The sequence below is a fragment of the Nicotiana tabacum genome, chromosome 18 (assembly GCF_000715075.1).
Source record: "Nicotiana tabacum cultivar K326 chromosome 18, ASM71507v2, whole genome shotgun sequence".
NCBI lineage: Eukaryota > Viridiplantae > Streptophyta > Magnoliopsida > Solanales > Solanaceae > Nicotiana > Nicotiana tabacum.
This window is the reverse complement of record NC_134097.1, coordinates 9948026-10020114: the sequence shown is the minus strand read 5'-3', so window position 1 is coordinate 10020114 and position 72089 is coordinate 9948026. Positions and strand designations below refer to the sequence as shown.

Genomic DNA, 72089 nt, shown 5'->3' with positions numbered 1-72089 from the left:
GGGAGTAACCATCACGAATGCGAGCTAGGTCTCGCGAACGCGTAGGCTTGGCAGCCAGTACCCTTCGTGAACGCGGTAGTACTCTTGCGAACGCGATGAACATTATCGCCCAGCACTTAACAGAATCCAAAAACGGGATTTTAGCCAAAAATTCATTTTCTTGAAAACCAAACGGTGAGAGGCGATTTTTCAAGAGCCATTTCTTTCCCAAATTGTTGGTAAGTGATTCTAAACCATTTTTTTCAATTACCCATTATATTTCTTCAATTTTCAACCTAAAATCTAGAGTTTTCATGGTAGAATTAGGAGTTAGGGTAGAAACTAGGGATTTCGGGAATTTGGAAATTTAGACCTCAATTTGAGGTCATATTCCAAAACTAATTACATATTCGGGCTCGGGGGTGAATGGGTAAAAGGATTTTGGTTCGAACCTTGGGTTTTGACCAAGCGGGCCCGGGGTCGATTTTTTAACTTTTTGGAGGAAAATTTGGGAAATTTAATTTTTGAAAAATAATTGATTCCTGTAGAAATATTAGATATTATTGAGTCATTTTTGATTAGATACGAGTGGTTTGGAGGTGAATTCCAAAGGAAAAGTTGTGATTGAGAATTAAGTGGCCTTCGAAGCGAGGTAAGCGTCATGTCTAACTTTGGCTTGAGGGAATAGGTATTATGTGTTTATTTGCTACGTGTTTGGTTGTTAAATACGATGTATAGGTGAGGTGACGAGCATCTATGCATCGTTGTCGAGTCATAGCATGCGAGTGAAATTCTATTCTTGTCTATTTTGTAGACTTAAATTCTACTATCCATGCTTATCGTGTTATTTAAAATGATGGGTGACTCATATCTGGTTTCACTGAGATTTGGTAAATTTCAAATATTGATTCAAGGTTGAGATTACATTGTGCTATGGATTATGGGTAAAATACTGGTTTTCTTGTGATACTCTTATCTATCCATTGTTATTGATTTTGTGATCAGTGAGGTGGAGTGTAAAGCACGAAGGGTGATATCGTGCATGCATTATTTATCTTGTGAGAAAGAGTGTAAGGCATAAAGGGTGATGTCGTGCATGCATTATTTATATTGTGAGGAAGAGTGTAAAGCATGAAGGGTGATGCCGTGCATGCATTATTTATATTATGAGGAAGAGTGAAAAGCACAAAGGTTGATGCCGTGCCGTTCTATTTATTTATTTGGTGAGGTTGAGAGTAAAAGCATGAAGGGTGATGCCGTGCTGTTCTATTTATTTATTTGGTGAGGTTGAGAATAAAAGCATGAAGGGTGATGTCGTGCAGTTTTTCTTTGTTGTTTTAATTGCTCAATTCGTTTAAGGATTTTTCTGTTTAATTCTGTCTTTTCATTATTTTCACTCTTTATGTTGTATTCCCTCACTGTATGTCCCCTTCCCATTATTTCTGCGTTATTGCTTTATTTACTGTTGTTGCCACTAACATGATTATAGTGTTTAGGTTATATGTGAGTGTTTTGTCCTAGCCTCGTCACTACTTTGCCGAGGTTAGGCTCGACACTTACCAGTTCATGGGGTCAGTTGTACTGATGCTGCACTCTGTACTTTCTATGCAGATTTTGATACCGGCTTAGGTTGATCGAGATTTGCTACTGGTTCGCTGTCCGGAGATTTAAGGTAGATCTGTCGGCGTTCACAGACCTTGAAGTCCCCGTCTATCTTATATGTCCTACTATTTTCTTTCATACAGACGTATTTCTTTCAGACTATTACTTGTAGTAAATTCTAGAATGCTCTTGAATTGTGACTCCATATCCGAGTGGTAGTAATTAATACAGTTTTATGATATTCCGCACTTATTATATTTCATCTTAGTTAATTATTGTTATTTACTGAATGGAAATAAGGAATTGGTTTAACGATTTTTCTAATGTTGGCTTGCCTAGAAAGTGAAATGTTAGGCGCCATCACGGTCCCGTCGGTGGGAAATTTCGGGTCCTGACAGTTGGTATCAGAGCCCTAGGTTGCTTAGGTCTCACGATTCACGAGCAAGCTTAGTAGAGTCTGGAGGATCGGCACAGAGATGTCTGTGCTTATCTTCCAGAGGCTATGAAGTTTAGGAACAAGTTTCACTTATATTCTTCTCTGTCGTGTGATTTTGCTTCCTCAATACTGATTAAACTCTTCTACTCTTATTCTCTCGCAGATGGCAAGAACACATACCGCTTCCTCCAGTGGCAGCTTCAACGCGGGGCAGAGGTCGAGGCCGAGGCCGTGCTAGCGGCCGAGGCAGGGGCAGGGCTCAACCTAGAGCCCGAGCAGCAGCCCAAGCAATGGAGCCTCAGATAGAGCTTGACGAGGAAGTTCCAATCCAGACTGTTCTTGCCGGACCAGCTCAGGTTTCGGAGGGGTTCATTGCTACCCCAGTACTTCAGGACACTTTGGTCCGTTTGGTGGGCCTTATGGAGAGTGTGGCCCAGACTGGCGCATTTCCCGTGGCACCAGCAGTTTCTCAGGCTGGAGGAGGAGCCCTGACTCCCACCACTCCCGCTCCGGAGCAGATAGCTCCCCAGTATCAGGCTCCAGCAGCTCATCCAGGATTATTCAACCGGTTATTGCGGCACAGGTCGGAGATGGGCCAATTATGTCTTCCGAGGCTTTGTGGAGATTGGACAGGTTTATCAAGCTCTTTCCTGTTCACTTTAGTAGTGCCCTCGGACAGCTGTCACGAGGTTCTACGGAACATGGGTATAGTGGAGACCAATGGGGTTGATTTTGCTGCATTTCATATGACTGGTTCTGCCAAGAAATAGTAGAGAGATTACTTGTTGACCAGACCAGCTGGGTCGCCTGCTCTTACTTGGGACCGGTTCTCTCAACTCTTCATAGAGAAGTTTCTGCCTATCATATTGAGAGAGGAGTGTCACCGTCAGTTTGAGCATCTCCAGCAGGGTAGTATGACTGTTACTCAGTATGAGACCCATTTTGTGGATTTGGCATGTCATGTTATTCTTCTGCTTCCCACCGAGAGAGAGAGAGAGAGAGAGAGAGAGAGAGAGAGAGAGAGAGAGAGAGAGAGAGAGAGAGAGAGAGAGAGAGAGAGAGAGAGAGAGAGAGAGAGAGGTGAGGAGGTTTATTGATGGACTTGCTCAGACTATCAGATTGCAGATGGCTAAGGAGACTAGGAGTGAGATTTATTTTTAGGTGGCTGCTAATGTCGCTAGACGAGTCGAACTAGTTCTTATTCGGGGAGGTCAGGGGTTTGACAAGAGACCTCGTCATTCCGGTGAGTTCAGCGGTGCCTCAACTAGAGGCAGGAGTACTTTTGGTAGAGGCCATCCTCCCAGGCCATTTCATTCAGTGCTCTAGGCATCCCACGGTGCCTCAGGTGGTCAGGGCCCTCATATGCACTATTCCGACTAGCTAGCCTACAGTGCACCACCAGCTTCTATTAGTGCACCTCCTCTCTAGATTCATCAGGGTGGTTATTCAGGTCGACAGGGTCAGTTTCAGGGTCAACAGTCACAACAACCGAAATTATATTATACTTGTGGTGATCCAAGGCACATTGCTAGATTTTGCCCTCGGGCAACGGGCAACTCACAGCATCAGAGTTCTCGTGCCATGGTTCTGGCACCAGTTGCTGCACCACCTGCTCAGCTAACCAGAGGTAGGGGTCAGACAGCCAGAGGTATAGGCTAGACTGTTAGAGGTGGAGGTCAGGCCGTTAGAGGTGGAGACCAGCCAGTTAGAGGTCGTCCCAGGGACTTAGTTCAGGGTTGTAGGGTCCATCCCCAGTGTTATACTTTCCCAGCTAGGCCTGAGGCTGAGTCATCTGACGTTGTTATCACAGGTACTGTTTCAGTTTGCAATAGAGATGCTTCAGTTCTATTTGATATGGGATCTACTTACTCCTATGTGTCATCCTATTTTGCTTCCTATTTGGTTGTGCCCTGTGATTCTTTGAGTGCTACGGTGTATGTGTCCACACCAGTAGGATATGCTATTATTGTTGATCGTGTTTATTGTTTGTGTGTGGTCACCCTTGGGAGTCTTGAGACTCATGTAGATCTTCTACTTCTCGACATGGTTGATTTTGATATCATACTCGGTATAAATTGGTTATCACCTTATCATGCTATACTAGATTGTCACGCTAAGATGATGACCTTAGCCTTACGGGGGTTGTCTCGATTAGAGCGGAGAGGGAATCTTAGCCATTCTGCTACCAGGGTTATCTTTTATGTGAAGGCTCGGCATACGGTCGAGAAGGGGTGTCTAGTTTATTTGGCTTATGTCCGCGATTCTAGTGCGGAGGTTCCTTGCATAGATTCGGTGTTGGTTGTTCGTGAGTTTCCAGAGGTGTTTCCTGCAGATATGCCGGGGATGCCATCCGAAAGGGATATTGATTTCTGTATTGATTTGGCTCCGGGCACTCAGCCTATTTCCATTCTGCCATATCACATGGCCCCGCCAGAGTTGAAAGAATTGAAGGAGCAGTTGCAAGATTTGCTTGATAAGGGCTTCATTAGACCTAGTGTCTCGCCCTAGGGTGCACCTGTGTTGTTTGTGAAGAATAAAGATGGATCGATGAGGATGTGTATAGATTATCGGCAGTTGAACAAAGTCACCATCAAGAACAAGTATCCATTGTCGAGGATTGATTATTTATTTGATTAGCTTCAGGGTGCCAAGGTGTTTTCAAAGATTGATTTGAGATGTGGAAACCATGAGTTGAGGATTAGGGCATCCAATGTTCCTAAGACAACTTTTCGGACTCGGTATGGGCATTATGAGTTTCTAGTGATATCATTTGGGCTGACAAATGCCCCAACAACATTCATGGATTTGATTAACCGGGTGTTCAAACCCTACTTGGATTCCTTTATGGTTGTGTTTATTGATGATATCTTGATCTACTCCCACAGTCGAGAGGAGCATGAGCAGCACCTTCGAATCGTTCTTCAGACTCTGAAAGACAGCTAGTTATATGCTAAGTTCTCAAAATGCGAGTTTTGGTTGAGTTTAGTTGCTTTCTTGGGTCACGTTATATCAGCACATGGTATTCAGGTGGATCCTAAGAAGATTGAGGCAGTCCAGAACTGGCCTATACCCACATCAGCTACAGAGATCCGTAGTTTCCTAGGTTTTGCGGGCTATTACCGTCGATTTGTGGAGGGGTTTTCATCCATAGCAGCCCCGTTGACCAGATTGACCCAGAAGGGTGTCCCGTTCAGGTTGGTCAGACGAGTGTGAAGCGAGCTTTCAAAAGTTCAAGACTACTTTGACTACGGCACCAGCATTGGTGTTACCCACAGGTTCAGGATCTTATACAATATACTGTGACGCATCCTGTATTGGTCTGGGTACCGTATTGATGCAGGGTGGCAAGGTTATTGCATATGCTTAACGGCAGCTGAAGGTTCACGAGAAGAATTATACTGTTCATGATCTAGAATTGGCAGCCGTTGTTCACGCGCTGAAGATTTGGAGGCACTATCTTTACGGCATGCCATGTGAGGTATTCACTGATCATCGGAGCTTGCAGTATTTGTTCAAGCAGAAGGAACTCAATTTGAGGCAGAAGAGGTGGCTGGAGTTATTGAAAGACTATGATATCACCATATTGTATCATCTCGGGAAGGCCAACGTGGTGGCCGACGCTTTGAGTAGAAAGTCAGTCAGTATGGGTAGCCTTGCATATATTCCAGTTGGTGAGAGACCGCTTGCATTGGATGTTCAGGCCTTGGCCAACCAGTTCATGAGGTTAAATGTTTCTGAGCCAAGCCGTGTTCTAGCTTGTACAATCGCTCGGTCTTCTTTGTTTGAGCGCATCAGAGATCGGTAGGATGAAGATCCACATTTACTTGTCCTTAGAGACATAGTGCGGCACGGTGGTGCCAAGAAGGTTACTGTTGGAGATGACGGAGTTTTGAGGATGCAGGGTCGTATTTGTGTGCCTAATGTGGATGGACTTCATGAGTTGATACTTGAAAAGTCCCAGAGTTCCCGGTATTCTATTCATCCGGGCACCGCCAAGATTTATCAGGACTTGAGGCAGTATTATTGGTGGAGGCGAATGAAGAAGGACATAATTGCCTATGTAGCTCGGTGCCTAAATTTCCAGCAGGTAAAGTGTGAGCATTAGAGACCTGGTGGTTTACTTCAGAGGTTAGAAATTCCTGAGTGGAAGTGGGAGCGTATCACTATGGATTTTGTTGTTGGATTCTCACAGACTCAGAGGAAGTTTGATGCAGTTTGGGTCATTGTGGACAGGCTGACTAAGTCAGCGCATTTCATTCCTGTGGAAGTTACCTATTCCTCAGAGTGGTTGGCAGAGATTTACATTCGTGAGATCGCCTGTCTTCACGGTGTGTCCGTGTCTATCATTTCTGATCGAGGTGCGCAGTTTACCTCGCACTTTTGGAGGGCAGTTCAGCGTGAGTTGGGTACGCGGGTTGAGTTGAGCACAACATTTCATCCTCAGATGGACGGACAGTCCAAGCGTACCATTCAGATCTTGGAGGATATGCTTCGCGCGTGTGTTATAGACTTTGGAGGATCGTGGGATCAGTTCTTGCCCCTTGCAGAGTTCGCCTACAACAACAGCTACCAGTCGAGCATTCAGATGGCTCCCTATGAGGCATTATATGGTAGGCGGTGTCGGTTTCCAGTTGGGTGGTTTGAGCTGGGAGAGGCTCGGTTGTTGGGCACAGACTTAGTACAGGTCTACAGGATGCCTTGGATAAGGTCAAGATTATTCAGGATCGACTTCGCACAGCTCAGTCCAGGTAGAAGAGTTATGCCGACCGTAGAGTTCGTGATGTTGCATTCATGGTCGGAGAGAGAGTGTTACTTTGGGTATCACCCATGAAGGGTGTAATGAGGTTCGGAAAGAAGGGCAAGTTGAACCTTAGGTATATCGGACCTTTTGAGATTCTGGAGAGAGTGGGAGAGGTGGCTTACAGGCTTGCGTTGCCACCTAATTTAGTAGCTGTTTAACTGGTATTCCATGTGTCCATACTTTGAAAGTATCACGGCGATCCGTCTTATGTGTTAGATTTCAGCTTTGTCCAGTTGGACAAGGATTTGACTTACGAGGAGGAGCCGGTGGCAATTCTAGCACAGCAAGTTCGCCAGTTGAGATCAAAGAGTTACCCTTCAGTTCGAGTGCAGTGGAGAGGTCAGCCAATTGGGGCAGCTACTTGGGAGTCCGAGTTCGATATGCGGAGTACATATCCCCACCTTTTCACCAGCCCAGGTACTTTTCTATGTCCGTTCGAGGACGAACGGTTATTTTAGAGGTGGAGAATGTGATGACCCAAAAGGTCATCTTATGTTTTAGAACTCGAATATGTGCTCTTAAGCCTTAAAAATCTCATTTTTACCCTCCTCAATTTACGTGCGCAGTCCGGGCAGGTTTCCGGAAAGCTTTTATATTGAAAATTGATGAAAATAAGAATTTATGCCTTAAAAGTTGATTTTAGTTGACTTCGGTCAACATTTTTGGTAAACCGGCTTGGATCCGTATTTTGAAGGTCCCGGTGGGTCCGTATTGAATTATGGGACATGGGCGTATGACCGGAATCGAATTCGGAGGTCCCTAGCTCAAGTTATGAATTTTTGATAAAAATTAAAAGTCTAAAAATTAATTATTTTTAAGAATTGATTGATGTTTTGCATTGTTAGTGTCGGGTCTGTATTCTGGTTCCGGAGCCCGGTACAGGTTCATTATGATATTTAAGACTTGTCTATGAAATTTGGTGAGAAACGAAGTTGATTTGACGTGATTCGGACGTCTAGTTGAGAAAAATAGAAATTTTAAAGTGTTCTTGAGAATTTTATTTGATTTGGTGCTAAATTCGTAGTTCTAGGTGTTATTTTGGCGATTTGATCGCTCGAGCAAGTTCATATGATGTTTTTAGACTTGTGTGCATGTTTGGTTTGGAGCCCCGAGGGTTCGGGTGAGTTTCGGATAGGCCACAGGATGTTTTGGACTTTGGAAATCTAGTATTTCGCTACAGCAGGTGTTCTGGCATGTCCTTGTTCGCGTTCGCAAAGGTACTCTCGCGAACACGAAGAGTAAACTGGGCAGCTGAAGATTTCTTCTTTGCGAATGCGAAGAGTAAACTGGGCAACTGAAGATTTCTTCTTCGCGAACGCGAAGGCTTGGTCGCGAACACGAAGCGAAAGGGGGCGTTACCCTTCGCGAACGCGACAATCCCATCGTGAACACGTAGTGTTAGGCATTGAGGAGGGGGAGACAGTCGTTCCTTCATCGCGAACGCGAAGGCCGGGAGGGAGTAACCATCGCGAACGCTAGCTGGGTCTCGCGAACGCGTAGGCTTGGCAGCCAGTACCCTTTGCGAACGCGACAGTGCTCTCGCGAACGCGATGAACACTGTCGCCCAGCACTTAACAGAATTCAAAACCGGAATTTTAGCCAAAAATTCATTTTCTCAAAAACCAAATGGTGAGAGGCGATTTTTCAAGAGCCATTTTTTCCCCAAATTGTTGGTAAGTGATTCTAAACCATTTTCTTTCAATTATGTCACGACCCAATTTCACCTGTAGGTCGTGATGGCGCCCAACACTACAGCTAGGCAAGCCAACTAATAAATTAAGCATACATTGATTAAACTTTTATTCCAAGAAAATAATAAAATATCAACTTCTACCAATGTGTGTGCCAAGACCCGGTATCACAAGTGAATGAGCATCTAGTAGATTATACAAAACTTCAAATACTGTCTGAAATAAAATAGACAGAATATAAATATCAGAAGAGACACTGGTAGCTGCAGAACGGCTCAGAAAGGCAGCTCACCACTATGCCTCTGGATGACGTGGGTATGTGATGATAGGTCCTCCACTAGTACCTGTCTCAGATCCTGCACAAAAAGTGCAGCAAGTGTAGTATGAGTACGTAAACAACGTGTACCCAGTAAGTATCAAGCCTAATCTCAAAGTGGTAGAGACGAGATGGCCGACTTTGACACTCACTATAGGTCAATAACAATTGAAATAAAACTAGGATATTTAAATCAATGTGATTTACAGAATTTATTTAATCAGCGAAAATAATCAAATTCCTTCAAATGTATCAATTTTCAATATATTAATTAAATTCCTTTAATTCAGATAAATTCCAATTTATTAATTAAATCTCATTTACAGGAGTAACAATTAATTCCTTAACAAGCAAGAATAATAATTCATTAAATCCCAAAGATTTTCCAATTTACTAATTAGCTTTACAAGCTGAAATAAATTATTAAAGCATCGTGTAATTATTATTATTATTAAGCACGATTTCTGCCGAGGACATACGGCCCGATCCAGAGTGTCGTGTACACTGCCGAGGGACGTGCGGCGCGATCCATAGATGCATCTATCCTGCCGAGGCGTTCGGCCCGCTCCACAAGAAAGGAGGACATTTTCTTATGTGCCTCCGGAAGGAGAGTATATTCATTATAAGATGAATTTGGGAGGAGAACAATTTCTTTTAACAATTAATTGATTTAAATAGAAATCAAGCCTATGAGATTTTCATCCTTTAATATCTTTATCAAACAATTCACAATATATTCATATATATCCATCCTTTAATATCTTTATCAAACAATTCACAATATATTCATATATATCAATTAATATTAATTAATCAAAGAATATAATTTACACAAGTAATACATGCTTTGAGTCCTAAACTACCCGGACTTTAGCATTAATAGTAGCTACGCACGGACTCTCGTCACCTCGTGCGTACGTAGCCCCCACAATTAGCAACAATTATTTAATCTTAATCACCTATGAGGTAATTTTCCCCTCACAAGATTAGACAAGAGACTTACCTCGTCTTGCTCCAATTTAATCCACTATAAGGCCTTTTCCACGATTATTCAACTCCGTCTGGCTCGAATCTAGCCAAAATAATTCGATACAATCACTAAATATTATAGGAATCAATTCTATAAGAAAATACTACATTTTAAAGAAAAGATCCGAAATTAATTAAAAATTCGCTCGCGGGGCCCACATCTCGGAATCCGGCGAAAGTTATAAAATCCGATAACCCATTCAATTACGAGTCCAATCATACCAATTTCACTCAAATCCGACTCCGAATCGATACCGAAATCTAAAAATTTCGTTTCTATGATATTTCTAATTTTTTTTCCAAATTTAAATCTCAAAACACTAATTAGATTGTGAAAATAATGATATATTTATGTTCATAGGCCAAATCCAAGTTAGAATCACTTACCCTAATATTTTTCTCTTGAAAATCTGCCAAAAGTCGCCTCTGCTCAAGCTCAAGTTCGCCAAAAATGGCAAATGGGACGAATGTCCTCTATTTTTATAACACTGCCCAGCACTTCGGAACTGGGCCTCGAACAGGGCCTCGATCAGGCTTCGATCGTGGCCCTCGATCAGGCTTCGATCGTGGCCCTCGATCAGGCCTCGATCGTGGCTTCGATCACAGGATCGAGCCGGGACCTCGGATCATAGCCTCGATCATGGCATCGAGTCCGGTCCTTCGATCATAGCCTCGATTATGGCATCGAGCTTGAGTCTAATATTGTGACCCTCGATCTTGGGTCTCGATCCTATCCCTCGAGCCTTGCCTTCGATCGAGGCTTCGATACTGAGCCTCGTCCCTCGATTCGACTCAGGCCTCGATCTGAGGCTCGATATATGGGGCTCGATCTGAGGCTCGATATATGGGGCTCGATCTGAGGCTCGATCACAGCCCAGAAAATGCAGTAGAAGAGAAAATTACAGCAGCTTTTTAAGTCCAACTTTTGATTCGTTAACCATCTGAAACCCACTCGAGGCCCTCGGGACCTCAACCAAATATACCAACAAGTCCTAAAACATCATACGAACTTAGTCGAACCTCTAAATCACATCAAACAACGCTAAAATCATGAATCATACCCCAATTCAAGCTTAATGAAACTAAGAGTTTTCAACTTCTACGTTTAATGTCGGAACCTATCAAATCAACTCCGATTGAAATCAAAATTTTACACACAAGTCATAAATTACATAACGGAGCTATGAAAATTTTCGGAATTGGATTCCGACTCCGATATCAAAAAGTCAACCCCCGGTCAAACTTTCAAACTTTAAATTCCTATTTTAGCCATTTCAAGCCTAATTTCACTACGGACTTCCAAATAAAATTCCGACCACGCTCCTAAGTCCAAAATTACCATACGGAGCTGTTGGAATCATAAAAATTCTATTCCGGGGTCATTTTCTCAAAATATTGACCGAAGTCAAACTTAGCACTTTAAGGCCAACTTAAGGAACCAAGTATTCCGGTTTCACCTCAAACACTTCCAAATCCCGAACCAACCATCCCCGCAAGTCATAAATCATTACAAGAACCTACGAAAAGTTTTATTTTAGGGAACGGGGTTCTAAAAGTTAAAATAACTGGTTGGGTCATTACAAATTACCCATTACATTTCTTGAATTTTCAACCTAAAATCTAGAGTTTTCATGGTAGAATTAGGGGTTAGGGTAGAAACTAGGAATTTCGGGAATTTGGGGATTTATACCTCAATTTGAGGTCGGATTCCAAAACTAATTACATATTCGGGCTCGGGGGTGAATAAGTAAAAGGTTTTTGGTCCGAACCTCGGGTTTTGACCAAGCGGGTCCGGGGTCGATTTTTTGACTTTTTGGAGGAAAATTTGGGAAATTTAATTTATGAAAAATAATTTATTCCTTTAGAAATATTTTATATTATTGAGTCATTTTTGAATAGATACGAGTGGTTTGGAGGTGAATTCCAAAGAAAAAGCTGTGATTGAGAATTAAGTGGCCTTCGGAGTGAGGTAAGTGTCGTGTCTAACTTTGGCTTGAGGGAATTTATGCTAGTGGCACCCACATCATAGCATGCGAGTGATATTCTATTCTTGTCTATTTTGTAGCCTTAAATTCTACTATCCATGCTTATCGGGTTATTTGAAATGATGGGTGACTCATATATGGTTTCACTGAGATTTGGTAACTTTCAAATATTGATTCAAGGTTGAGATTACATTGTGCTATGGATTATGGATAAAATATTAGTTTCCTTGTCATACTTTTATCTATCCATTGTTATTGATTTTGTGATCGGTGAGGAGTGTAGAGCACGAAGGGTGATACCGTGCATGCATTATTTATATTTGTGAGGAAGAGTGAAAAGCATAAAGGGTGATGTCGTGCATGCATTATTTATATTGTGAGGAAGAGTGTAAAGCACGAAGGGTGATATCGTGCATGCATTATTTATATTGTGAGGAAGAGTGAAAAGCACGAAGGGTGATGCCATGCCGTTCTATTTATTTATTTGGTGAGGTTGAGAGTAAAAGCACGAAGGGTGATGCCGTGCCGTTCTATTTATTTATTTGGTGAGGTTGAGAGTAAAAGCACGAAGGGTGATGTCGTGCAGTTTTCCTTTGCTGTTTTAATTGCTCAATTCGTTTAAGGATTTTCTGTTTAATTCTGTCTTTTCATTATTCTCACTCTTTATGTTGTATTCCCCCACTGTATGTCCCCTTCCCATTATTTTTGCGTTATTGCTTTATTTACTGTTGTTGCCACTAGCATGATTATACTGTTAAGGTTATATGTGGGTGTCTTGTCCTAGCCCCATCACGACTTCGCCGAGGTTAGGCTCGACACTTACCAGTACATGGTGTCGGTTGTACTGATGCTGCACTCTGCACTTTCTTTGCAGATTTTGATACCGGCTCAGGTTGATCGAGATTTGCTACTGGTCCGCTGTCCGGAGACTCAAGGTAGATTTGTCGGCGTTCACAAACCTTGAAGTCCCCGTCTATCTTATATGTCATATTGTTTTCTTTCATTCAGACAGTTATATTTCTTTCAGAATATTACTTGTAGTAAATTCTAGAATACTCGTGAATTGTGACTCCAGATACGGGTGGTAGTAATTAATACAGTTTTATGATATTCCGCACTTATTATATTTCGTCTTAGTTAATTATTGTTATTTACTGAATGGAATTAAAAAATTTGTTTAACGATTTTTCTAACGTTGGCTTGCCTAGCAAGTTAAATGTTAGGCGTTATTATGGTCCCGTCGGTCGGAAATTTCGGGTCGTGACAAATCACACGTGCGTTTTCGATTGAACTCAACAAATAAAAAAACCCAAAATATAAAAATAAAATCTCATTCAAAGAGAGAACCAACATATATTACAATTAATTGCTTAATTGGATTCCAACATAGTCAAATGCTGATTTATTATAATCAACTAGTATTATTGTTTCACACAAATTACGATAATTCAAATCGAAATGGGGAAAAAGACAAATAAAAGAATAGAAAAGGATTCTGGGAAGCAAGAAATTACCTTAATAAGATTGATAAAGAAAAACACAAAAGGAGATGGAGAAGGGAAGTGTGGCGGCTGGAGCTAGAAAAGAAGGGCTAGGTTTTGGGGCTTTTTACTAGACCAATTGGCTTCCGTTTCTAATTGTTTCATATTCTTTTACTTTTTAATAGTTTTATGTACAAATACCATTAATAAATGTAAACAACTATGGTTTAAAACATTATTTTAAAAACAACAAAAAATAAATATGTAATTAACATTAAACAGAATAAAAATAATTAATTATTCCCATGAAAAAAATAATATTCCAAAATATATTGTCAAGTATCATATAGTCCAATATATAAAAAGAAAATATCAAAAAAGAATTTAAAATATTTAGCAACAAAGATTAAGTTTACTAGTTTAGTGATGACTATAATTGCATAGTTATTTAAAATATAACTATAACTCACATGTAGTAGTACTTTTTTGATATTGAATTATGATATTGTTATTTTTGTCATATGCTCATATTTAAATTGTATGAAATTGTTAATTTTTAATATTTAATTAGATTTATTAGAAATATTAAGTCATTACAATTTTAATGGATTACAACATCAATAGCTTTTATGCATATTTATATTGAATATAATTAGTTATCGGTATAATTACATACAACGGCATATTTGTTTAAATGTGAGATAATTAAATACTTAAGTCTAATTAAGTAGATCACATAGTTAGTTAAATTATATTAAAAGTTAAAAGTAATAATTTACTTATAAAATATAATATACTACCTAGTTGAGTCATATACTTTAATATCAAACATATTAAATTCTTATTTTTGAAATAAAACTTTATAGTTACAAGAGAGATGAAACATGATCTAGTATGAGAACCTCAATTGTTTCGATAGATAATGAGTTTTATGATAATTAATAAATTATTAGATTAGTAAAGGACCAAATTTATATGACTTTTTTTATCATCTTGATTATATATACAATGTAATGGATACGAGCTTATAGTTGTATAAATTCTATATAATTAGTTATTTACACATGAATTAGATATATTCAAGTGCGTTCTTTATAAATATAATTCAAACCTATGAGTAATACTTATTTTGTAAGAATTGCAATATAGTTATTTTTGTTATGGACTTAAATATTAACCATGTTATAATATTAAGTTTATATAATCAGAAAACGTAGTTTTTGAAAGAATATTATGAATATTAGTACTTATTTAAAAAATAAGTGCTTAGATATATGAAATTGCTTTAAGTACTTATTTAAAATAATTAAGTACCATACATACATATCTCTACAAACTATTAAAGTCTTCTATATGAGTACTTATTTTAAAATAAGTGCTTAAATATAATAAATTATACTAAATTCTTATTTAAAATAATAAAGGACCAAATATACATAAAATAAAGTATGAGGTTAATAAGTCAAGAAGTTAGTTGATAAGCATTGATGCCATAAGTAAGTGTACACATGATCTATTATTGATTTTTTTTTTTGGCACTTTAATCTTTGTTATTAGAGAATTAATAAAATTTTCAATTATATGCACTTACTAACTTTTCTACATTGTAGGAAAATCTAAATTTTTATATTTAAAATTTATTTTCATAAAACTTCTCTAATTTTTGGACAAACTCTTATATTGATTTTGTAATGAAAGCAAAAATATTTATTTAACTATGAATTTTTTTAACAACTAATTTATTATGGTAAATAATATTGATATGGTAACTTCAAGCGCATGACAAAAATTATAACTAACTACGGAAGTTTATTGTCTCTCTTGACTGTCGTGGCTATATCATTCTATCATAACAAATAATTATAGCTATTAAGCCAACGATGTTCTCGGTTTCTTATAACTTGAATTTTAAAATAGTTTTTATATTCAAATCATTATTGTGGCTAACATGTTATAGTTGCAGTAACTCCGAACACGTGACAAAAATTTATGTTTAGCTACAAAATTTTATTATATCAGAATAAGTTTGTAGCTATTAAGTTAGTTTTTGCCACATATTTTTATAATTGAATCAAAAATACCTATTCAGCTACAACATTTTCTCTATAGTAATATTTTGTGGCTAAAAGATTAATATAGCTATAGTAATTTCAGACGTGTGGCAAAAACTCACAATTAGCTACAAAATATCGTTGTAGCGACAAATTTATAGCTTTTAATCTAGTTATTGCCACATGCTTTTATAACTGGAGGCAAAAATATCTATTTAGCTATAACATTTTGTTAGAAGTAATTTTCTGTGGCTATAAAGCTGCCATTGCTACAGTAACTTCACTGCGTGGCAAAAAACAAATACGATTAGCTACAAAATTTTATTGTAACAATAAATTTGTAGCTATTTGGGTAATTATTACCACGACAGTTAGCAAATATAGCAAAAATGATAAACTAGCTTTGCCAATTTAGTTTTGTAGCTAAATGCTTTTATAAAATTGTAAATAGCCACAAAATTTTAATTTTAGTGGCTATTGTTAGGTAATAGCCAAGATTTTCATACATATAGCTAATAATTTATAGCTATATATACATAATATTGTAGTGATAGTACAAGATGTCGTGAAAAAGGTGAAACTAATTCAGGAGCGACTTAAAATAGCTCAAAGCCGACAAAAGTAATACGTAGATATAAGACGCCGCGATCTTAAGTTCAATGTGGGTGACCATGTATTTTTAAAGGTGTCTCCAATGAAGGGCATCACGAGGTTTGATAGAAATTGGAAGCTTAGCCGGAGATATATATGGCCTTATCCGAATTTTAAAAGGATTGGGCTCGTGGCGTATCGTCTAGCTTTACCTCCAGAGTTATCTTAAGTGCATCAAGTTTTTCATGTGTCCATTCTGAAAAAGTACTCTCACGACCCGAGTCATGTAATTGACAGGCAGGACATAGAGTTTGATGATACTTTGTCATATGAGGAGGTCCCGGTAGCTAAAATAGACTGGCAGGTTCGTATATGTTGCTTCGGTAAAAGTAATATGGAGCAACCATTCACCTAAGGAAGCTACGTGGGAGCCAGAGGGAGCCATGAAGGAAAAATATCTCTATTTGTTCGAGATTCCAGGTACATAATTCATATAATGATTTAAATAGTTAGATTGGTAAGTTATAGAATATTTGTGCTTATAGTGATGTAAAGCGGCTTTAACGGGTATATTGGTATGCCTTAATATTGTATTTTATTGGATTGAGTATCTCGAGGTACGAAATATTATTGTTGGGTTGCTTGGACAGGTTAAAATTTTTGGATAGCTCCAGTTACAAAGGAAACTCTGCCGAAAGTTTTGGAAATTTTAGGAGTTAGTCAAATTTTGGGGTCTTAAGATCTTTCTTTTAGACTAAAGAACAATTACGACACAACATTCGAGGATGAATGTTCCTAAGCAGGGGAAAATATAAAGCCCCATAAATTTCTAGCTTAAATTTTTTAATAATCTCAGAGTTCATAACATAATTAAAGTGCTCGGAGGGTATAAGGACTTGCACGGTTTAAACGAAGTATTTGGAATAATATACGTATAGGTAGGACGGATACTTAAGAATAAATAAAATCGTGTTTGTTCACTGTGTTGAAATGTAACACTGGATGCATTTGTCCTTGTAATGGCAATACGATGATGTATGTAAAAGGAGTACATCTATTTTATATGTAAGGAATTAGCAAGAAATATATAAGAATCTTGGTTAGCAACGAAAGACAAGTGGGCCAGGGGTAGAGAAAATAAAAAGACTTTCTAAGTGACAAAATTTTTGCTTTTATTTGGAGTAAAAAGGTAGCATGGGTGGAAGCACGTTTAACCAAATTTGCATATAATTAAATATATAGTGGGCCAGCCAATTGAGCTTTAAATGATGGTCATATTTGGGTTTCATTTGGTCTTTTTAAAATAATAAGAGACATAAAGTATCAAGCCTTTCTTAGCTTATGAACACCGACGAGGAATGCAGAGAAACACATAAACAAAAATTGCTCGTCGTCGACATAGAGTAAGAGGAGTCTACTTTTCCTTTCATCTTTTTTATTTTATTTTGTTCCTTTACTTTAGTTATCAGTTATATATGAAGATAGTTAATTATAATTCCAAACAAGAGTTAGGGTTTGAGTACTTAAGTAAAAATTTAATAATGGAGTCTTGACTTAGTATGTAACGTTGCAATTGATATGTTCTTAGTGATGATTATAACTCATTGGACTATAGAATTTAAGTGGGTATACATAGTTTCCTCGTATTGTTGAAAACTCACGAGTTAGAAGATTTGACCAATCTTCTTAAATTAAAGAGAGTAATGTTATATTCTTTAGACTTGTATTGATGTGAATTAAACCCGATTATTACATGTAGATTGAAAATTTGTGAATCGGGAGTGTTTGGAGGCTACGTGAAGTCGAAGTTGAGCTAGCTTTAAGGTGAGTTGAGGCTTACTCTCCTAGTAGAGAATTCCATTAGAACCCATGCGCTCCATTTGTTCAATAAATCCAAGCCATGTCTTGTTGCGATCCAAATACTACGTTTACTTCATTCTTATTCAGTACGATGATATATGTGATAGGAACACATGCTCATTTGTATTATATGTGATAGGAACACATGCTCATTTGTATTACCAGTTGTTAAGTGCGTTTATTTGTGATATTTACATTCAGTTAAGTATTCGGATTCAACATTAATTCATGCATCAATGTGATCATTCAGTAGGGAGAAGTGGCCAACCTCCCCCAGCGTGAGTGCCATGATGCTAGGGTTAGTTACCCCATGCTCGCAGGTGCCAATTGTTTGCTGGGGAGATAGGACGACACTTTCCCCGTACGTGTTCCCACATGCTCACGTACACAGGGCCACTACGTGTACTGATTTTCAGAAAAATATTCAGTATTGGCTTACAATTCAGCTTGTAGTTCCAGTTTCCAGCTCATTACTTGTTTATAAAATTTTATATGATTTATATGATTTTACGTATGTCTGTTTTCTTTCATATTATTTTTCCAGAAGGTATCGCTCCGCCTTTTTAGGAGGTAGCCTATGAGACTTGCAGGGTATCCTTGGTGATACTTAGCCCGTTTGGGCCTGCTACGTCAGCTGGAAGGTATTGAAGATGCATGTAACAAGGCACGTGGCTAGAGGAGATATTTCAGATTTAGTTTACGGACTCCGTTGATTCATCCCATCAATAGCAGACTCTTTTCAGACTATTATTTATTTTTAGATATTTATTTTATTTTCGGGGAATGCCCTGCGGGCTATGTATTTCAGTTTTTTTCAAATTCTAGAGGCTCGTGACTTGTTAGTGGGTTAGTATTAAGATATTTTGGGATTTATCCTTTATTGATTATTTTATCAGTCCGTTTACGAATCACAACTTGACTAGAATGAATATTTAAGCGCATTAGGTTGTTTGCTATTGAACCTTAAGTTTTGATACAACTAGCACATGGTTCACTCAACGAATGGTAAGGGTTGAGTGCGAATCACGTCCCACCTCAGTTGGGTGCGTGAAACTTATCATGGGTAAATTGGCTAGAAGTGACGTCATAAGATAACCAGAATAAAACATAAGGGAATACTCGACCTAGGACGACCCAACATTGAATACAAACTTATACATGTGACATACGGGCCTATAAGGCTAACATGATCATTTGTACACTAAAAACATAGGCCGACAAGGCCATACAAGTATCCATATACATGATATATGTCTACAAGTCTCTAAAAGTGTATAAATATCATAAAGGTCGGGACAAAGCCCCGTCATACCAATCAATACATATCCAAATCATACTGACCAAATAGAAAACTCTGGAGCAAGTGGAGTGCACCAACACCTTCACTAAGCTCATAGCCTACTAGGAGCTCTCTCAATTCTCAACCTGTCTATCAGAACCTGCTGGCATGAAACACAGCTTCCCCAAGCAAAAGGGACATCAATACAAATAAAGTACCGAGTAAGTAAGGTATGAAAGCATTATATAAAAGATATGAAAGAAACATGGAGTAAATAACTCAACCTATAAGTATGAATAGCTATGTGAATCATAAATTATTTATAATGTCATGCATATGCATATAAATGTCACATCATGCATAGGTATCTGGGTACATAACATCATCAAGTCTCTGAGGGCATCCCATCATATCATGTCGGCCTCTGTGGGCGAAATCATCAAAGTACACCAGCTGATCAGGTGGAGGTGCGTATATAACGCCATAACCTTTTCCCATATCCCATATACATATACTATACGCGTATACAACGCAATCTGGTCATGGGTAAATATACATATATAAATGAATGCAATACATAATGAAGTAAGTCAATAAGATCTCTCAGAATGTCATTGACCCATGAACAGATGATATGATAGTAGGACGTATGGGGAATCAAGAACATAGTCAACCCTAGTACTTCTAGGAATAGAATCATTTGTGAAAGTTGCGTGCTTGCTCGCTTCATTGCATCATATGGATCATGCCAATAGGAAAGAAGGGATACCCTTAGCATACATTAGCACCATTGATTCTTTGATAACTTCTAAGCAATTCTTCAAACAACTCAACTCAATTGGATATCGACTATAGTGTACTCATACTACACTTCTGTACATTTTTGTTCAGACCCAGGTATTGGAGATATTTGACTTGAACAGAGTTAGAGTGGGATCGCAATGATTCAAGGTAGAGCTGATTGGTTGTCGCAGTTCCTTGGAGTCTTTTCATTTTATTGTACTATTAATTTTTAATCAACAGTATTGAGTATTCGATCCTTGAGATCATTCATTATATTCAGTTAGTGTTTGTGACTTATATTCATATTTGTTCCCCTGTTAGTTTTGGATTACTTATTTTAAAAAAAATGGCTTCAAAATGTAATTGAATTCGGCTTACCTAGTCTTAGAGACTAGGTGCCATCATGACGCATGTGGTGAAATTTTGGGTCGTGACATATAGCGTTTTTGTGAGACTGTGCATACAGCTAGGTGACAAGTAGGTGTGCCACCTACTTGTTAAATGAGAGGACAACATATGCCGAAAAAGGTGCAAGTTCGGGTTGTCCAAAGAGACCTTTTAAGGGACTATTCCATTCATATATCACACTGATAATAGGGCATAAAAATCAAACATAAGCCCCTGCAAAAATCCTTCCAAAAATTAAACACAAACCCTAATTGATTTTCTCTTCTTTTCAATTTCTAGTTAAAGGAAAACATAGAGTTTGAAGAACCAAAATATGAGCTGAGATATTCAACAAATAAGGTAAGTATACTGCTCTATTTCATACATTATTTCCACTCGAAATGTATGGAAAGTCATTCTATAATTGTAAGAACTCACAGGACGGTTATTAGATGCTATGAGTTCGAGTTATTCAACTTGTAGTGGACTGTTTTGTAGGATGTTTCGTGTTGGTCTTGGATTGGATGTTTTGCTACAGTTATAAGGATTTTTTGAGGAGAAAAGGTGTTGAGAAACACCACATAAATGCAGTGTGGTGGGCTGGTCATTCGTCGTAACATTTTCGGGTTGTTTGACACTACTACGGTGGTCGTTTTGTGTATGAAGAGATTGGGGTATGTTGGGCTATTTTGTAGTATTTTGTTATGGATATAAGGTTGGAAAATGGTGTATATATGTTGTTATTTTTGTGTCTTGTCTTGTTGGTGTTGTATTGAATTGGGAGGAAGTAATGATTATAGGGGAGATGTTGTCCGTTTTAAAATAAAATAAGTTTGTCGCTCGTTATGCAATAGTTGTACCTTTCGTAACTTAATGATAGTATTATTATTGTTGTTGTAGATTAAGGTGCGAAGAGACGATTTCAACATGGTTATGTGAAATATTGTGATAAGGTATGTTAAGCCTAAACATTTCTTTTATTTTGGCATGATTTCGTAATTTCATGTGTTTGATAAGGACACATAACAGAAGTTTGTATTCCTGAATTTATTAACATTATCCTAGTCTCATAAATTATAGTACTCTCCCTTATTGGGACTTTCTATTCAGTTAAATATTGTCTTCTTTCAGTATCAAGACTAACCTCAGTGGAGTAGAGACGAGGTACAATCAAGACACTCACTAGTCTAATAACCTGTGCAATATAGTATACAAAATAATAGGAAAACAATTAAAAATAAGGGCAACACAAATCAACTAGTGATATGACCGGCATGGCAACAAGAATACTATTAATATTGCTCAAAAAATAATAAATACAAGTACACCCAATTAAATCAAGTTCTTCAAATAAATATCTTTCACATATAATTCTTCCAAATAACTCACTTTCAAATAAAAATCCTTCCAAATAAATATTTTGAATATAATTCTTTCAATTAAAAGTCACCATGTGACACCTCATTTCATAACCATAAAAATACGGGTCTCAGCCCTTTTCATAGTTTCACGGCACTTCGTGCCCGTAATTAAATCATCATATTTTTTCGGCACCTCGTGCCCATTTTTCATATCACATCTACACGGACAGTTCACGTGCCAATAATAAAACTATCATATTTTCCCCGACACTTCGTGCCCACGTTTCATATTTAACTGCACGGACAATTCACGTGCCATTATCATCATTATTTACTCACGGCACCTTGTGCCCACATTAATTTCATAATCTGCCTGGCAATAGCCACAGGTTCCCAATTTCAACATAAATCTGACTATTATCAATTTACCAACAACAAAATAAATTGCAAAAGATATAAAAATAAACACAAGAAAAATTACAACATCACATCGAATCACCAATGCAACCACTCCACATCATCACATATCATCCCTGACAATAGCCACTCTTATCTCTCCTATAGCCACCCTTATCACTCCTATAATAGCCACCCCTATCCCTCCGCCTTGGCAATATCTATAGCCACCCCTATCCCTCCGCCCTGACAATATCTATAGCCACCCTTATCGCTCCTATAGGCACCATTATCTCTCCTATAGCCACCCTTATCTCTCCTATAGCTACCCTTATCGCTCCGTCCAGACAATATCCCAACACACATAACAACAGTAAAATGCCACCCTTATACCCACATAATATCAACATTGAAATGCCACCCTTATACCCACATAATATCAATAGTGAAATGCCACCCTTATGTCCTCAAAATAATAACTTAAATAACATAACTTTTTACACAGAATATTTTTACGACAACATAACAAAATCAATTCATATCACGATTTGCCTAATGTCCACAACCAATTCCAAAGGTATAACAAAATCAATTAATTTCATAACAAATAGCCCAAGACTCCACACAATGTGTATAAAATCTCAAAAATAATCAACAGAGATAGAAATTAATCAGCATAAGGCAACGCCTTCATTAATCAAAATTTTTGCTAATTATATTAATACTTCGTCTTAATTGTTTAATTAATTATTTGCATAGGAAAAATTCATAATGAAATTAAATTCCAAGAATGTCAAACCATCAAACTCACGGAATTCAGATAAATATACATGTAACATTCACATCAAATCGTTAAATGGTGGAGAACGGGGGGGGGGGGGGAGGGGGGAGGGGAGATTTTGAATAGGGATTTCATACTATTTGGGAGGTACATATTTTACACTTGAATTTGATTATAGATCTTGATTCCTCGTGGATTTCTACACCTAAAATGTGAACTTTTAAGATAAAATTTGGGGGTTTTGTCTACAAATTAAGGTAGTGTAATTTGAGATTTTGAGCATCAATTTGGACATGTATTTGAAAACTTAAAACATATTTAGACTCGTGGGGTTATGGATAAACGGGATCTATCCCTGGACTCTGGTTTTGATCTTGTGGGCCCGGTTCTTTTTTACTTTTAGGGAATTGAATAAAGATTGAGGCTTTATTGTTTGGAATTGATTCTTATGATTTTATTTGGCCTTATTGAGTATTATTTGTTTACATTTGAGCTGGTTAGAGGTAATTTCTAAAGAAAAGGTGGTTCTAGAGGGTTGATTTGTCTTGTTAAGGTAAGTAACTTGCCAAATCTTAGTTTGAGAGAATAACCCTTAGGATATGACCTTGTTTGTTTAATTGAAATTTGTTGGGAGCAATATATATGTGAGCTCGTGAGTGTTTTGTGAATGCTATGGGTTATTTATGCTTGGGTTAGACTTTAGGCTTTCATTATGCCTTGTTTGGTTGTGTGCCTTCCATAATTCAAGTTTTAATCAATTGTATGACTACATAAGATTATTCTTTTATGTTAGTAACCATGTTTAGGATTGCTACATCTTAATTGGCCATTATGGTGTCACGACCCCAATTTCCGTCCGGAGGATGTCGTGATGGCACCCGGTCTCTACGAATAGGTAAGCCTAACATGCATAGAGAAATAGCGAAAATACTAATAAAACTTCAAATAAAACCTTCATACTATAATAATAACTCAACAGTACAATAGCCAATATTTTTCCCAAAACCTGGTGGAACGGAGTCATAAGCTATACAAGATAGTACTATTAGTCTCGAACTACAATACCGTTTGAAGCAAGAGAGAAACAATGGTATGTCTAAAACAGAAGGGGACTCTGAAGCCTGCGTACATAGAGCAGGTATACCTTGAAGTCTCCAAAGCAGCTACTCAAATCAACTCTAGCATCCGACACGGGTAGACGTACCTGGATCTGCACAAAAAGATGTGCAGAAATGTAGTATGAAATCACCACAATGGTACCCAATAAGTATCAAGCCTAATATCAGTAGAGTAGTGACGAGGCCAGGTCAAGACACCTACTAGGATATAAATAAACAGTATGAAAACATAATAACGATAAATAATGGAAGGTAGAGAAATAATTGTTACGAAACAAGTTAATAACATGAACTAACACTGGAATTGTAAGCATGGAAATAACATAAAGGAATTTTTAAAGAGAACCACAATGATCATATACGGACAATAACTGATAGAACAAGGAAGAACAAAACAACAAGAAGTGTTTTCACCAAAAACTCTTTGCAACATGAGATAAACAACAAGAATCACAACGAGGTACCGCCTCGTGCACAATAAGATTTACAACCGAGGTACCGCCTCATACTTAAAAAGAATCACAACCGAGGTACCGCCTCGTATTCACATTTCTCAATTTCAATCACAATCTTTTCTTATACCATCGCGTGAGCCTTACATTTAAATAGTTTTGAAAATATTTTTTTCCGAAATAGCTACACGCACTTTAGCCCACCTTATGACGCCGTGTGGCTTCACGTAATTCCCTTACAAGAAACACGCACATAAGTCCCACCTTATTCCACTGCATGCACATTAACCCCTATCCTTACACCGCCTCATGCGCATCAATATCACATCATAATAACAACTCGCACCACAAGTGACCATATGTCACAACTTGCCAATAATCAACAATATCAATATTTCCACAATAATAGTCAATGGCTCAACCACAACATGTACAACAATATCAACAATAACAATGAATGTAAATTTCTCATCAAGAAAGATGTCTCGACAATTAACACTTTGCCTCAATGTGATAATAACTTTCACAACATCGAACATCAATAACTCAACAATGAGAAAGATAATGTGTAACCATGATACTAAATAAGAACAACTCACAATAAAAGAGATAACATATACTGATGACTTCAAAAAAGGATAATCAACAATTAAAGAGATAACATGTAACAATGACTTCAAGTAATGATAATCAACAATGAAAGATATAACATGTAACAATAACTTCAAATAATGATAAATCGACAATAAAAGAGATAACATGTAACAATGAAATAGGCAACAAGTTCAACTAAAGCATAAGAGTCAAATATCAAGTAAGAAGTGAACAAGTGTTAAAAAAGTCATTTAACGCATGCAAGAATAGACTAACACAAGTAAGAATAGGTTGACTACGAGAAGTTAGAACATGACATGATGATTCAATTAAAGCATGGAAAGAGTCCGAGTAGCCTAAACCGGTCAAATACCACATATAACATGTGTACCCACTCGTCACCTTGCGTACATGGCTTTCACATAACACAAATAACACAATCAATCCCAAATCCTATGGGGTAGTTCCCACACACAGAGTTAGGCAAGATACTTATCTCAACTAGGCCGATTCAACCCTCGAAAATAGTTTTTCCCCTAAAATTCGCCTCCACACGGCTCAAATCTAACCAAAATCAACTTAATATCATCAAACAATGCAAGGAAAATCAATTATAATAGATAAAGCTATGATCTTTACAATTTTTCTAAAAAGTCAATAAATATCAATAAAGGTCAACCCGGGACTCGCTCGATCAAAACCTGGTCCAATGGTAGATTTCGACTACCCATGACCCCACGAGTTCCTATATGTGATTAGTTTCAAAATTCGAGTCCAAATCAACTCTCAAAACTCAAATTCTTGATTTTAAAAAAATTGACAAAGCTTCACAAATTTTCACTTTGATTCACATGATTTTGATGTTAAAATCTAAGATATACTGATGGAATATAGTTGGAAAAAGATTAGAATCACTTACCCAAAGTTTGTAGATAAAAATCCCCTCTCCAAACCGCCTCCTACGGAGTCTAGGGTACTAAAATGAGAGAATGTGAGATGAAATCCAGACTTCCAACCCTTATGTTCAGCTGCAATTATCACAATCGTGATACGAGTTTGCAATTACGAAGAAAATCTCACAATTGTGGCACTTCTCGCAAATGCGAAGATGGTTCGCAATTGCGAATCATGTTACCCTCGCAAAAGCGACAATTTTGTCGCAAATGCAAACCTAGCCCAGCCCCAAGCATCATCGCAAATGCGACCCAGACATCACAATTGCGATACCTATGGTTTCCCTACTAAGGTCGCAAATGCAACCCTGGTGTTTGAAAATGCGACACCAGAGGCACCAGACACTAGATTTTTCATTTTCAGTTCGAAGCCTTACGAAACATGTCTGAAACTCATCCGAGCCCCCGGGGCTCCAAACCAAACATCCACACAAGTATAAAAATATCATGCAAACTCGCTCGCATGATCCAAATGCAAAAATAACATCTAAAACTATGAATCGAACACTAAAATGCATAAGTTTCAAAGTAAAGTTCAAGAATCTCTAGAATTACAACTAAACGTCTGAATCCTATCAAATCAACTCCAAATGATACCAAATTTTGCATACAAGTTCTAATTAGCATAACGGACCTATTCTAAGTCCAAAAATAAAATTTCAAACTCAATAACTAAAAGTCAACCTACGGTCAAAATTTTCAACTTTAATTTGCCAAATTTCTGCTAAACAACACAAATCAACCTACGGACTTTCGAAATCAATTCCGGTCATACGCCCGAGTCCGAAATCACGATACGAAGCTATCAGAGCCATCAAAACAGTGTTCTTGGGTCATTTTCACAAAAGTCAAAGTTTGATCAATATTTTTAATTTAAGCTTCTAAGTGAAGAACAAAAGGGTCCAAAACAACCTGAAACCTTCCCGGAATGAAACTGATCAACCCCATAAGTCATAAAATCATAAATACACATGTGCAGAGCATAAAAAGGGATAACGAGGCACAATTACACAAAATAATCGATCAGGTCATTACATATGGGCTATTCGTATTATTGATATATCCTATTTAGTCGTAGTCATGCTTTATATCTTTAGCACACATCCCGCACCTTTAATTATTATATCCTTGTGCATCTTATTAATTATTTATGAGCACGTGCATTTTAGAGATAAAATATTATTCCAGATTCAGATGATTATGGCATATTTGAACTTGTGTAGCGGATTAATTTGGATATGGCATGAGGATCCTGGCGTGCACTTATGGTGATATTGATATTATTATGGCATGAGGTCTTTGTCGTGAAGCGTGTAGATATAAATCCATCCCCCTAGGGTCACCCTATCATGTTTCTCTCTTGATGGCGTACACACATATGTCAATAATATCAATGTTTCCATAACAATAGCTCGTGGCTCAATCACAATGTGTACAAGAATATCGAAAATAACAATGAATGTAAATTTGTCATCAAGAAAGATGTCTCGACAATTAACACCTCGCCTCAATGCGAAAACGGATTTCAACACCAATAACTCAACAATAAGAAAGATAATGTGTAACCATGACACTAATAAGAACAACTCACAATAAAAGAGATAACATATACTGATGACTTCAAATAAGGATAATCAACCATAAAAGAGATAACATGTAACAATGACTTCAAGTAATGATAATCAATAATGAAATAGATAACATGTAACAATAACATCAAATAATGATAAATCGACAATGAAAGAGATAAAATGTAACTACGAAAGAGGCAACAAGCTCAACTAAAGCTAAGAACCAAATATCAAGTAAGATGTGAACAAGTGTTAACAAAGTCATTTAAGGCGTGTAAGGATAGACTAACACAAGTAAGAATAGGTTGACTATGAGAATTCAGAATATGGCATGACAATTCAATTAAAGCATGAAAAAAGTCTAAGTAGCCTAAACTGGTCAAATACCACATATAATACGTGTACCCACTCGCCACCTTGCGTATACGTCTTTCACATAACACAAATGACACAATCAATCCCAATCCTATGGGGTAGTTCCCCCACACAAAGTTAGGCAAGATACTTACCTCAACTAGGCCAATTCAATCCTCAGAAATAGCTTTTCCCCTAAAATTCTCCTCCACGCAGCTCAAATCTAACCAAAATTGACTTAATATCATCAAATAATGCAAGGGAAATCAATAACAATAGATAAAGTTATGATCTTTACACTTTTTTCAAAAAGACAGTAAAAGTCAATTGGGGCTTGGCCGGTCAAAAATCGGGTCCAATGGTAGATTCTGACTACCCATGACTCCACGAGTTCATATATGTGATTAGTTTGAAAATCCGAGTCCTAATCAACTGTCAAAACTCAAATTCTTAATTTTCAAAAACTAGATAAAGTTTCACTTTGATTCACATGATTTTGATGTTAAAATCTAAGATATATTGATGGAGTATAGTTGGAAATAGATTAGAATAACTTACCCAAAGTTTGCAGATGAAAATCTCCTCTCCAAATCACCTCCTACCGAGTCTAGGGTTCTAAAATGAGAGAATGTGAGAGGATATCCCTACTTCCAGCCCTTATGTTCAACTGTAGTTATCGTAATTGCGACATGGGTTCGCAACGTCGAACCCTCGCAATTGCGACATGGGTTCGCAACGTCGAACTCTCGCAATTGCGACATGGTTTCGTAATGTCGAATTCTCACAATTGCGACACTGAAAGGCTTAGGGAACTTCTCGCAAATGAGAAGTTAGGTTCGCAACTGCGAACCCTGTTTCCTTCGCAAAAGCGGCAATTTTGTCGCAAATACAAACCTAGACCAGCCACAAGCATCATCGCAAATGCGACCCAGGCATCGCAATTGTAATATTTGTGGTTTCCCTGCTAAAGTCGCAAATGCGACCCTGGTGTTCGCAAATGCGATACTAGAGGCACCAGACACCAGATTTTTCATTTTCAGTTCGAAGCCTTCTGAAACATGTTCGAAACTTATCCGAGGCCCCGGGGATGCAAACAAAACATCCACACAAGTCTAAAAATATCATACAAACTCGCTCGCACGATTAAAATGCAAAAATTACATCTAAAACTATGAATCGAACTCTAAAATGCATAAGTTTCAAAGTAAAGTTCAAGAATCTCTAGAATTACAACTAAATATCTGAATCCGATCAAATCAACTCCAAACGACACCAAATTTTGCAGACAAGTTCTAAATAGCATAATGGACCTATTCCAAGTCCCAAAATAAAATTCCGAACTCGATATCTAAAATTCAAACTCCGATCATACTTTTCAACTTCAAATTGCCAAATTATTGCAAAACAACACAAATCAACCTAGGGACTTTCGAAATCAATTCTGGGCATACGCACAAGTCCGAAATCACGATACCAAGATATGGGAGCCATCAAAATACCGTTATCGAGTCGTTTTCACAAAAGTCAAAGTTTGATCAACATTTCTAACTTAAGCTTCTAAGTCAAGAACAAAAGAGTCCAAAATAACCTGAAACCTTACGGGAACGAAATTAATCAACCCAAGTCATCAAAGAATAAACACACATGTGCGTAGTATAAAAAGGGGCAACGGGGCGAAATTACACAAAATGACTGATTGGGTCATTACATTATCCCCCTTTTAAAACAAACGTATGTCCTCAAATGTGCATAAGGACATACCTGAAGTGATGAATAGATGAGGATAACAACTCCGCAAGTTGTGATCGGTCTCCCAAGTCGCCTCCTTGACCAGATGACCCATCCATTAAACCTTCACTAAAGCAATGTTCTTTGATTTCAACTTTCGGACCTGACTGTCCAAGATAGCCATCGACTCCTCAATATAAGTCAAATCCTTATCCAACTGGGTTGTGCTAAAGTCTAAAATATGATACGGATCACCATAATACTTCTAGAGCATAGAAACATGGAACACCGTATGAACGCAGATAAACTAGGTAGAAATGCAAGCTTGTAGGCCACCTCACCAATCCTCTCAAGGATCTCAAAAGGTCTAATATACCTCGGGCTCAACTTGCCCTTCTTCCCGAACCTCATCACACCCTTCATGGGTGAAACCCGGAGCAAAACTCACTCTCCAACCATGAATGCAACATCACGAACCTTCCAATCTGCATAATTCTTCTATCTAGACTAGGCTGTACAAAGTCGATCCTGAATAAACCTAGCTTTCTCCAATGCATCTCGAACCAAATCTGTGCCCAATAACTTAGCCTCTCCCGGTTCAAACCAACCAATTGGAGAAAGACACCGTTTCCCATATAGGTCCACTTAAGGAGCCATCTGAATACTCGATTGGTATTTGTTGTTGTAGGCAAACTCTGCAAGAGGCAAGAACTGATCCCAAGAACCCCAGAAATCCATAACACAGGCACGAAGCATATCCTCCAATATCTGAATAGTGCGCTCGGACTGTCCATCTGTCTGGAAGTGAAATGTTGTGCTCAACTCAACCTGGGTTCCAAACTCACGTTGCACAGCTTTTCATAAATGCAATGTGAACTGCGTACCCTGGTCAGAGATGATGGAACTGTCATGCTATGAAGTTGGACAATCTCATGGATATAGATTTGAGCCAGCTGCTATGAAGAATATGTAGTTACTACTGGAATAAATGAGCCAAATTGGTCAACCTGTCCACAATCACCCATACTACATCAAATTTCTTCTGAGTCTATGTGAACCCAACAACGAAGTACATGGTAACACTCCCATTTTCACTCGGGAATCTCAAGTCTCTAAAGCAAACTGCCTAGCCGCTGATACTTATAATTCACTTGCTGAAGGCACCTAGCTACATACTCCACTATGTCTTTCTTCATCCTCCTCCACCAATAGTTCTACCTCAAATCCTGATACATCTTAGCAACACCCAGATGAATGGAGTACCGCGAACTGTGAGCCTCCTAAAGAATCAACTCACGCAACCCATCCACTTTGGGCACACATAATCGGCCTTGTATCCACAACACACCGTCATCTCTGATAGAAACCTCCTTGGCATCGTCGTATTGTACCATGTCCTTAAGGACAAGCAAATGGGGGTAGTCATACTGACACTTTCTGATGCGATCATATAAAGAAGACCGAGAAACCACGCAAGCAAGAACTCGGTTGCGCTCCGAAACATCCATTCTAACAAATTGGTTGGCCAAGTCCTGAACATCTATGGCTAGTGGACTCTCTACTACCGGTAGATATGCTAAACTGCCCAAGCTCTCTGCCTTTCGACTCAAGGAATCGGCCACCACATTGGCCTTCCCGGGATGACATATAACGGTGATATCATAGTATTTAAGCAACTCTAACTATCTCTACTACCGCTAGTTAAGATATTTCTATTTGAACAAATGCTTTACACTCCGGTAGTCGGTATAGACCTCACAAGGGACACCATACAAATAGTGCCGCCAAATCTTCAAGGCATGAACAATAGCTTCTAGTTCCAAGTCGTGGACTGGATAATTCTTCTCATGGGTCTTCAGCTGCTGAGACGCATAGGCAATCACCCTACCATCTTATATAAACACCGCGCCAAGCCCAACATGTGACGTATCACAATACACAGTATAAGAGCCTGAACCCGTAGGCAACACCAACATTGGGGATATAGTCAAAGCAGTCTTGAGCTTTTGAAAGCACACCTCATATTCCTCGGACCATCTGAAAGGAGCACCCTTTTGGGCATAGGTGCAGCAATAGATGAGAAACCCTCTACGAAACGGTGATAATACCCAGCCAAACCAAGGAAACTCTGAATCTCAGTAGTTGAAGACGGTCTGGGCCAACTCTGAACTACCTTAATCTTCTTTGGATCTACCTTGAACCCCTCACTCGACACTACATGACCCAAAAATGCCACCGAATCAAGCCAGAATTCACACTTAGAGAATTTTGCATACAATTTCTTCTCTCTCAAGGTCTGAAGCACGATCCACAAGTGTTGCTCATGATCTTCCCGGTAGCGGGAGTACACCAAGATGTCGTCAATAAATACAATGATGAATGAATTAAGATTTGGCTGGAATACACTATTCATCATATGCATAAATGTTGTTGGGGGCATTGGTCAATCCAAATGACATCACAAGGTACTCGTAGTGACCATACCGAGTCCTAAAGGCAGTCTTCGGAATATCCAAATCCCGAATCTTTAGATGATGATAACCTGACCACAAATCAATCTTTGAGAACACTCTGGCACCTTGTAGATGATCAAATAAGTCATCAATGCGTGGAAATGGATACCTTTTTTTCATTGTAACCTTGTTCAACTGTCGATAATCAATACGCACACACATAGAACCATCCTTCTTCTTCACAAACAAGACCGGAGCACCCCACAATGACATACTAGCCCGAATGAAATCCTTATCAAGTAACTCTTGAAACTACTCCTTTAATTTTTCAACTCCACTGGGCCATATGATATGGTGGAATAGAAATGGGTAAAGTGCCTGACAACAAGCCAATACCAAAATCGATATCCTTATTGGGCGGCATGCCTAGAAGATTTGCTGGAAATATATCTGGGAAGTCTCTCACTACCGGAACTGACTCGACGGTAAGAGTATCAGCACTTATATCTCTCACAAAGGCTAGATAAGCATCACACCTTTCTCAACCATCCGCTGAGCCTTTAGAAATGACAAAACTATGCTAGGAATATAATCCAATGCACCCCCTCCATTCTAACCGTGGAAAACCTGGCATAGCCAGTGTCACAGCCTTGGCGTGACAATTCAGAATAGCATGATAGAGCGACAACCATTCCATGCCCAAGATAACATCAAATTCTACCATACTAAGTAACAATAGATCAACTCTGGTCTCAAAACTACCAATGACAACTAAACACGACCGATACACATGGTCCACAATAATAGAATCTTCCACAAACGTGGGCACATAAATATGAGAACTCAAAGAATCACGAGATATATCCAAATGCGGAGCAAAGTTAGATGAGACATATGAATAAGTAGATCCCGGATCAAATAAGACTGATTTATCTCTATGGAAAACAGGACCATACCTATAATGACTATGTCTGAAGCAATTGCCTACGTCCTACCCGAAAAAGCATAAAATATGGCTTGGTCTCCCACTCTATGGCGACCTCTACCCACCCATCCCCTTCCCCTAGTTTGATGTGCGGGTGGAGTGGCAGCTAGGGCAGCAACCATGGCCTGGAAAGTCTATGGACCTGACTGAATCCATGGAGCCTGAGTAGTCTGTAGAGATGCACCCCTCTTGAGTCTGGGACAGTCTCTAACCATATGACGGGTATCACCACACTTAAAGTAAGCTCTCGGTGGGCGTGGCTGCTAGGACTGAATTGGGCCTGGTCGGCTGGACTGACCGCTAAAGGCACCCCGTGCAGGAGGTGCACTAGAAAGTGGCTGAGCAAAGTGTGCAACCTAAGATCTCGGAATAACCAGAGCACCACTAGAAGCTGGAAGTGCTGAGTGAACTAGACCACTTACATAACCTCTATCATGATGGGCTATAGCTACAGGGTGGCCACCACTAAATCCTCCCGTACCTCGAGGCCTCTTGGCCTCCCTGTCCTCTCTCTAACGGCCCCGCACACCCTCCAACCTCCGTACATTCTCTACTACCTGTTAATATGGGGTATATGTCTCCAACTCTCAAGCCATGTTGAATCTAATATCGTAGTTGAGCCTCTCGGTGAATCGACGAACTCACTCTATGACTATAGAAACCAAGGTAGGTGCATGTCTGGACAAATCATTGAATCAGACAGTATACTTTGACACTATCATAGTACCCTGGTGCAACTGCTCAAACTCTGCGGGCCATGCATTCCGAAGAGTATGGGGAACAAACTCTCTCAAGAATAACTTTGAAAACCGAGTCCATGTAAGTGAAGCTGCATCAGCTGAGCTACCCTCCTCGTAAACCCGCCACCACTGATACGCTGATTTTGACAGCTGGAAAGTAGTAAAAGCAACCTCGCTCGTCTCCACAACACCCATGGTGTGGAGAATATAATGACACTCCTCTAGAAAACCATATTCATCCTCTGAAGCCAAACTACTAAAGTAGGAAGGTGATACTTCTTGAATCTCTCAAATCTAAGTTGCTCCTCCTCAAATGTTGTTGTCCTAACCTCGGGCTGAACCGAAACAATAGGTTGTACTAGTATAAACTCTGTGACCTGATCAATAGGGACCTGCTTCTCTGGGGTACGAGCCACGAGAGTCTGAGCTCCTCCCCCAACCTGAGATGCAGATGGTGCAAATGGAATCAACCCTGCCTGAGCTAGAGTACCAGACATGCTCAAGAACTGTGCAAGGGTCTCCAGAAGTGCAGGGGTGGAAACAGACGCCTCAGGTGCCTGCCCCCCAACTGGAGCTACTGGTGGCTCCTCTGTCGCAGCTCGGGTAGGTGCTCTAGCTGCACCACGCGCCCCTCCTCTACCTCGGCCTCTGCCACGGCCTCTCGCAGCTCTTGCAGGGGGCGTGGGTGTTTGATCGTCGGATCCAGCAGTGCGTGTCCTCTCTATTTGTGAGAGAATAAAAAGTCAGAGATTAAGTTTTTGAAGTCAACCAATTCGCATGAAAAGGAATCAAAGAACTGAAGTTTTCCTAACAGTTTTGTAGCCTCTCGAAGATAAGTACAGATGTTACCGTACCGATCCGCAAGATTCTACTAAACCTGCTTATGACTCATAACACCTATGAACCTAGAGCTTTGATGCCAACTTATCACGACCCCAATTTCCCTCTATAAGATGTCGTGATGGCACCTAGTCTCTACGACTAGGTAAGTCTAACATGCATTAAGAAATAGCGGAAATATTACTAAAACTTCAAATAAAACCTTCATACTATAATAATAACTCAATAGTACAATAGCCAACATTTTCCCCAAAACCTAGTGGAACGGAGTCATAAGATCTACAAGATAGTACTACTAGTCTCGAACTATAGTACTGTTTGAAACAAGAAAGAAATAGTGGAATGTCTAAAATAGAAGGGGACTCTGAGGCCTGTAGACGTAGAGAATGTATACCTTGAAGTCTCCAAAGCAGCTACTCAAATCAACTCTAGCATCTGGCACAGGCAGACATATCTGGATCTGCACAAAAAGATGTGCAAAAGCATAGTATGAGTACACTACAACGGCACCCAGTAAGTATCAATCCTAACCTCGGTAGAGTAGTGACGAGGCCAGGTCAAGACACCTACTAGGATATAAATAAACAGTATGAAAACATAATAACGATAAATAATGGAAGGCAGAGAAATAACCGATACGAAACAAGTTAATAACATGAACTAATACCGGAATTATAAGCATAGAAATAACATAAAGGAATCATTTAAAGAGAACCACAATGATCATATACGGACAATAACTGATAGAACAAGGAAGAACAAAACAACAAGAAGTGTTTCCACCAAAACCTTTTTGCAACATGAGATAAACAACAAGAAACACAACGAGGTACCGCCTCGTGCACAATAAGATTCACAACCGAGGTACCGCCTCATACAAAACAATAATCACAACTAAGGTACCGCCTCGTATTCACATTTCTCAATTTCAATCACAATCTTTCCTTATACCGCCGCGTGAGCCTTACATTTAAATAGTTTTGAAAATATTTTTCTTAAAATAGCTACGCACACTTAAGCCCACCTTATGACGTTGTGTGGCTTCACGTAATTCCCTTACAAGCAACACACACATAAGTCCCATCTTATGCCGCCGCATGCACATTAACCCCTATCCTTATACCGCCGCATACGCGTCAATATCATATCATAATAACAACTTGCACCACAAGTGCCCATATGTCACAACTTTCTAATAATCAGCAATATTAATGTTTCCACAATAATAGCTCATGGCTCAACCACAACGTGTACAAGAATATCAACAATAACAATGAATGTAAATTTCCCATCAAGAAAGATGTCTCGACAATTAATACTTCGCCTAAATATGATAACGGCTTTTACAACTTAAACACCAAAAACTTAACAATGAGAAAGATAATGTGTAATCATGATACTAAATAAGAACAAGTCACAATAAAAGAGATAACATATACTGATGACTTCAAAAAGATAATCAACCTTGAAAGAGATAACATGTAACAATGACTTCAAGTAATGATAATCAATAATAAAAGAGATAACATGTAACAATAACTTCAAATAATGATAAATTGATAATGAAATAGATAACAAGTAACAATAAAAGAGGCAACAAGTTCAACTAAATCATAGGATCCAAATATCAAGTAAGATGTGAACAAGTGTTAGCAAAGTCATTTACGGCATGTAAGGATAGACTAATACAAGTAAGAATAGGTTGACTACGAGAATATAGAACATGACATGGCAATTCAATTAAAGCATGGAAAGAGTCTAAGTAGCCTAAACCAGTAAAATATCATATATAACACGTGTACTCACTCGTCACCTTACGTACACGGCTTTCACATAACACAAATGACATAATCAATCCCAAATCCTATTGGGTAGGATACTTACCTCAACTAGGCCAATTCAGCCCTCAAAAATAGCATTTCCCCTAAAATTCGCCTCCACAAGACACAAATCTAACCAAAATCGACTTAATATCATCAAACAATACAAGGAAAATCAATTACAATAGATAAAGCTATGATATTTACACTTTTCACAAAAAGTTAACCCTGGGCCTGCCAGGTCAAAACCCAGGTCCAATGGTAGATTCTGACTTCCCATGAACCCATGAGTTCATATATGTGATTAGTTTCAAAATCCGAGTCCGAATTAACTCTCAAAACTCAAATTCTTAATTTTCAAAAACTTGACAAAGTTTCACAAAGTTTTACTTTGATTCACATGATATTGATGTTAAAATCTAAGTTATATTGATGAAATATAGATAAAAATAAATTAGAATCACTTACCCAAGGTTTGTAGATGAAAATCTCCTCTCCAAATTGCCTCCTACCGAGTCTAAGGTCCTAAAACTAGAGAATGTGAGATGAAATCCTGACTTCCATCCCTTATGTTCAGCTGTAGTTATCACAATTGCGAATAAAATCTCGCAATTGCGGCACTGACAAATTTGGGGAACTTCTCGCAAATGCAAAGATGGGTTCGCAATTGCGAACCCTGTTCCCCTCGCAAAAGCGACAATTTTGTCGCAAATGCGAACTTAGCCCAGCCCCAAGAATCATTGCAAATACGACCCAGGCGTCGCAGTTGCGATACTTGTTGTTTCTATGTTAAGGTCGCAAATGCGACCATGGTGTTCGCAAATGCGACACCAGAGGCACCAGACACCAGATTTTTCATTTTCAGTTCGAAACCTTCCCTATGTCTGAAACTCATCCGAGCCCTTGGGGCTAAACCAAACATCCATACAAGTCTAACAACATCATACAAACTCGCTTGCGTGATCAAAACACAAAAATAACATCTAAAACTACAAATCAAACACAAAAACGCATAAGTTTCAAAGTAAAGTTCATGAATCTCTAGAACTACAACTAAATGTCCAAATCCTATCAAATCAACTCTAAATGATACCAAATTTTTCATACAAGTTCTAAATAGCATAACGGACTTATTCCAAGCTCGGTAGATAAAAGTCAACTAACGGTCAAAATTTTTAACTTCAATTTGCCAAACTTGGGCAAAACAACACAAATTAACCTACGGACTAATACGCCCAAGTTCGAAATCACGATATGAAGCTATCGGAGCCATCAAAACACTATTATAGGTCCGTTTTCATAAAAGTCAAAGTTTGATCAATATTTCTAACTTAAGCTTCTAAGTCAAGAACAAAAGGGTCCAAAATAACCCGAAACCTTTCCGGAACAAAACGGATCAACCCCGCAAGTCATAAAATCATAAATACATATGTGAGAAGCATAAAAAGGGGTAACATAGCATAATTACACAAAACGACCGATCTGGTCGTTACATATGGGTTATTTTTATTATTGATATACCTTATTTAGTTGTAGTCATGCTTTATATCTTGATCACACATCCCGCACCTTTAATTATTATTTCCTTTTGCATCTTATTGATTATTTCTAAGCACATGCATTTTAGAGATGAAATATCTTTTTGAATTTAGATGATTATGGCATATTTGGACTTGTGTAGCGGATTGATTTGGATATGGAACGAGGATCATGCCGTGTAGTTATGGTGATATTAATATTACTATGTCATGAGGTATTTGTCGTGAAGCGTGTAGATATGGATCCATTCCCCTAGGGTCACCCTTTCATGTTTCTCTTCTGATGGCGTACACACATATTGTGGGAAATTGATAGATTTTTGGTTTATTCTTATATGAAATCCTATGAGGTGAGTTTTGAATATGAGAGTGAAAGCTTTGATAATTTAAGTAAATGCTTTATGCCATATCATGCAAACTCTATGCTCTCTATGTTTATCTTCTAACATGCTACTTGATGCCTATGTTATATACTTTGGACTTGATAAACGCATTAGAACTAGCCATGTTGAGTCGGTATCTCATGATGTATTCTTTTACAATATTTCATCTTTTTTTCTTATAATCTTGTTTTGTATAGATATGAATTGTACAAGTTTTTTTGTTAATAGGTATCACATGAATTGAATCTCGTCACTACTTCACTGAGGTTAGTCATGATACTTACTAAGTACACGTTATCTCGTACTCATACTATACTTCTGCATATTTTTTTGCAGATCCAGGCATTGGTTCGAGTGGACCTCGGAAGGGTGCCAATGGCTGATATAGAAGATTTGAGGTAGTGATGCATAGTTTCCCGCAGACCCTTGGAGTCCCTCTTTTTTTTTTTTGCATTATTGTTATTTACATTTCAGACTGTATTTATATTTGTGAGAGATTCGGTTGTATCATATTCTAGAGCTCATGGCTAGGTACTACCAGGTTTTGGAGAAAGTATTGTTGTGGTATTTCTGTATTTATTGTAGTTAAATGATTTACTCCACGTATTTTTGCTATAATGATTACATATATTTTTGTCATGCTTAGTTTGATCTATATTTGGTTATTTGACTTTCCTAGCATTGGTGGTTAAGTGTCATCACGGTTGTTGGTAAAATTTTGGGTCATGACAAAGTTGGTATTAGAGCTTTAGATTAATGGGTTCCTGTGATGCCCATGACGAAGGGTGGACTGATAGGGCGGGTCAAGTAGGACTAGCAGGCTTCGAGGCTGGAGAGCTTCTGAAGAAGGGGTGCACATATCACCTTAGGCAAATCCCACATTGGAATGGGAGAGGAAAGTGAAGATCTATATAAGACACGACACATGTTCACAGGGTACGTGCGCTTTTTGGGCTCGAGGTGGCGTAGCCCAAAAAGGATAAATTCATACAAGCTTATGCCCAAAGAGTACAATATGTGCTATGGGCTTGGGTCGTGATAGTTCTATGTGTCCTGAACATATCTATTAGAGCCTTGTGGATCGGTACAGAGATGTTTGTACTTATCTTTGGGAGGCTATGGGGCAAAGAGGAAAGTTCAGTTTCTTCTTGTCTCAATTGTGCGACTTTATTTCAACCTAAAGTTTGAATCCTCACTCTTATATTCTCTAAACGATGGCGAGGATGCGTTCTTCTATAGGAGCTAAGCAGTATATAGTACCCTAGGATAGAGCCAAGAGGGATAGGGGCCGGGGTAGGCTAGAGTGCAGGTTAGAGCACGCACTGCCGCACCTGTGAGAGATAGAATGCCTAGAGCCACTCATGCTAATGCTAGATCAATTTCTGAGGAGATACCTGTAGCTCCAGTAGTGGACCAAGCTCCAAATCACGTTGTTCCACCGGTTCCAGCTCAGGTTCCCAAGAGCTTCATTGCTACCCTAGTGCTTTATGACACTAGGGTCCGGGTCTTGAGTTATTTTGATAGCTTGGCATAGGCCGATATGATTGTTATGATTTCATCTACTTCTCAAACTGGAGGGGGGAGCACAAACCCGAGCTATCCATACTCCGGAGAAGGCCACTGATATGTTTCAATATTCAGGGGTTTCAGTTATTCCACCTGTTAGGGTAGTATAGCATGTTGCTATAGTCAGGCTTGAGGCTAGGCCCGCTATGTCTATGGATGAGCAGAAGAGGATGGTCAAATTCTAGAAGTTTCAACCCTCGCACTTTGAGGGTGGTCCTTCAGAGGATGCCCAAGATTTCTCGGATAGGTGTCATGAGATACTATGTAATTTGAGACTTGTAGAGTCCAAGAATTTCACTATATTTCAGTAAAGAGGGCAAGCCAAAAGGTGGTGGCACACTTATGAGCAGGGCAAACCAGTAGGGTCCCCTCCTTCTCACATGGGCTCAATTTTTGACTCTCTTCTTAGAGAAGTTCATTCCACTCACCAAGAGAGATGAGTTACACAACCAGTTGGAGCACTTTCAATAGGATGGTGTAACTGTTACCTAGTATGAGATGATGTTCATAGAGTTGTCACGTTATCCATCCTTCTTGATTCCCACTGAGAAGGAGAGGGTGTAGAGGTTCATCGAGGGTCTCAGCTACAATCCTACGTATGGGAAATCACGAGAGGTTGAGACTGAGACTATATTTAACCAGGCTATGGAGATTTCTAGGAGATTGGAGCGTAAACACAGGCAGGAGAGAGAGAGAGAGGACATAGAAGCCTCATGGTATTAAAGGATTTGGTGGTTCCTACTCTAGAGGCAAGAATCTCCATGGTAGAGGCTACACTAACAAGCCAGGTTCAGTTAGCACTTCAGACTACTTGTGGTGCACCAATTAGTCATGGATTTCAAAGCACTTGCACATGCAGTTTTCATTTTGTGCACCTCCGACATGTGGTTCTTAGAGTGTATCTCCAAGGTAGGGTTCTTACAGTGGTTATTCCAGTCGTCTGGGGCAACCTTAGTCCTAGCACCCACGTTAGCAAAAAACTTGCTTTGAGTGTGGGGACTCAAGGCATATGAGGAGGGACTGTCCCAGGTTTCGGATAAGCGTACCTTAGCAAGGTATCCCAAGATATGATTTTTGTACCAGTTGCTATACCACCTGCACAACTAGCTAGAGGTGGAGGTCAGATAGGTAGAGGTCATTCTAGAAGTGGAGGCTAGGCTCATTGTTATGCTTTCCATGGTAGGCTTGAGGTGATTGCATCTGATGCAGTCATTATAGGTATGTTTTGAGTCTATTATAGAGAAGTTTCAGTATCATTTGATTCAGGTTCTACTTATTCGTACGTGTCATCCTACTTTTTATTATATTTGGATATGCCTTGTGATTCTTTGGATAATTCTGTCTATGTGTCTACACCTGTTGGAGATTTTATTATGGTGGATGGTGTCTATCGGTATTGTGTGGTTACAATTAAGGGGTTTGATACTATGGTTAATCTCTTGTTGTTGGACACATTTGATTTCGAGGTGATTCTTGGCATGAATTGGTTATCTACGTATCATGTTATTCTAGATTGTCATACCAAGATGGTGACATTGGCTATGACGGGATTATCAAGGTTATAATGGACATGTTCTTTTGGACGTACCCCTAGTAGGATGATTTTATTTTTAAAGGCTCAGCGAATGGTTGAAAAGGGATGTCTAGCATATATGGCTTTTGATCGGGATTCTAGTGCAAAAGTTCTCTCTATGGATTCGGTACCAGTTGTGAGGGAGTTTCCGTAGGTGTTTCCTATGGATTTGTTGGACATGCCACCAGATAGAGATATTGATTTTGGTATTGACTTGGTTTCAGGCACTCAACCCATATCTATTCCATCGTATCGCATAGCTCCAGCTGAGTTGAAGGGATTGAAGGAGAAATTACAAGATTTGCTTGATAAGGGATTCATTAGACCGAGTGTTTTTCCTTGGGGCGTGCCGATGTTGTTTGTGGAGAAGAAAGATGGTTCTATGAGAACGTGTTACAGACTGTTGAACAAGGTCACTATCAAGAATAAGTATCCATTGCCTCATATTGATGATTTAGCTTCAGGGTGATAAGGTGTTCTCTAAGATTAACTTGAGATCGGGTTATCACCAGTTGAAGATTAGGGCTTCAGATGTTCTCAAGACACATTTTAGATTCGTTATGGCTATTATGAGTTCTTGGTGATGCCATTTGATTTGATTAATGCTCGAGCGACATTCATGGATTTAATGATCGGGGTGTTCAAGCCTTATTTGGGATCTTTTGAGATTGTGATCATTGATGAGATCTTGGTTTACTCTCGTAGTAGGGAGGAGCATGAGCATCACTTGAGAGTAGTACTTCAGAGTTTGAATGATCAGAAGCTTTATGTCAAGTTTTCTATGTGTGAGTTTTGGGTGGATGGATTCAATTGCATTCTTAGGTCACGTGGTGTATGGTGATGGCACTAACATTGATCCTAAGAATATTGAAGCGGTTCAGATATGGCCTAGACCTACTACTACCATGAAGATCAGGAGTTTCTTTGGTTTGGCAAGCTACTATCATCGATTTTTGGAGTGGTTTTCATCCATTGCATCCCCATTAGCTAAGTTGACCTAGAATGGTGTTTCTTTCATATGGTCCGATGAGTGTGAGGAGAGCTATCAGAAGCTTAAGATTCTTTGATTACAACCCCAGTGTTAATATTGCCTAGGGATTTAGGGCATACACAATGTATTGTGATACGTCACACATTAGTCTTGGTGCGGTGTTAATGTAGGAGGGTAGAGTGATTGCTTATGCATCACGGAAGTTGAAGCATCATGACCAATCCATGATTTGGAGTTGGCAGCAATTGTGCTTGCATTTAAGATTTGGAGGCATTACTTGTATGGTGTGTCATGCGAGGTTTCCACTGATCATCGAAGTCTTCAGCACTTGTTCAAGAAAAGGATTTGAATTTGAGGCAGTAGAAGTGGCCTGAGTCGCTTAAAGATTATGACATCATTATCTTGTGTCATTCGTGCAAGGTGAATGTGGTAACAGATGCCTTGAGTAGAAAAGCGGAGACCATGGGGAGTTTGGCATTTATTCCAGTTGAAAAGAGGCCTTTGGCTATGGATGTTCAAGCATTGGCCAATAATTTGTGAGGTTTGATATTTCTGAGCCTAGTAGAGTTTTTGCTTGTGTGATTGCGCAACCGTCCTTATTTAAGAACATTAAGGCTCGTCAGTATTATGATCCATATTTATTGGTAATTAAGGACACAACGCATTGAGGTGCTGCCAAGAAGATGGTTATTGGAGATCGTCGTATTTTGCTGCTTCAGGGTCGGATTTGTGTTCCTAATATTGATGGTTAGAGGGAGTTGATTCTTGAGAAGGCTCATAGTACAAGGTATTTTATCCATTCAGGTGTCACAAAGATGTATAGTGATTTGAAGTAACATTATTGGTGGCAGAGGATGAAGAAGGACATTGTTGGGCATGTTTATCGGTATTTGGATTGCTAGCAAGTGAAGTATGAGCATCAGAAACCATGTGTTTTGACTTAGAAGTTGGTTATACCGGAGTGGAAGTGGAACTGTATTACAATGGACTTCATGGTAGGCTTGGTACAGACTTTGAAGAACTTTGATGCCATTTGGGTCATTGTGGATAGATTGACCAAGTCTGCGCATTTCATTCCGGTGACGACTTCTTACGCTCAGAGAAGTTGGCTCAGCTCTATATCTAGGAGATTGTTCATTTGCATGGTGTACCTATTTCTATCATTTAGGATCGTGGCAGTCAATTCATTTCTCACTTTTGGAGAGCTGTTCAACGAGAGTTGGGTATATAGGTGGAGCTTAGTCGCAGCATTTCACCCACATACAGATGGTCAATCCGAGCAAACTATTCAGATTCTTGAGGATATATTGAGAGCTAGTGTGATTAACTTCGATCGTCATTGGGACCAGTTTCTACAATTGACAGAGTTTACATACAACAACTGTTACTAGTCTAGTATTCAGATGGTTGCGCATGGGGCTTTGTATGGTAAGCAGTGTCTATCTTCTATTAGTTGGTTTGAGCCTCATGAGGCTCGATTGTTAGGTATAGATTTGGTTTGTGTTGGATAAAGTAAAGTTGATTCTGTGATATGGAATTTATGGAGGGTGAAAATGTACTTCTAAAGATTTCACCCCTTGAAGGGCGTGATGAAGTTTGGGAAGAAAGGCAAATTAAGTTTGTGGTTCATTAAACCATTTGAGGTGTTGGAGAGAGTCAGTGAGGTTACTTATAGGCTTGGTTTGCCTCATAGTATTTTGAGAGTTCATCTAGTATTCCATGTTTTTATGCTCTGAAAGTATCATGAAGACAAGTTAAATGTTTGGACTTTAGCACAGTGCAACTAGATGAGAGTCTGGATTATGAACAAGATTCAGTCGCCATTTTGGATAGGCAGGTTTGGAAGCTCAGGTCCAAAGAGATCACATCGGTAAAGGTTCTTTGGAGAAGCCAACCGAGTAAGGAGGCTACTTGAGAGACCGAGTCAGACATACAGAGTAGATATCCACACCTTTTCAGCAGCTCAGATATATTTCTACACACGTTCGAGGATAAACATTTGTTTAAGAAGTGGAGAACATAACGATCCGACTGGTCGTTTTGAGTTCTAGAACTATGTTCCCCAATTTCATACTTCCCATAAGTTCATTCGATGTTTTATGATTTGGGGGGATAGTTGTTTGGTTCCCAAAAGGTTCGGGAGAAAATTGGAACACTTAGTTTTATTTTGGAGGCCTTAAGGTATAGGAGTTGACTAAGGTTTGATTTTTGGGTAAACAACCTCTGAATTAAGTTTTGATATTTTATAAGTTCGTATGATAATTTTGGACTTGGGCATATGTTCAGAATTAGTTTTGGACATTCCTAGATGATTTTGACTCTATTTGTCGAAAGTTGGTAATTTAAAGAATTAGAGAGTTCATAACTTTGGCCAATAGTTGACTTTGGGATTATCACATTCTTATTATTGTTCTAGGATTGAGATTAGGTTCGTGTTGTTGTATGAGACTTGTGTGCGAAGTTTGGTTGAGATCTCGGGTGTTTAGGCATGAATCAGACGCTTGGTTGGAAGTTGAGAAGCTTATGAACTTAAGAGAGTTCAATATGCTTCTTGGTCTTTGATTCCTAGATGAGATGATTCTGTATGTGTTCTGACGTCTTGGATAGGTCCGACTAGTATTTATGGATTTTTTTGGAATATTTGGATGGGGTCCCAGGGGACTCAGGTGAATTTCAGACCACCCAGAGCATGTTTGGTGGTGGCATATTTTTCTAATGTCTGGTGTTCAATGCGTTCGTGAGGAGTGTCCCGTGTTCGCTTTGAAGGAAGTTGGGCTGTTGGTGCTTGGCCTTCGCCTTCGCGAGGCTGGCAGCTGGGCATCACATTCACAGAGATTCGATTGCATTCGCGTAAGGAGAAAGGTAAAGCTTCGCGATCACGAGGGTTTGTCCACAATCTGGAAAGATGGATTTTTTAGCCATGGCAAAATGTGCTTTGCAAATGCGAGGCATTGACCGCATTCGCGAATAGTATTGCTGGAAAGGGAATTTTAAGTCTAAATTTCAGGATTTTGCCAATTGTTTACATTTTGGAGAACGAGGGGAGGAGATTTTGAAGAGAGATTTCACTACTATCTCAGAGGTATGTAATCTACACTTAGATTTGATTATATATCTTGAATTCCCATGGAATTCTACAACAAAAATTTAGAAATTTGAGGTGAAATTTGGGGGGTTTGTCTACAACTTAAGGGAGTGTAAATTGAGATTTTGAGCATCAATTTGGACTTGTATTTGAAAACTAAACACCTATTTGGACTTGTGGAGTAATGACTAAATGAGATCTATCTCTAGACTCGAGTTTTGACCATATATGATTGGTTTTACTTTTGTTGACTTTTGGGAATTGAATAAATCTTTATCATTTGAAATTGATTCATGTGATTTTATTTGACCTTATTGAGTATTATTTGATTATAGCTGAGCCGGTTGGATGCGATTCCTAAAGAAAATGAGATTTTAAAAGGTTGGTTTGGCTTTTTAAGATAAATATGTTGTCTAATCTTTGTTTGAGGGAATAACCATTAGGATATAACCTTATTTGTTTAATTGAAATATATGGGAAGCAACGTATATGCGAAGTAACGAGCGTATATGCAGGCGCTACAGGTTATTTATGTTCGGGTTAGACTTTTAGGCTTTCATTATGCCTTATCTGGTTGTGTGCCTTTCATGATTTATGTTTTAATTAATTGTATGGTTGCGTGAGCTTATTATTCCATGTTAGTAACCATGTTTAGGATACTATATGTTAATTGACCATGGTGGACTATTCGTGAAATTATTGATATACCTGATTTAGTTGTAGTCATGCTTTATATCCTTGTGTATCTTATTGATTATTTATGAGCATATGCATCCTTGGAGATGAGATATTATTTTGGATTTCTATGATTATGGCACATTTGGACATGCTGAGCGGATTGATTTGGATATGACACAATTTTTGCCGAGCGGTTATGGTGATATTGATATTGTTATGGCACGAGATCTTTGTCGTGCAACGTATGGATATGGATTCATCCCCCTAGGCCCGCCCTCTCATGTTTTTCTCTTGATGGAGTACACGCATGTTATGAGAAATTAATATATTTTTGGTTGATTCTGATATGAAATCTGATAAGGTGAGTTTTGAGTATAAGGGTGATAGCGTTGATCATTCAAGTGAATTCTTTATGCCATATCATACATAATATATGCTCTCTATGTTTATCTTCTAACATACTACTTTATATCTCTGTTATATGCTTTGTACTTGATAAACGAGATAGAACTATTCATGTTGATTTGGTATCTCATGACGTATTCTTTTACAATATTGCATCTCTTTTTTGTTAAAATCTTGTTGTGTATATATAGGAATATACAAGTTTATTTGATTAATAGATATCACATGACTTGAATCGCGTCACTAACTTCACCAAGGTTAGCCTTATTACATACTGAGTATACGTTGTCTCATACTCATACTACATTTCTACATATTTTTCTGCATATCCTGGCATTGGCTCTAGCGGACCGCAAGAGGATGCCCGTGGCTGATATAAGAGACTTGAGGTAGTGCTGCATGGTCGTCCGCACACCCTTGGAGTCCTCCTTCCTTTTACAATACTATTACTTATATTTCAATATAGTGTCTGTATTAGTGAGAAATTCGATTGTATCTTGTTCTAGAGCTCATGACTCCAATCCATATTACCGGGTTTTGAAAAAAGTATTATTGTGGTATTTATATATTTATTATAGTTGAAGGATTCATTCCACGTATTTATACGATGATAGTTACATATATTTTTGTCATCCTTAGTTTGGTCTACATTTGGTTATTGACTTGTCTAGCATTGCGGGTTAGGTGTCGTCACGACCGTTCTTTGTAACTGACAGGAAAAGTGGGTTTTGGAATATCTACAAATGGGTAAGTCCTCATCTCGTGTGATGTCATACTGATTAAATCTTTTGCCATCTGTTGTATATTTATTATATATGCATATTCTGTTGTGCCTAATGTCTCAAGGTGAACTTCTTATATCTATCTTCTGTCTTGTCTATTGGCTGAACTTGAACTTCTTTTCTGGGGTATGATTGGAACTAGCTGCTTAAACACTTTCTTAATAATGATCTCATCTTCTTTGAGTTCTAAGCCTAAACATGTTTACTTTTTCTCTTTACTTCCATCTGACCTAGTGCTTTTGACTTGTTAAAGTTGTGGATACTTGGCAGATGTTGCATTCTCGCATTGAATTCCATGGCATTACAAACTGTAGGGAACCTTCAGTCTGGCCCTTTATTAACCACATTCTTGTTAGAGAAGTTGTGAAGTCGCATTAATAAAACATTGAAATGGTTAAAACTCTGATGTTTTCAGGTTTAAGCCTTTTCATTTAACTAGATTCTGCAGTTTTAAGAATATAAAAGATATGATTTCTAAATTGGCCACCAACTCTACCTTAGTCCTTATCATTTAGTTTTTAACAGAAATTACCTTAATCTCCACATAAATGTGTCACTTTCAATCCCTCATATGAACCACCAATTTAGATGGAAAATGTAAAGCATTTTACTTGTAGTTGGCTTTTTGCATGATAAAACAACAACAACATACCCAGTATTATTCCACACCGTGGGGTCTGGGGACTGGGTAGGATAGTGTGTACGCAGACCTTACCCCTACCTTGTAGGGATAGAGAGGTTGTTCCAATAGACCCTTGGCTCAGGAAAGCATAAGCACCACATTAATGAAAATATAGATAAGAAGGGACAATACCAAAAAGCCATATAAAAGCAGAATAAAAACAACAAGATAGTAAGGTGATCAACAATGATAGAAAATAACGGTTAGTCCTAAAAACCTACTACCAACAGAAAGCGAGACTGCATGCCAATACTACTGTTATGAACACCCTAGACTACCTATTCTAATCCTCGACCTCCATACCTTCCTATCAAGGGTCATGTCCTCGGTCAACTGAAGCTGCGGCATATCTTGTCTAATCACCTCTCCCCACCTCTACCTCTCCGTAGGCCCTCCAATGTCAACCTCTCACACCTCCTCACCAGGGCGTTTGTGCTCCTCCTCACATGACCAAACCACTTAAGCCACGCTTCTCGCATCTTGTCCTCAATAGGGGCAACACCCACCTTATCGTGAATAACCTTATTTCTGATCCTATCTAACCTGGTGTGCCTGCACATCCATCTCAACATCCTCATCTATGCTACCTTTATCTCCTAGACATGAGCGATCTTGATTGGCCAACACTCAGCCCCATACAACATCGTTGGTCTGACCACCACTCTGTAGAACTTATCTTTAAGTTTCGGTGGCACCTTCTTATCACACAAAACACCGGAAGCGAGTCTCCATTTCATCCATCCCGCCCCAATACGATGCATAGCATCTTCATCAATCTCCACATCTCCCTGAATAATATACCCAAGGTTCTTAAAACTTCCTCTCCTAGGGATGACCTGCGACTCCAGCCTCATCTCCCCTTTCCCTCCTTAAGTCTCGCCACTAAACTTACTCTTCTAGTATTCTGTCTTGGTCCTGCTCAATTTGAAACCTTTTAGACTCCAGGGTCTGCCTTCATACCTCTAGTTACGCGTTCACACCATCTCGCGTCTCGTCAATCAATACAATATTATCTGCAAATATCATGCACCATGACACCTCTCCTTGGATGTGGCGCGTCAGTACGTCCATCGCCAGAGCAAACAAAAAAGGGCTGAGTACCGACCCCTGATGCAACCCCATCATAACCAAAAAATGGTCTGAGTCCCCACCCACCATCCTCACTCGAGTCGTTGCTCCATCATACATGTCATTAATTAACCTAACGTAGGCCACATGTATACCTCTAGCCTCCAAACTTCTCCACAAAACCTCCCACAGAACTTTATCGTACGTGTTTTCTAAGTCGATGAACACCATATGCAAGTCTTTCTTTCTCTCCCTATACTGCTCCATCAATCTCCTAACAAGATGGATGGCTTCTGTAGTCGAACGGCCCGGCATAAACCCGAACTGGTTCTCGAAAATAGACACACTTCTCTTCACCCTTAGCTCTACCACTCTCTCCTAGACTTTCATAGTATGGCTAAATAGCTTGATACCCCGATAGTTATTGCAATTTTGGATATCACCCTTGTTGAAGTATACAGGAACCATCGTGCTCCACCTCCACTCTTCGGGCATTTTCTTCGTTCTAAATATGACATTAAATAACCTAGTGAGCCACTCCATGACTTCCTTGCCCGCACTCTTCCAAAACTCTACCGGGATTTCATCCGGCCCGGTCGCTTTACCCCTGCTCATCTTACGCATAGTCCCCTCAACTTCATTAACTCTAATCCGCCTACAATACCCAAAGTCACAACGACTCCCGGAGAGTTCCAAATCACCCAGTACAATATTCCTGTCCCCCTACTCGTTCAAGAGACTATGGAAGTATGTCTGCCATCTCCGACGGATAAGTCCCTCATCCAACAATGATAAAAATGAGAGAGAATTCACCTTACCCTTTCCATGCTAACCTTAATCCCACTTTAGGGACCCCATATGCCAAAAGGTTAGTCCAAAGTGATGCAATACAGAGTGAAAGTGAAAAAGAAACACAATCTTTGCTTATTTCAATACCTGCACAGCTTGCCTGTCAATTTTCATGTTATTTTATGGTGCTGGATATTGGCTCTGGAATACGTATCAAAGATTCACCATTTATGTGGAAAAACAATGAAATTATCTGTGACACTTTTTTGTTACTGTCTTTGGCGTCGAGCTTGTGCTTGTACTTGAGACAGTAGACTTGATTGGCCTGCTTTATCTTTTTGACAGGTAGAATCTTCTAACGAGGTGTTACCAGTTTACTCCCTCAATGCTGAGTTTACAAGACCCTTATGGATATTTGGGATGAAGTCTTATGACTTTCTTGAGCACCACAGCCAAAATACTTTAATTGCCTGCAGTTACAGGTCAAGCTGATAAGTAGTTTGCTATTTTAAATTTTTGTCGTGTATCATGATATTTGAAACTTATAATGCTTTTACGCTGATTGCTTTGGTGACAAAGGAGTTCTTTATATGGTGTCTCGCTTCCCCCTTTCTCCCGACTCAGGGAAAGAGAACTGTTCTGGAGGAAAATTGATGTAGTTCATCTAATCTAGTTAGAAAAAAATATGTGCAGGGAGAATGGGAAGTCATATCTCGGAGTTCTGGATGTTACCTAGGGCAAAATATCAGTGCTTGACATTCCTTTCACAGATATAAACAACATTGTAAGATGTAGTTGCTGCATTTAATATCCTTTATGGGTTTTTACACTTGCGCTGGTCTTGATAAATACCCTTATCAACCTAAACAGACTTCTGGGTACATAGCTTGTATGTTGAAGGATCATCTGCTGTTCATCCATCCTCAATAGCCAAGGTTCTGCCCTCCAATCTTCTACTCAAAATTTAGACAGACCTTCTGGTGAAATTTTAAAAACAGTATTTAAATGTCTGTTCCAGATCATTCCTATAGCATTTTTTCTGTTATTTTTGCAGATTACTTTGGATGATCAGAGAACAAAAGTAATTGATTTCAAGATTATGTGGTCGTCATCATCTATTAGTGAGATGTATAAGTCATACTACAGTTGGCCGGAGTTGATGAAGTTCCCAACAGATATCCCGGGTCAAAGTGCATATGCATACTTTTATCCACCAACAAACCCCAACTATCAGGCCAGTCATGGAGAAAAACCTCCATTGCTCGTGCGAAGTCATGGTTATTTTTTCCCTCATTAGAACTGATTATGCTTGATAGCTTATCTTTGTTAAAAAACTGAGATTAGTTGGTTTCTGTATGAGATGTGAATGCATATTTTACGATGATACAGGAGGTCCTACAGATGAAGCACGGGGATGTTTAAATCTTAGTGTTCAATATTGGACCAGTCGTGGTTGGGCATATGTGGATGTGAATTATGGTGGAAGCACTGGTACTCCAATGGCCCTTTGACTCCTTCCATCTTTGTCTTGCTATTCTTTCTATACTATTTCTTGAGCAGGGGACTATTTTAAGAGTTTCAACTTTTTGAGGGAACATCGTTTCCTGCTTTTATTGACTGATAATCAGAACTTTATAGAAATGTATAAAGGAAAATATACGAAATAAAAGAATTCAGTACTTTATATTGGTAGAAAAAGCAGAGAAAGCGGCCAAAGGGTTAGGATGGAGTAGAACAAAATGGCAGACTAGTTAGCTACTGTTAAGTCGGTTAATATTCTCTTGTTTTTGGCTCATATGAAGGTTATGGCAGAGAATATCGGGAAAGACTGTTGGGAAAATGGGGAATTGTGATGTCAACGACTGTTGCAATTGTGCCAAATTTTTGGTAACATCAGTGCTAATTCTCTTATATTCATTTAATGCTGCTATAGATTTTGTAAGTCATGATAAATTAGTTTGTTCATTCAAGTTGACAGTGGATGGGTTGATGGTGAAAGACTGTGTATTACAGGGAGTTCAGCTGGTGGTTATACAACATTAGCTGCACTAGCATTTAAAGATGTTTTCAAGGCTGGAGCTTCCTTGTATGGTGTGAGTGAATCAAAAAGTTTGTTTTTGATAAGTAATATTGTATTCCCATATCTTGTGTGCTTTTGCACTTGCAACCTTAAACTGATCATAAAAATATGATCTTTAAGTTAAGGTTGGTGCCTTTATGTGGTATTCTGTTATCTTAAATGATCATCTTTCTGTAGAAAAGCATGTGATTGATTAATTATACACACGGATCAGGCATCAGTTTGGTTCATATGTCTACTTGTATTACTCAAAGCTTCTCAAGTATCAAATCCATTTTTTTAGTTTCAGTGCTTTATGCCCTCATCCTTTGTTAATCAGATTGGTGATCTGCAATTGCTGAGAGCAGAAACTCACAAGTTCGAATCTCACTATGTTGACAATCTAGTTGGTAATAACCAAATCGATAAATGTTGACAATACGTTTGCTTGAAGTCTTTCCCCTGATCTATGTTGATCTATATGTGTTGAGCCCTTTTGAATCATTGCAGGGGATGAGAAGGCATATTTTGAGAGGTCGCCAATCAATTTCGTAAATCGCTTTTCCTGCCCCATTATTTTATTTCAAGGACTAGAGGACAAGGCAAGCACAACATGCCCCTTTTAATGTCATAATTCTCCTGTCTGTGTCATTTTTTTATTGATGAATTGTCTACATAAATCTTTTCGCCCAAATTTCTGTTCCCCATAAAGATTTGACAACCTCCTTTAGTCTTGGGCGAACTCGCTCTCTTATTTTTTGGATATACTTCTGTATTTTATGCATGGAGTTGGTCTAGCAAACATGTCAGAAAGACTACGTGCTTAAACCTTTTATTCATGTTCATTGAGACTAAGTAGCATGTATTTTTGATGCAATAGCATTCACTTGATAAATGGAGCTTGCACCGAACTCTGGTGCATGGTTTTTTTGCCTTGTCCCTATAAGTGTTGGATATTTGGCTAGTATAGTTGCATCTTTAAAACAGCTAAAAAGTATTGCCTCTTCTTTAAACAACATGATGATGGGCCAGGAGAGTAATCAAGCAATCACCTCTGTTTGTAATGACTGTTGCTTGTTGGTAGAATTAAGTTTTTAGCTCCTGTTGCAGGTCGTTTCCCCTGATCAAGCACGCAAAATCTACCAGGCATTGAAGGAGAAAGGGTTGCCTGTTGCACTTATTGAATATGAAGGAGAACAGCATGGTTTCCGTAGGGTATGCATCATTTTCCAGACTTGGGGATAAATTTTTGTCTGTCCGCCTTGGAGGAATTTAGCTGATTTCTTTCGTCATATGCAGGCTGAAAATATTAAATTCACCCTTGAACAACAAATGGTGTTCTTTGCGCGTTTAGTGGGACATTTTGAAGTAGCAGATGAAATTACTCCTGTCAAAATTGATAATTTTGATTGAGGTATGCGACTTCTGAATGGTCTGTACCATATAGTTCAATACAGTTGCCATAACTAAGGAAAAAGTTGATGACGGAGAGACAGAAGCAGCCGTTTGATTTAATTTGCTAGATCAGTAAATAGGTTATACTAGTAGGAAAATTGAGGAAACATTTTTGTTTAATAACATCATCAAGAGTTGCTGATCAAAGAAACTAGAACATCGTCAAGCGCACAGAACACTTGGAGTTTGCTCTTGTAATTGTACTACAGATTGCTTAATGTGGCAGTAAGCCTTCAGGGAGAGGAATTGTGATCCCCCCTATGGGTTTGGGTGTGGATTGCTGGATGTATTTTCTCTTTTCTGAGTGAGTCTTCTTCTTCTCTCTTTAGCTTTGGTACCATGTGAAATAAGAACGCTAGAGAAATCTTATTGAATTGGTTAGAAGTCTAATCCCAGAAGCCTCCTATAAAAAATGTAGACAATATAAAATGTGGACAAGTTTCTTAATGATCGGGTTCTTATAATAGCTGTGAAATTCTTAACGAAAGAATTGATAACAACCATGTACATGGTAAAATATGTTATATTAAATGATCGCATAAGGAAATGACATGTGGAGCCGAAGGCGGGAGGATAGCTAAAATCGAGAGCAACTATTTCGTTTGTTACCGGAAAGAATGGTACTCATAAAGATGAAATAAATGTCCGTCACCCGGTAACATTTAATGAAAAATATTCTACAAGCATTAAATACATGGAGAGACTTCTTTCTCCCATGTGTACGGAGCAGAAGCCTTGATCCCGGTGGAAGTTGGGGAACTTACCTTGAGATATTTCCAGGCAAATGAAGAGGCAAACAATGAAGCAATGTTAGTCAAATTGGAGCTACTCGATGAGCGCAGGGACTTGACGCATATAAAGATGGCAGCTCAAAAACAGAGAATAGAAAGATATTATAATTGAAGAGCCAACCTCCGTTATTTCAAGTGGGAGACTTGATTCTAAGGAAAGTAACTCAAAACACCCCGGGAACACAACGCAGGGAAGCTAGATCCAACATGGGAAGGCCCCTATCGGATTTCGGCTGTCACCGGGAAAGGTTCATAGGAGTTGGAGAATCAAGATGGAGAAAAGTTGCCAAGCAACTGGAATGTGGCACACCTCAAGAGATATTATTGCTGATGAACATCGCATGTACTGAAAGTATGTGATGCACTCTTTTTTCCTTTGTCCAGTTTTTGTCTGAATTGAGTTTTTCTGGAAAGGTTTTTAACGAGACATCAACGGAAAGCATACTACGAAGAAGGTTTCAATAGCAGCAATAAGACCTTTTAACAGCAAGGCACACAAGCGAAGAACCGCTCTGGAGCGGTTAGATAATCTTTGGTTCGATAGCAAAATTCCCAGTGGGAAGTTAAGTTTGCTATCAAGTAAAGGTTACCCGACCGTTCACAAGTGCAAATCACTAAGGGATTGTTAGATAGTCTTTGGCTCGATATCATAAATTCCTAAGGGGAAGGTGCAAAACTTCCAGTATTCAAATTTGCATTCTTTGCATTCGAACACCGGGGGGGTGATATGAGGATACGATAACAATGATTGTCACGTCAACCGAAAATATATTTGTGTCATCGGGACCGGGGACTGCGCGACCAGTCCCGTAAAAATAAGTTGTACAAGTTAGCCACAAGAAATGGCAATTTTTTTAGCATAACGAATGCTTATGTACTTTTTGAAAATGGAAGGAATAAAGTAAAATCTTTTTATTTCTATCTTGTTTCTTGTCTGAACGATGAATTGATTTTGTCATTTAAAGTTAAACAATTACCTCAAATGCTAGTGCCGTAATGAACAAGAGACGTCCTCTTCAAGAGCACCGTAAACATAAGAAGGGCCTCTCTTATAAAAACCCTCACGATAAAGGGTTGATTCTGGAAGAACTTGTGCCCGAAATCCAAATGCTTTCAGGAGGAATACACCCAAAGCCTTGCATAATTAGATGCAAACAGTAAAACTTGCGCAAAACACTTAAGCAAGAAGAACGCAAAGATTAAAACCCGCATAAATGTTCAAACGAAAGAACGCAGAAAGACTCATGCAATACTTGAGCAAAAGACGCTTTTATTCACAATAAATGTGCCAAAACAGCAGAGGTACAAAAGTTGGGAAAATGAATGAAAAGCTACGTTGCTGCATCTCCGGAACCCGGAGGAAGAGAAGCATTCGCGCCCCTAGGGAAAGTGGGTAGATGCGCCACCGGCTCGATGTCTTGACCCTCAATATTTTGGCCTTCAACATCTTTGCCTTCCGGTTCCTCTTTAGTTCCCGAAGATTCGGAACCGGAACCAGAAAAACTAAAAGCATCAGGCCCGACCGGGAGCCCCCTTTTAGCAGTTGACCCCAGCTCACGAGCTTTAGCGATTTCGGCATCAAAGTCAATGACACCCGCTTTAGCCTCTTCCAAGGCTTTTCTCCTTATGTTGTACATAACATATGATTTTTCAACAACGAGGGAAGCTGCTCGGCTCTTGAGTTCTTCTTTAAGTTGGTCAACCTCGACAGAAAAGTTTTCCCGGGCGGATCTAACGGACTTGAGGCTAACGTCGAGTTCGCGGACAGTAGAGCTGAAAAGTCTATTATGCTCAATGGTCTTCTTATACTTCTCCTCCAATTGGGTATATTTCACCCCTGCAGCAGCAAGCTCTTCAGTTTTGGAGTTCAAGGTTGCCTCCAAATTGGTCAATCTTTCAGGAGAGGCAGCCTCGCGATCGGATGCAGCAAGAACGACATTATGGACTATAACCCATTTAGCCCTAGCCTCTTCAAATTGAATCCTCAGCGGGGTGATCTATTAGCTAAGGGTATCTACTTCTTGCTCGCTTTGCTGCAAACAAGCCTCTAATAGAACAGCCTTAGCAGCTTTGGCTTCCAGCTCTGAGAGGCGAGCAACAGTTTGGTGTCGCTCGGTCAAAAGTTGATCCAGCCCAGAGATAAGTTCTTCTTTTTCCCGAATCAACCCCTGGAGGCCCCCGGAAGCAAGGAAATTGGCATGCGAAACAAGAAAGGCGAACTCAAGATATTACTAAATCAAAGACAAGAGAAATGACAAAGGAAATGAAGAGTACCGCTGCGGCATTGTGCATAGCATTGTTCAACAAGCACTCTCCCGGGAGAGCCTGTATCTTTTCCCAATCTTTTTCTGAAGCCAAAGGCTTCAGATAGTTAGCAAGTTCCACTGGCCCGGACAACAAATTGCATCTGGTAGAGACCGAGAGAGTAACGCTCCTCCTCCTCCTTTGCGGAGAGGGCATGATAATTTTGCCCCAAATTTCCATGAACTGGGGATTAGGGAGAGAAACATCCTCTTCTCGGGCAGATGCGGCCAATGGAGATGATGTAGCAGTTACTGGTGGAAGAGTTCACGAAGAAGGAGATGAAGCTGATAGCGTTGAAGGGTGAGAAGCAGCTGCGGCAAACGCAGTGCTGGTTGTCGGTTGCTCGTCAACCGAAGACGGCAGGGACCTGGTACTCAGCCCCACAATACCAGGCGCATCGACTGGGATCCAGAAACGGGAGTTGGCATTTTCCACCACTTCCAAGCTCCCCTAGAGTGCCAAGGCATCGTCCTCGATTGATGTAATTAACTCAACAAATTGAGCAGTCTGTTGAGTTGAGGAAGGTCGTCGTCTTTTGTGAAGAGAAGCCCCCTCATCGCTGGCTTCTCCATCATCACGGTATCTATGGTCGGGCCGGATGGAGGACTCGTCACCATGACTTCCGGAGATGACTAGGGGGCAGCGTTCTTCACCCTCTTATTCTTTCCCTCGGTCGCGGAGGAATGCCTTCTTTTTGGTTCCTTGTTCTCCGGTCGGGGACTCCGAGAAGAAGCACTCGCAACAGAAGCAGGTCCGGAGATGCCTGTCTGTGAAAAGGCCTTCTACAGCCTCACCATATCAGCAGGATCAGCCAAAACGTCCTCCTCGGGGACAACAACTGAGCCTTGGGGTAGACCTATATTCAACAGGAGATAAGAATCAGAGAACTTCCTTATAAGAAAAGGTAAAGACAAGAAGAGTTCAACTTACCAAGATTTTTAGCCTTCCACCCGTATTTCGGGACAACTCTTTCCATGTGCAGATTTCGGGCATAGTAACGTCCAAAATTTTCTATACCCATTGGTCCAAGCCCTCAACCCTAGGGGGAACCCACCGAGTCGCTGAGACAGGTAATGGGAGAAAATTCAATAATAACGAGAAATGGTCTTTAACAGAAGCATAAGCAAACTATATACTAACGAGTGCAGTTCCACAATTCTGGGAAAGACGGAGCCGAAGCCGAGATGATGTCACTGGTGGCGACTGAAACGAATTGTTCCATCCACCCACAGTCGTTATCATCATCCATGTTGGATAGTAGTGCATGGTGGCCTCGTTTGCTGAAGTTAATCATTCCCCCACAGAAGATCTTGGGGGAATAGAGGTTCATCACGTGAGCTAGGGATAGCTCCTCTCCCGTTTCTTGGCACAGGCGCCGAAGACAAGCAATCGTCCTCCGCACGGAAGGACTAACCTGTGCCAAACATACCTGATAGCGGAGGCAGAACTCCACAATGACGGAGTCAAGCTCTCCACTCAGAGAAAATGTCCCTAAAGTGAAGAGATACGTATAAAAGTACGTAAAACCCTTCTTGGGTAAGGTTACCCGTTTCGCCAGATCGGGAGCGATAATGTCTAAATTCTGGCAATAACAATCTTCCTTCACAGTAGGAATACTGGAAAGACGGATGTAAGAAGTGTATCTGCCACCGGCCTATGTATGAGGGTTAGCAGAAGGAAATTTCTCTTCGAAGTCTTTAGTTGTAACGAAACTTCTAGGGATGATGGTGTTCACTGTAGGAGGAGCAGCTTCATCGGCTTTGCTTTTGTTCTTTGAGGAACTAAGCTTTTTAGAAGAAGAAGTCATTCTATGTTAGAAGGAAAAGCTTTTCTCGCATGTTGAAGAACAAAATACAACTTGAATGAAGAGAGTTAGAGAGAGTTTGGAGAATTATAAGGTGTGAATAAAGGAGATTAATGCGTATAAATAAAGGTTTATGCGGCTAAATCCGTGGCCATAATTACCTCGATAGCCGGCAAAAGTTATGTTGAATCGTGGGATGACGCGTGTTCGGGGCATTAAATGCGGAGAGACGTGCGTCTAATCAACCGTCAGAAGTTTTTAAGAGGGGTTCAGTATAATTCCCGCCAAAAAGAATGCTTCTACCAACTTTCCGGCGACACAAAGTTATGTCACCGGAAAGTAGGTGGACTCTCTGTACAGGGTAAAATATATTATATTAAATGATCGCATAAGGAAGTGACACGTGGAGCCGAAGGCAGATGATAGCTAAAATTGAGGACAACTATTCCGTCTGTTACCGACAAGAATGATACTCATAAAGATGAAATAAATGTCTGCTACCCGATAGCATTTAATGAAGAATATTCTACACGTATTAAGTACACGATCCATTACAAGGAATATGACATTCACTGCCTGCCGTTACACATTCTTCAATGGCCCTCATAATTGACATTAAAGAGGGGCTTGATCCTAGGACCTTGTTCCCTAGGTGCAGCTATAAATAGTGAGCTCTATTATCATTGTAAAGGACACAAATTTTCTGGCAAACTTACACTATAATCTATTCAAAGCTTAATACAATTTTATCTTCTTGCCTTTTGATTTCGTTATTGTTGTGCGCGGAAGGCCTGCTCCCGAAACTACTGTTTTTGTTATTTCATCTTTATCTCAAGGCTAAGTATTGCATATTTATTCAATTCTTCTATTATTTCAGGATCAAATTAATTCACTTGTTTAGAAATCACGTATAAATTCAACTGTACCGTTTTACGGGTAAACAAACTAGTCTGACACTTCTAAAAAAATAACTCACGTTTCTACATTTCTAGTCGACTGGATAATATGGAAGACGGATCGTAAGTGGGAGAAGTGGAACAATAAGGGATGAGAAGCCCGTTCATAAGTTGTAGTATTAAGGCAAGGAAAGAGAGGTTTCTGAATTTATTGTGCAGCTTTGGTCTAAAAGGTAATTCTACTTCATTTTTTTAGAGGCTTTTCTTTGATAATGATTTTGAATTGATCCTTGTCCTAGATGATAATTCCTACTTCTTACTTCTCAAGGAAAAATTGAAGTTTGCGTTTATCTTTTACTTCTTCTTCTCTAGCGATTGCGTATCTATATGTACTAACCTTTTTGCACACTTCAAATCACATTATTATTATTATTATTATTATTATTATTATTATTATTATTATTATTATTATTATTATTATTATTGTTGTTGTTGTTGTTGTTGTTGTTGTTGTTGTTGTTGTTGAAAACAAGACAATTGTTCTTCATTTCTTATATTTTCTTTTCTAGTTAGGATAATGTTGGAGTAACCGGGGAAAGGAAAGTAGGAACTAATTGCATCTTTTGCTTCACACATATATAATTAACTTCTTTTAAAATATCACAAGTGCATGAAAAAAAAAAGGTTTGGTCAGATGCACCGCAACAAATCGAAGAAGTGTTATTGCGTATTGGCATGTTTAAATGCTTGGTGACTGCCAGGGGTGTACATAAGTCGGTTTGACTCGGATTATCAGGTTAGTACGGTTTATCGATTTTTTTTGTACACCCCTAGTGACCGTCTAAAAACAAGATAGCAACAATGGCATAAAGGAAAAATCAGGCAAAATCATTTGCCTGATGTGCATGTCTAGACGAGGAAAGAGTTCCTGTGGAAGATATAAGTCACAGTTTAGTTTTTGGTTTCTTCTTTGGGTTGAGTAGAGAGACCCCTTTGGCACTTGTGATGCTGCTTGCATATCTTTGGCATTGCCACGCTATTTAGACAACAAATATAGCATACTTATGAATTACTATTAGAGATGATGTCTTGAATATTCAACTGAGGTGAAGATAGGATTTTTTGTTTATGGGATCTGAACCATAATTTTTTTTATTTACTGGGTTTTAAATAGATTATTTATACATAATTAATAAATTTTATAACACAAATACAATGTTTGAGCCAAAACAATTGGGTTCTGTCGAACCCGTAACTGTAAGGCTGGCTCCGCCCCTGATATTCAAAGACTACTTAAGAATGAATACTTAAACAACTCAAGGGCCTGTAGGCTTGGATTTAAAAAGAGTTGGGTTTGGTTTGACTTGATTCACTTTGTCAAAATTCAAATAAGTTTGAAGTCAAAGCTTGGCTCGGTCTGCCTCCGGCAAAGCTTGGTTCAGTTCGATTTTGCTCGGTTGGATCATAGAGTCTTGTAGTACAAAGTAAATTAGTAATTAGTTAACTTAAATATTACTATATTAATTTAATAATTGGAAATTTGTTTGGTTAGAGCAACTCTTATAAAATGTAATTTTGTTATTCTTTATGCAGAACAACAAATTTTCGTCAGATGGCAACTTGAGCTATTTTCTGGTGAGATGAAATGTAATTAAAAAAATTAAATTTTGATAATTCGAATTATTATCGAAATTTAATTAAGCCCAATTTTTTTATTTATCACTGATTTAATTTTTAGTTTAGAATTTTTACTTTATGTCATATACTCTGTTTAATAGCTAGTATTCGAATGTAATGTATAAATTAAAATTTATTTCAAAGTAGTTCAATTACGTTTGAATTCAATTATCAATCTAAAGTACTGCTTCGTATAATTTATCATTAATTTAATTTTTTTCTACAAGAATAGCCACACATGCGAAAAAAGAATTTGGTTAAAACTTGCTCGCGTCATGTCAACATTCGGATTGAAGCAGAAATCGAAAGAAGATGATCTAGGGTTTTGAATAGAGAAGAAGAAAGAGTTGAGAGAAAATATCATCTTATTTTGCGTGAAAAAATAATAACCATCCATTCGTTCCGGAAGATCCAATCCTTTATATACATTAGGCCAAGACCCGAAATCTAAACGAATAAATAAATACAAATAATTACTAATCTATACAAAGGCCCAAGTTAGTAGCCTATGTCTTCACATCAGGTTGAGCCTTCTCCAATTAGTCTTTCCATGTAAAGTAGGAGGTCCAACACCCCTCTTTAAGTTGGAGGGTGATACAACCCCAAACTTGAACAACATAGAACGATTGAACACTAGTGAGGGGCTCAGTGAACTCATTAGCCAATTGGGTAAACATAATGTAGATCAACCAGGCCTTCAACAAGTTTGTGACGAATGAAATGTCAATCCAGTTCAATGTATTTCGTGCATTCATGGAAGACAAGATCGCGAGCCTTGTGAATGGCAGCCTGATTGTCACAAAAAATAGGGATGTTAACATCAGCAGAAACACCAAAATCTGCCAATAAATTGACCATCTAAGTCAATTCAGCAACCAGCTTTCTAATAGTACGACATTTAGCCTCAACTGAAGATAAAGAGACTACATGCTGTTTCTTGGACTTCCACCTAGGGGTGGCAAGTGGGCCGGGCCCGGTCCTAAGTGGGCTTCGCGGACCCGGTCCTATGCGGTCCGGTCCTAAACGGTCCCGGGCTTCGCGGGCTTATTGTTGGAACCGGCTCGGAACCGGGACCACGAACTAACGGTCCTGGGTTAAGTGGGCCGGTCCCGGGTCCAAACGAGCCTAAACGGGCCCAACAGAAACTTTCTATTTTTAATTTTTTTTTTATAGAAGTTAGAGAAAAAAATAGTAATAAAGATATATAAGCTATATTCGATTTATATACTATATATACATCTTAAAATATATATATATACTATATTATATATACATAGTATACATCTTAAAATATATTATATATACATCTTAAGATATACTATATATATATATATATATAGTATAGTATAGTAGATCTTAAGATATATATACATCTTAAGATATATAAGCTATATATATATATATATAGTAAGATGTATATATAATATATCTTAAGATGTATACTATCGAATATGACTTATAAACTATGTATATATATTATAGTATATATATATATATATATAGTATATTATAGTATATAAATACATCTTAAGATATATATATATATATATATAGTTATATACACACTATACTATATATACATAGTATATTCGATATACTATACTATATATACATATATATATATATAAGCTTATATATATATAAGCTTATATATATACTATAGTATACTATATATACATCTTAAGATATATAAGCTATATTCGATTTATATACTATATATACATCTTACTATATATATATATACATATACACACACACTATACTATATATACATCTTACATATACACACACTATACTATATATACATAGTATATAAGTCATATTCGATAGTATACATCTTAAGATATATATAATATATATAGTAAGATGTATATATATTATAGTATAGTATAGTATATACTATATATACAACTTAAGATATATAAGCTATATTCGATATACTTATATATATATATATATATATATATATATATATATATATATATATATATATATATATATATATATACTATACTATACTATAATATATATACATCTTACTATATATAAACTATATTCGATTTATATACTATATATACATCTTAAGATATATATATATATATACACACACACTATACTATATATACATCTTAAGATATATATATATACACACACACTATACTATATATACATCTTAAGATATATATATATATATATATATATATATATACACACACACACACACACTATACTATATATACATCTTACATATACACACACTATACTATATATACATAGTATATAAGTCATATTCGATAGTATACATCTTAAGATATATATAATATATATAGTAAGATGTATATATATTATAGTATAGTATAGTATATACTATATATACAACTTAAGATATATAAGCTATATTCGATATATTCGATATACATATATATATAAGCTTATATATATATACTATATATCTAGTATACTATGTATATATAGTATATCTTAAGATGTATATATAGTATAGTATAGTATATATAGTATATCTTAAGATGTATATATAGTATATCGAATATAGTTTATATATCTTAAGTTGTATATATAGTATATATATATTATACTATACTATACTATAGTATATAAGCCGTATTCGATAGTATATATATAGGCTTATATATATATGTATATCGAATATAGCTTATATATCTTATGAGATGTATATATAGTATAGACTATAGTATAGTATAAATATAAGCTTATATATATATATATATATATATATATATATATATATATATATATATATATATGTGTGTGTGTGTGTGTGTGTGTGTGTATATTGCTGCGGCATGCAGCCCGATCCATAAATATATAATCCTTACAACCAGGCCCTCAGCCTCTCTCTGTCATTAACCTCACAATCAAATTCTTGGTCTACTATACTATATTATACTATATGTATAGCTTAAGATATATAAAAAGACAAAAATATTGTAAAGAGATATTCAAATCAATGCGTTATATTTTTATTATAGCATTAAAAATCATGGCAATATCTTTATAGTTGAAAATAGGAAAAAAGTGTAATTATAAAAAATTTGGGATTAAAACAAAGTTGGGGGGTTAAATGGATATAAAAAAAATTAAAAAAAAAATTGTAAAAAATAGTCGTTGGGCCCGCTAAGGGACCGGACCGGTCCCGGTCCGGTCCCGGGCCCTGGCGGTCCAAACGGTCCCGGGCCTGACGGGCCCAAACATAGGACCGGCCCACGAGGCCGGACCAGGCCCGCTAAAATCGGACCAAACGGTCCTGGCCCGCGGTCCCGGGCCTGGACCGGCCCACTTGCCAGTCTTACTTCCACCCAATAAGAGACCATCCAAAATACATAAAATCCGGAGATAGACAAATGAGTGTCATGGCAAGAAGCCCAATCACCATTGTAGAACCTAGACAAAGACAAGGCATAAGATTTATTAAAGAACACACCAACATCAGTTATACCCTTGAGGTAATGCAACAAGTGTAAAGCAGAATCCATGTGAGGAATACGAGGGGTTTAGAGGAATTGACTCAAATGTTGTACAACATAATATAAATTTGGTCGCGTATGAATGAGAAAATTCAATTCTCACTCAGGTTGCGATAAGATTCAGGAGAAGAAAGTAACTCACCCACATCCGCCTTCAACTTAACATTCAGGTCTAAAGGATAACTAACAGGAGTTGCATCAACATATTTATATTCAGCCAATAGATCAGAAATGAACTTGTAATGATGAAGAAGGAGCCAAAGCAAAATGTGCAACCTCAATACCCCAAAAATAATTGAGAGTATCAAGATCTTTAATCTTAAACTAGGTATCCAGAAAACCCTTTAAAGCAACAATTTTAGAATCATCATTTTCATTCAAGATGATATCATATACATAAACAACAATAAGAAGTACAGAGGAGGAAGAATGCCTGACAAACAATGAGTAATCATTCATAGAGTGAACAAAACCTTTAGAGCACAATGCTTGACAAAACTTGGCATACCACTGCCTTGGAGGTGCCCCAAACTATATAATAATTTTTGAAGCTTGCACACCAAAGGGGAAAAAGAACTAGAAAAAGACTCAACACACTGGAGTCAGCTTCATGTATATCTCTTCATCCACACCACCATGCAAAAAATCATTATTAACATCAAGTTGAAAGAGCGACCATTTTCTTTTAACTGCCAAAACTATAAGACACTTGATAGTATAGAATTAATGATAAGGGAGAATGTATCATTGAAATCTATCCCTTCCACCTGAGTGTCCCCTTTCACAACCATGCCACTATCAACTTTATATTTGACTTTGTAAACCCATTCGCCGTCAATGAAATATTTTCCTTCAAGGAACCCAAGTGTTGTTAGCCTCAAGTGCCTCAAATGCCCTTCTCATAAAAACACTATTAGTAGACCATAAAATAACAAAAGATAAAGAACTAGAGCCATTTAGGGAAAGAGAAAGGCCACATACATCATCAACAAGATATGATGGTAAATGATGATCTCTAGAAGACTTTTTGGGAGCCTGAAGACAGTGAGGCTCAGAAAGAGCAGAGAAGGAAGGAGAAGCAGGGATATGAGAGGAAGTAGATGGAGAAGTAGAAGTAGATAGAGGAAAAAAAGAAGTGGGAACTGAAGAGGGATATGGAAGAGTAGGAGAAAAAGTGGGAACATAATCAGAAGAATAAAAGAGAAAACAAGAATGGTAGATGGAGATGCAAAGAAGAAGAAGTAGCACATTCGTCAAATAGGAAAATATGCTCAAGAAAAGTGACATCCCTTGAAACAAGAACCTACTTAGTAGAAGAGTTATAGAGCTTGTAACCCATTTTGGCAATAGGATAGCCAATGAACACATAAGGGTCAGCCCTAAGCTGAAACTTATTCCTATAACACTTAGGAATTATGTGAAAATAAAGACAACTAAAGGTTTTAATGAGCATAAGTGGGTGCATGACCATTAAGAAATGCAAAAGAGGATTTATCATGTAACAACTTAGAAGAAAATCTGTTGATAAGGTATGTGGTAGTAAGTACACACTTCCCCCAAAATCTGATAGGCAACTTAGACTGAAAAAGAAGAGTCCTTGATGTTTCCAACAAGTATTTATGTTTCCTCTCTACAACACTATTTTTTTGAGGTATATGTAGGCAGATAGTTTGGAGAATTATCCCTTGGTCTCTAAAAAGCTGGACACCGAGGTTACTAGAACCAAGTTCCAATACATTGTTCCTTCTAATGGAATGCACTTTGGTCTGAAATTGAGTTTGAACCATGGAAATAAGAGCTTGAAGTAAAGGAAAGTGATTACTTTTGGAACCCATGAGAAGAGTCCAATTATCCCTAGTAAAATCGTCAACAATGGTGAGAAAGTACTTAAAACCATTATAAGCAGATGTAGAATAAGGCCTCCAAGTGTCCACATGAATAAGTTTGAAAAGATGAGAAGTATTAATGCATCTATCGGGGAAAGGCAACCTAGGTTGTCTAGCCACATGACAAGTAGAGTAGGTAAATGAATATTTAGAAGAAAATTTACAAGGAATACCAGCAATATCTTTCATTCTAACAAAAGGAATATGTCCCAATCTTTGATGCCATAAGACTTCCTCTTTATTGATATTAAAATGATGCAGAAACAATAAAATGAGATTTACAATGCGAGTAATGAGATGAAATTGATAGTAAGGCAGCAAAAACTAAAGAACAACATTTGGAATCAACAGGCTTAAACTGAGTTGGAGATATTAGAAGTCTGTAAAATCCATGCTCCAATTTACCAATTCTAGTGTTCTTTTTAATAAAGGGTCATGTAGAGTACATAAAAGTGAGGTAAATTGAATCAAATCATATAGTTGGATAACTAGTTGAGAAATAGAGATAAGATTGTATTGAAAAGTAGGGAGAAACGACACATGATGCAAAGTAAATAAAAAGAAAGTGAGAGAACCTATAGAAGTAACCTTTACACTGTAACCACTGGAAGGGTAACAATATAAGGAACAACTAGAGGCTAAATATTAGGAAGAAGATCTTTGTGTGAAGTCATGTGATGTATAGCTCCAAAATCCAAAATCTAACTATGTTCAACAACTCCACTTCATAATGAAGCACTATAAGACACCTTTACATAGCTAGCTAAAGAAATAATACCAGCCAAATTGGCAGATGCAATAAGACTGGACTGAGGGAGAGACTTTGACATATGAAGGTGTTACATAATAGACATTAGCTAGGTGTATTGCTCCTTGATCAACCCAAGAACCAAAAAGTCAGAGTTAGACTGATAAGAGGATTGTTGGACTAGCACATATATAGATGACTCATTATTGGAGGAGACCATTCAAGCTCAGCATTTGCAGCATGCTTTCAACCCTTGATGAACTTGAAGTGAGGTGGGAACCCATGTAATTTATAGCATTTATTAATCAATTGACCAAATTTCTTGAAGTATTTTCAAAACAAAATTTCTCTTTTTGGGTCAAAGTTCACCCTTTAAGGATAGTGCTTCTGAGGGGGATATGATTGAGAAGGGCTGGTAGAGTTGATAGTGAATGAAGCAGATTCAGAGCAAAAGTGAGAGGATGGATTGACTTGCCTCTGCCTTTCATCTTTAAGCTGAATATTATAGGCACTGTCTAGGGATGGGAGTGACTGCATCATGGCTAGGTTACAATTAACACTGACATAGTTATCATTCAATCTCATAAAAAATGGATGTAGCCTATCATGCTCTTTATCCTTTAGAATACTAGATTTCGCAGTAGAAGTGCAAGTATTACCATAATTTGACGTATGACCCTTAACTCATCCTATGATTTATTTATTTTATTACAATAGGAGGCAATATCAAAAGAACTCTGAATGGTAGAGGTCAGTTCTTTTCCATATCCTTATTTAGTTGTTTTTATATATCTTCAGCTGTGTTAGAATACTGAATAATCTCAGTAATATCAGAAGATAAAAAACTAGTTAATCGGGAAATGACGTAATTGTTACATCAATCCCATTGTTTGGATTCAGGAGAATTGGCAAGGGATTTGGATTGAGTACCATCAATAAAGACAATTTTATTTCTAGATGACAAAGGTACAATCATGTTCTTTCTCCATCCATCGAAATTGGAACTCAAAAATAGGACAACAGCCAGGGGAAGACCCGGTATATCAGAGGAATTAACAAAAAGAGGACTTGAGATTTTAGAAGTAAACTCAAAAACCTCACGGCTAGTGGAGCCATTACTAATATCAGAATCAGTTGGAGTCATAGCAAAATAGAGAAATTAATAGATAGAGACATTCAAACAAGTATCATTCAAATCAGAAGAGGAACAAAAATACCCGACTTCCTTGCAACCGGAAGAAGAACAACGAGAATAAGCAGCATGGTCCAACTACAAAACTTCTCTAAAATCACCAAATCAAAAAACAGAGGCTCGACAAACCCTAGCTTAGATGGGGATTTAGAAATGTCACCAAAAATAATTGAACAGACCAAATTCAGAAGATAACCTACCAGAGAAGAGAGAAAACTCGCCAAACAAATGAAAACTTTGTCGATTCCGATCACCAGATGAAAATAAAAATCTTAACGAAATAGAGTGAGGGTACTACCAAACGAAAGAGGATGATGAAACAAAGCAAGATCTTCACTCTAATACCATGTCAACATTCAGATTGAAGCAAAAATTGGAAGAAAATGATCTAGGGTTTTGAATAAAGAATAATAAAGTGTTGAGAGAAAATATCTTTTTATTTCATGCTAAAAAATGATAATTGTTCGTATATTATAGAAGAACAAATCCTTTAAATACATTAGGTCAGGAACCAAAATCTAACCTAATAGATAAATATAAATAATTACTAGTCTAAGCAAATGCCCAAGTTCGTGGCCCATGTCTTCACATCAGGTTGGGACTTTTCCAATGGTCTTTCTATATAAAGTAGGAGATCCAATACATCAATACAATAAAATCTCTAGTGGACTTGACTTGAGATAGATTGGATCGATATTATGGTATAGTTTTGTTAAACATGATCGATACTATGTTAATATTTTGTTAAACTCGACTGATCGGCTCGAACGCGAAGACTAAAAGCGAAGCTAAGATGAAAGCTGCATGCTTGAGTACCCTATGTACCTAATTTTGGAGTAAAATCCTTGTGGACATCTCAATGTTTCCCTACATTGGAAAAGGCAGTTTATTCTTTTCTTAAATAGAGGTTGTTGTTGATTCATCCCACATGACAAAAATCTCATAATATTTAGTTAGGACCATAAGGTTTAGTTTCTTATGTTTCCTAATATGTCTTTCTCTAGCAACAAAAAACTTAGATTCTGGTAAACCTGTGAAGTTATTTTTGGAGCCCGCATGTGTGCCATCTACTTATTATTGCCTTTAATATGTCTTTGTCACGACCCAAAATCACCACTGATTGTGATAGCTCCTAACCTCATTTGCCATGCAAGCCAATTATACAATATTGCAGAGAAATAATAACAAATACAAAATAAATGAGTCTGAAAGTTGAATTATCATAGATAAATACCATATTAATACAATAAATCCCCAGAAACTGGTAACATTAAGTCATGACCTCTAGTATATGAATACAAGTTTGCTAATACAGTATACTATCTGAAACAATAACAGTAATGAAAAAAAAAGACACCAAAGACTACAATCAGGATGTAACTCTACCTAGGGTCTCAACCACAACAGTAACAACTCTTGATACTCAGTTGTGTCCATCTCATGGATCTGTACAACCAACCCCATGTACTTAGTAAGTATTATGACTAACCTCGGTGAGATAGTGGCGAGAATGATCAATGATACTCACTATTCAAACCTGTATAATTCATGAATATATATGTACACAGCAACAGCACCGGGATCTAAGCATTGAGTACAAGCAAGGCCAACAATTCATATAGAGAATATATGCACAAGCATCATAAACAAACTAACAATTCAGCATACAGAGAATATATGTATTTGATATTAAATAATCCGTCAAAAACTACATATAGAAAAGATATGCTTGTATAACAAGTCGAGATACACAAATTGACATATATAGAAGATATGTACTATGATGCATTCCACCAAGTTAAACATATAGAGAAGATATGTATAGAAAGACATGTATACATTACGAAGATAGTATATAGAGAAGATATGCGATAAAAATCATGTATACATCCAATGAGTTTGCATATAGAGAAGATACGCAAAATCCAAACACTGATCAATTTTCATAATCCGCGTGTACGTCACAAAGAGAAAAATATGAGAAGACGGCCCTAGGGGGATGGATCCTTATCCACAGTCTTCACTCACTTTCCATAATCATAACAACTGTAGGGACAACTCACGTGCTATGATAACTCAACCCACATGTACTTCTCACGTGTTGTCAAATCAGTCCATTTCACAGAAACTGTATATAAGAATACATGTATACAAACAACGGATATCAATTCACATACTCATGGACTGAGAAAAATAGCATGCTAATGTGTATGTATCTACGAAGTGTACGACTACAACTAAGATTAGGCAGTTACGCCATACAATAACGAGTATCATGTTCAAACAGAAAATCAAAGCATACACATGGTCTCTAGCATGATTCAAGAAGTTTACATAGTCATACAAATGATTAAACATGAATCATAAAAGCACATAGTTAAAACAAGGAATAATATAAGCCTAAAGTCTATCCGATCAAGATCATACATATCACCCACATATACGCTCATCACCTCGCATATACTTCACTTTTCACACATTCCAATTGGACAAATAAAGTCACATCCTAAGGGTTATTCCCTCGCAACAAGATTAGACAAGATATTTACCTTGACAAACCCAAATCAACCCTCCAAAATCACATTTCCCTTAGAAATAACCTCCAGTCGGCTTGAATCTTGCCAAATATAACTCAATAACATCAAATAAAGCTATAAGAATCAATTTTAAACAAGCTTCAATCTTTAATCAATCCCTAAAAAGTCAAAAAAGTTAACCCCAGACCCACATGGTCAAAACCCTAGTTAAGTAGTAGATTCCAACTACCTATAACCCCACCAGTCCAAATATGTGTTTGGTTTTCAAATCCAACTCCAAATCATAGCTCAAAATCTCAACTTTTTACCTTCTTAAATTGTAGGCAAAGGCACCAAATTTCATACAAAAATTCCATGTATTTAATTGTTAATAATTCATGTAGATTCTTGAAATAGTACAAAAAATGAGTAGAAATCACTTATTCCAAGGTCTTCTGTGAATATGTCCAAGCAAAATTGCCCCCTCCAAGTCTAGGGTTTAAAATATGAGAGAATGAGCTAAAATCCCAAAATTTCAATTAATAACCCAGCTGCAGATAGTGCATTTGCGGCCTGAGACCCGCTAATGCGATAAAGCCCCTCACAAATATGACACCACCCTCGCAAATGCGACACACCCATTGCAAATGTGATGGTTGCAAATGCGAATTGCGAAGCTGTCCTTCCCAACCCCCATCGCTAATGTGAATCCGGTTCGCAAATGCAAACCTTGCATTTGCGAGCAGATCATTGCAATCTTCTTGCAAATGTGATGACTGCAGCACCATCAAATCCAAAACTTAGCAAATCTATCCAAAACCAATCTGAAACTCGCTTAATCTGTTGGGCCCTATTACAAAAATCCACACAAGTATATAAACCTAATAAGAACTTTCTCGTAAGATTAAACCATCAAAATAACATTTACAATCAAGAATCAAGCATCAAACTACAAGTTGCACATCTCTTAAGTTCAAGAACTTGCAAGCTTCCAACCAAGTGTCTGATTCATGCCTAACCAACTAGGATCAAAACCAAAATTTTCTCACAAGTTTCGTACAACAAAAAAAACTATTCCAAGTTTCGTTACAACATTCAGAGTACGATATTTTCAAAGTCAACTATCGGTCAAACTTAGGAACTCTCTAATTCTTCAAATTACCAACTTTTGGAAAATAGGCTCAAAATCTTCTAGGAACCTCCAAATCCGAGAATACACCTAAGTACAAACTAACCACACAAACATATTGAAATCATCAAATCAATAATTTGTGGTCGTTTATACAAAATTCAAACCT

General features: G+C 38.2%; 2 long non-coding RNA genes across 2 annotated transcripts; both read left to right on the top strand.

The window, feature by feature from the left end:
• The first annotated feature begins 47335 nt into the window (after window positions 1-47335).
• LOC142161718 (uncharacterized) lies at window positions 47336-50741 on the top strand. Its single transcript, XR_012702463.1, has 3 exons — window positions 47336-47383; window positions 50303-50439; window positions 50651-50741. It is a non-coding gene; the product is annotated as an uncharacterized LOC142161718 (long non-coding RNA).
• Window positions 50742-51326: 585 nt separating this feature from the next.
• Window positions 51327-52605, top strand: LOC107831046 (uncharacterized). Its single transcript, XR_012702464.1, has 4 exons — window positions 51327-51448; window positions 51760-52050; window positions 52357-52426; window positions 52527-52605. It is a non-coding gene; the product is annotated as an uncharacterized LOC107831046 (long non-coding RNA).
• The last annotated feature ends 19484 nt before the right edge of the window (window positions 52606-72089 follow it).